Source organism: Gigantopelta aegis, chromosome 6 (assembly GCF_016097555.1).
Source record: "Gigantopelta aegis isolate Gae_Host chromosome 6, Gae_host_genome, whole genome shotgun sequence".
NCBI lineage: Eukaryota > Metazoa > Mollusca > Gastropoda > Neomphalida > Peltospiridae > Gigantopelta > Gigantopelta aegis.
The window spans coordinates 90,437,063-90,503,369 of NC_054704.1; the positions used below are offsets into that span (position 1 = coordinate 90,437,063).

Genomic DNA, 66,307 nt, shown 5'->3' on the forward strand with positions numbered 1-66,307 from the left:
GTAAATTATGACATTTGTGGTTGATGAGTTGCGTCATTTGTCGTTTGACATATGGGGCGTTCAGCGTTGTGACATTTGTGCGTCATTAATAGTGTGGCTATCGAACTTAGTGCAGATTTTTGCAAATGTATTTGCTCGTTATCTCCTTTAATAACATTCTTGTAAATTTATTAAAATTTATAGAAAATGTGAAGAAAATATGGGATTGAGACCACCTACGGAAATACCCCACAGAATGCAATGATTTTACAACAAACTGAAATCATTTCTTAGTGTTAAAGGGACAGACCCTAGTTTGTTAAACACTAAGGTATATTTTTCACTATTACAGCCGTTTATGGTCACTGAAATCAAACGTTACTTATATTTTATTGTTTTGATTATCCATTTCCGTACATCCGAGGTGTTTCTGGTCATCCTGATGTTTCTAATACCACAAAATGCATTTTACATATTTTTAAAAACTCATGTGCCTGAGAATAACAGTTATGGAGTCGAGGTTTTGTCTATTTTTAACGATATTTCACCGTTTCAGTGTCACAGACTCTTGTTCGGTCAAAAATGACATTTGCGGTATCAAATAGACAAATCGCAAGATTTTTTCAATGTCAAAAAACAAACATATTTAAGGTTTAAAGAAGTCATTTCTTAGGATTAAAAAAAGGAATATTTTCAAGTCTAAAAATATCCTTATCCATGAAATAGTATTATGGGGTTATGTAAAGAAATATTTCAGAGCTTAGAACAACCCTTTAATGTAAGAATAATGAAATACGAACGGATGTCATACAATTCATGTTTGTCATAGTTATTAACCTTCTCAAAACACCCACGAAATCATTGTATTAAACTAAACCCATTACATTGAAATTCAAAGAGTTAATGTGAAAGAAAAATAATATTAAGCGAAACGTCTGGAAATTAATAAACATAAATAACAAACATATAAAACAGAAAAGACATTTGCGACAAATTTAATCATTTCTTCACATGCAACTTGATTAGACACCCAAAGGGTTAACTGTTTTTCTAGACAAGTGAAAATTAATACAAGAAAATTGGAAATATATAAAGAAAGCACCGAGATGAAGCGTCCACAGTTATGAAGTTTGTTTTGTTTAACGACACCACTAGAGCACATTGATTTATTAATCATCGGCTATTGGCTGTCCAACAGTTTGTATTTTTGACATAGTCTTAGAAAGGAAACCCGTTACATTTGTTTCATTAGTAGCAAGGGATCTTTTATATGCACCATCCCACAGACAGGATAGCACATACACACGGCCTTTGATATACCAATCGTGGTGCACTGGCTGGAACGAGAAATAGCCCAATAGGCCCACCAACAGGAATCGATTGCAAACCGACAGCGCATCAAGCAAGCGCTTTACCACTGGGCTACGTCCCGTCCCCACGATTATGATGGACGTTTTCATATAGTATATATTTATAGTTCTAACTCTAAGTATCGTAGCCGCAGTAAAGTGTAGCTTTTAGTTTGTCGTCAAGGGCCAGGTTTAGAGTGTGACCCCACGAACACTGTGTAAATTGTTAAATATATTGTTGAAATTTGTTGTGTTTAACGAAACCACTAGAGCACATTGATGTATTAATAATCGGCTATTGGATATCAAACATTTGGTAATTTTGACATATAGTCTTAGAGAGATATACAGAAAGCACATATCACGACATTTGATATACCAGTCATGGTGCACTAGCTGGAACGAGAAATAACCCAATGAGTCCACTGACGTGGATCGATCCTAGACCGATCATGCATCAGGCGAACGCTTTCGCACTGAGCTACGCCCCGTCCCTCACGTATATATTGAGTACTAATAGTCTAGTCAGTACATATTCCACCTTTAACTTTATTTTGTTTAACAACACAACTAGAGTATATTGACTTATTTATCATCGACTATTGAAAATAGCCCAGCGGGCCCACCGACGGGGATCGATCCCAAACCGACCGCGCATCACGAAAATAGCGCTTTACACTGGGCTACGTCTCGCCCCCATACCCCTGAATTCAGGGGCGGTCTGTAGCTCATTGTGATTGCTCGCTGGATCGGTCGTTTCCGGTGGATTCGGATTATCTACCATCCAAACACCAATAAGCCAATCGATATATTTGTATCCAAAATACGATGGCCTCATTACCATATTTGTATAGGCCAATGGGCTCACATCCTACAACAAGAAATCACTACAGGATATTGGATTTGAGTTAAATACTAAACCAAATGACGGATGGTTGGATTTGAATGTGTAGCAAGTAACGTATCAATATGCTATGACAATTATGTGTTTAGGTTCATGAATTAAAGTTTGTTTTGTTTAACGACACCACTAGCGCACATTGATTTATTAATAATCGGCTATTGGATGTCAAACATTTGGTAATTTGACATATAATCTTAGAGAGGAATCCCGCTACATTGTCCCATTAGTAGCAAGGGATCTTTCTAACAGACAGAATAGCACATACCACAGCCTTTTATATACCAACGGGCCCACCGATGGGGATGGATCTTAAACCGACCGCACATCAAACGAGCGCTGTACCACTGGCGAAAAAAAAATATTTTAGAAATCTAATGCCAGGTTCAGACTACCAACTGTCACAACGAAGTTGGCCAACTTGATTCTCTTGGTATACAACTACTTGAACTGAGTAATTGTTATGCTAGGCCGAGGGTCACACTACCAACTGCCAGCAGAAAGTTGGCCAACTTTCTGCTGTCACGACTTCTACGACTGTGTCCAGTTTCTAGTCTGAGCACTCTTACAACTCGATTCTCATCGTATAACCCATTAGTTGTTAATCTGAGCGCACCCATCGTAAGTCTGGAGTTGGTAAAATTACAACGCAACCGTCCAGTTGGCCAACGTCGTCGTAACCGTTGGCAGTCTTAGACTAGCATTAATCATAGCGCACGCATCGAAATTTGGGAGTGGCGGAAATTACAACACCACTATTTAGTTGGCTAATACTAAACTCAAACTGTCAACTGCTGGCAGTTGGTAGTCTTAGCCTAGCATAACTCCGTCGTGACAGTTGGTAGTCTGAATCTAGAATAACACAGATAAAATGTATTACTAGTATTTTAAATCAAAATTACATATATTGATTTTGCCCGTTTGTTTTTCAGGTATTTTGTGATCGCACACCCACTGACCTCAAAGTCGTTCTGCACGTCAAGAAACACGAAAATAGCGCTCATCATCGCGTGGATTACGTCCATGTTGCTGTCATCGCCGTCCTTTGTCGTTATGGTAAACGAATACGAATACGAATACGAATATGTTTATTTGGATTACCGGTCAAAAAAAGTTAAAGTTTTTGTTGTGTTTAACGACCCCACTAGAGTACATTGTTTTATTAATAATCGGCTATTGGATGTCAAACATTTGGTAATTTTGACATATACTATTAGACAGAAAACCTACTACATTTTTCCATCAGTAGCAAAAAATACCTTTAATATTCACCATCCCACAGAAAGGATATCACATACCACGGGCTTTGATATACCAGTCGTGGTGCACTGAATGGAACGAGGAAAAGCCCAATGGGCTTGATCCTGATCTGACAAGCGCTTTACCACTGGGCTACGTCCCGATCATTTCACAGCATATACATAAATACTTTACAATGCATATACATAAATACTTTACAATGCATACACATAAATACTTTACAATGCATATACATAAATACTTTACAATGCATATACATAAATACGTTACAATGCATATACATACATCTTTACAATGCATATACATACATACTTTACAATGCATATACATACATACTTTACAATGCATATACATAAATACATTACAATGCATATACATACATACTTTACAATGCATATACATAAATACGTTACAATGCATATACATACATACTTTACAATGCATACACATAAATACTTTACAATGCATATACATACATACTTTACAATGCACACACATAAATACTTTACAATGCATATACATAAATACGTTACAATGCATATACATACATACTTTACAATGCATACACATAAATACTTTACAATGCATATACATAAATACTTTACAATGCATACACATAAATACTTTACAATGCATATACATACATAGTTTACAATGCATAGACATACATACTTTACAATGCATATACATACATACTTTACAATGCATATACATAAATACGTTACAATGCATATACATACATACTTTACAATGTATACACATAAATACTTTACAATGCATACACATAAATACTTTGCAATGCATACACATAAATACTTTACAATGCATACACATAAATACTTTACATTGCATATACATAAATACTTTACAATGCATACACATAAATACTTTACAATGCATATACATACATACTTTACAATGCATACACATACATACTTTACAATGCATACACATAAATACTTTACAATGCATACACATACATACTTTTCAATGCATACACATAAATACTTTACAATGCATACACATAAATACTTTACAATGCATATACATAAATACACATCTAATTGATTAAAATTGGGAAATAAATGACACATGTCAAATAAGTATATATACCATTTGTTCTTACAATCTGATCATTAATTATAAATGCAATTGAGTTAGTACAATCGTGCATATATTTAAAGGGTTTAGGATTAATACAAATAATTTAAAATCATATTGGATGACAATCTTTTGTTTATGGTTACTTTTAATGATTAAGTCTTTTCAATATATATTTCTTAATCCATAACATTTTCTTACAATGTAGTAAAAAGTGTTTTCAATCATGTTTGGACACAAGGGGAAGTAGTTCTCTTCTCTTGGAATTTTGGGATTTTTATATCTTTCAGTTTCCGTAGTTAAAAAGGTAATCAGTTTTGTATGTGATATATAAATATGTTCTATGCATCACTGATCTGAAATAAAAATCTATTATTATTAGTAGTAGTAGTATTATTAAATTATGTGAGCTTGTTCTTAGTTTTGGAATTGCAGAATGTTTTCCCCATTTTCGCGGTTTTTGGCGCAGACGCGGGTTCTGAATATGGTACGCGGACACGTGAAAATCGATTTCATGGTTGTCAATACCAGTCTTTCCATATGAATGGCGCCGTTTGTGGCGGCCGCTTTGTTAAAATCAGTGCATGGAAAGCCGGCCCTTTACAACTATTGACAACAGGGATGCCCTGCATGTCTAGAACTAATTTATTGGTAAAGCGAACACATTTAATGCCTTTCCATTCTGTTGGCCGAGTCGTTGTACATTTTCTAGTATTGGCGAACGTTAGATCCCAAATTAATGGACGTGTCTAATGAAATACCTAAATCAGCTTTAATAGGAGTATCAACCGTCAGAGGTTTGTAACAGGAACACAAAATGTGAGATGAAGGAAGGAAATCGTTTATTTAACGACGCACTCAACACATTTTATTTATGGTTATATAGCGTCGGACATATGGTTAAGGACCACACAGATATTGAGGGAGGAAACCCGCTGTCGCCATTTCATGGGCTACTCTTTTTCGATTAGCAGCAAGGGATGTTTTATATGCACCGTCCCATATACAGGATAGCACATACCACGGCCTTTGATGTACCAGTCGTGGTGCACTGGCTGGAGTGAAATTAAGAGTCCGGTTAATGTACACTGTGACAGATATCGGGGAAAAGCCCAGTAAGATGGCAAATTTAAAGTTTGGTTTGTTTAACGACACCACTACAGCACACTGATTTGGATGTCAAACATTTGGTAGTTTTGACATATACTAGTAGTCTTAGTGAAGAAACGCACTACATTTGTTTCATGAATAGCAAGGAATCTTTTAAATGCACCATCCGACAGACAGGATAACACTTAAAACGGCCTTTGATATATCAGTCGTGGTACACTGGCTGGAACAAGAAATAGCCCAATGGGCCCACCGACGATGATTGATCCAAGACCAACCGCGCATCAGGCGAACGCTTTAACACTGGGCTACGTCCTGCCCCCAGGCAAACCAATGTTTTTGTTGTTTATGCAATAGTATAGGTTTTATATCCATTATCAAAGTATGGAATATTTCTTTACCAGTAGGGGCGGGACGTAGTCCAGTGGTAAAACGCTCGCTTGATGCGCCGTCGGTTTGAAATCAATCCCCGTCGGTGGGACCATTGGGCTATTTCTCGTTCCAGCTAGTGCACCACGAATGGTATATCAAAGATCGTGGTATTTGCTATCCTGTCTGTGGGACGGTGCATATAAAAGATCCCTTGCTACTAATGGAAAAAATGTAGCGGGTTTCCTCTCTAAAACTTACTATCAAAATTACCAAATGTTTGAAACCGATGATTAATAAATCTATGTGCTCTACTGGTGTCGTTAAAATGTGAAGAAACTCTCTGCCGCTTAATAAGCAGCAAAGGATCCTTTTCACTTTCTATGGACGTTCTCACAGACAAGACAACGAATACTACGGCCTTTTAAATAGTAAGTCATAAGGCACTGATTGAAACCGGGGAATGTGGGAGGGGTGGGGGTGGGGTTGGGGTGGGTCACTGAGTCAGCAATCAGTCGTTTCATCCACCACACCACATGCTACCCCTTTTTATTAGCTTGCTACTAGATGTCTGAAATGCAATTTTGCTGCATTCTACAGGTAAAATTCATCTCTGGCTTGAGGTTTACCCCCAATAATATTTTTTATTAAGAATTATTGAAGGAACCCCAGCCCCCCTCCCCCCAACCCCGCTCCGCCGTGCCTGATACTGTTTATACAGCGTGTATTGTTTTATTTTCAATTACAGAGTACAGAGACGAACATATTTTTCAACAACTCGTCATCTGTAACCATAGTCCTGTGTGGGGACGTCGGGATCACAGACAGCGGACGATTTGCATACGCAATGTGGCAACTGGTTCTTCTGTTCGGATTTCCCGCCGTCGTGCTGGCCTTCTGCTACATCCGGGTTATACTGATTCTGTGGATTAGCACGCGCCAGCTGCAGACGATGACGTCCCCTCAGAGGTAAGTTTAAAAGTCATCGTAATTAGACAGGTGTGCACATTAACACACACACATAATCATAAACCTATAAAATAAAAAAAAGTAACATTAATAAATATGCAGAAGATGTAATATTCAGCCATCCATACTAGCCGCATTGCTTTTTATCTCTCTGTCTATTTTTCTGTCTATTTCATACACACACATACTCTCTCTCTCTCTCTCTCTCTCTCTCTCTCTCTCTCTCTCTCTCTCTCTCTCTCTCTCTCTCTCTCTCTCTCTCTCTCTCCAACACACGCACACACGCTCTCTCTCCCTGTCTCTCTCTCTCTGTCTGTCTGTTTCTGTCTGTCTGTCTGTCTGTCTGTCTGTCTCTCTCTCTCTCTCTCTCTCTCTCTCTCTCTCTCTCTCTCTCTCTCTCTCTCTCTCTCTCTCACACACACACACACGTACGCACGCATGCACGTACGTACACACACACACCCTCTCTGTCACTTTCTCTTTCTTTCTCTTGTTCTATTGTAATAACACCCAAACAAAACAAAAATCAGCAAACTGTCCGCAAAACCTGCCAAACATAGATCCCAACAACAACATAAATACATAAATAAAACAAAACGAAACAAAACAAAACAAAAACAACAAAAAGCACTGAGCTTACATGGCCTTACAAAGTCAGAAAAGGTAAACTGTAACTGAATTAAATCGAATTTCATATTCTATATTAATATGCTATAGAACTAGCGAACTACACATATTGAACTACTTTACTAATTATAACTAACTCACAAGCCAAGTTTACGAAATGAACCTCCTAACCAACAAAGATTAAATCTAATAAATTAAGTCTTCTATAGAAAACCTTTAAAAACAACAACCCCCCCAAAAAACAACAACAAAACAACAACAACAAAAACAACAAAAAAAAAAAACCAGAACAAAAAAACAACTTGATTTCTTACAAACCAACCATACTTTTAAGAATGTATGACATAAATTCAGTATGGTATGTTTTGGATCAGCTGTTGGTAATACTCTAGCACATACAACATGCAAACTAGACGTCAAAGAGGCACACATCCCCATAAATCTTTAGAACCGTCGATATTAAATACATTGTTCTTTTGCAAGGCCTTCTGTAAATATTGCACTGGTTCGTACTATTTCAATCTATTTTGAACGGTGTTTTTGAAAGCGACGTGCAAACATATTATCGTAGCAACGAATACTTAAAGATTCACAAACGCTATCTTGACGCAGCAACGGGTACTTAGAGACTGAAGCGGATATCTCTCTGCATGTAGCAATGGGCACTTAAGACTCAAATAGATATCTTCAAAGAGACGCCCGTGAACGATTTATGCACAAAATCGCGAGTGCCATTTTCTTAAGAACTATCGAAATGTCACCACGTCGTTTTACTAAGAACAACAAAAAAGGAGAAACATAATCGATAATGCATTAAAGAAATGATAAATAAACACTTAAAAAATAAATGGAATAGATACATATCGGCTTCGGACAACAACTTCGAAAGAGTTACATTTAAAACCAGAGCCTACACAAACAGTACGGCGAGCTAAAAACAAAAATCCAGAATAACACCCTAGCGTTTTTAAATAATTCTTGAGCCAAGCAAAACAAAAGTATGGTGTGAGATGCTCATTACTTCCTGTTTCTTCCATTTGCAATTCTATCGATAATATCTGTATTGAAGATAGCATAGACACGAAAACCTTCTCGTCTTTGTCGATTAATCAATGCATTGCGGTTTGCCATGTCGAGCACACGATTTGACAGCTAACGTGAGAAGTTCGCTGATAGAATAACGAAGTACTCCATGCTCTCTCTCGTGTCGGACGCGGAACCCTGACTGTTTTCAGAACATCGTCATGCTTCTGTTTGAGTGAGCGCGCTTGGCTTATTGCATCTCATCTTCCCGGTTATCAATAATCTGCAGCGATCCCTGGACGAGAGCGACCTGAGTCAAGGACCGGGGGTCAATTACTACACTTAATGAGATATCCCCGATAGATTAAATCGCACGAATATATTTGATATTAAAATAATTTCTCTGTCTTGTCAGTGCAATGCTCATCTCAAGCGCTAATATCAGCGAATTGTTAATCCACGAGTCTAAAGGACCAGAAGGCTCGTGCTTATTACATTTTTTTTCTTCACAGTCTGAATATTCACACACATTTAGAGTAGGTAGAGATCGCTCTTTTTTTTTTTACAAAGAAAGAATAGAATAGCATAATCACTACTACTATACTATTGCTACTGCTAGTGATGCTGATGTTGTTGCTGCTGCTGCTGCTGCTGCTACTACTACTACTACTACTACTACTACTACTACTACTACTACTACTACTACTACTACTACTACTACTACTACTACTACTACTGCAGCTCCTACTTTTAGCTGCTGCTGTAGCTGCTACTTCTACTAGTGCTCTTGCTGTTGCTACTACTACTATTATTACTACCACTATTACTTCTGCTGCTGCTGCTGTTGCTGCTGCTGCTGCTGCTACTACTACTACTACTACTACTAGTAGTAGTAGTAGTACTGCTGCTGCTACAGCTACTACTACTCCTGCAGCTGCTACTACTTCTACTTCTACTACTACTACAACTACTGAATGAATTAATGACTGATTGAATGAATAAAGTACATGTCATAAAGAAAGAAATACCACCACCCACTTCAGAAATCGACCAAAATATATTTGGATTCGTCTTATGCGAATCAGTACATTACCCCCATAAACCTCTATAATGAATTAAATGAAATACATTTTAAAACAAGTTATCGATATATTGATTCCTGGCTATGTCATGGAAACACTTTATTAAATTGGTTTTCACAAGACATAATTGCACTTCAGCTTTAAGGCTTATTAATGTACCATCGAACTGGCGGTTGTGAGGTGCCAGCAGATTGTCCAGCTCTACGGCTGGCAACTGCTGACTCTACGTCGACGTCGTTCTCACGAATTAATCCTCGTGTGTCACTTAACTTGGCGGAAAATAATGTTTTTCAATTTAGTAATCAATTTTAATTACATGTGTCAAAAATGTAATTTCAGTGACCTTGCAGCCAAGTAGCTTTATTCACAATTACTTTTCCCATTTTCGGAAATGCTTTAAATATGCTTTAATATCATTTAATATGGCTACAAAATTAGCTTCTCTATCCATTTAGTCTTAAAATATTTACCAAAGCCCATCGCCTTAAGTCATGGACTTTTTTAATAATTGCTATGGGAAACTTTGCCAAAAGTTAACAGGACCAACACTAGGGCTTTTAGTTATAAGCCTCTGAATGCCAACTGTTAGTAGGCATTTCCAGATTTTGAGATAACCGATTAATGGAAATTGTCATTTCAGCTTTATGTTTACCAATTTACGACCAATGCGACCGGCGTAATATAATTTAGGATGCAAAAACTAAAAATGTTTACCAATTTACGACCAATGCGACCGGCGTAATATAATTTAGGATGCAAAAACTATCTTCTAAATCACACTAAACGTTTTATCGCCTGTAATTTACATAGCAGTTAATTTTGAATGTTGTACGGTTAAAAAATATCTCTAATGGAATTCCGAAAGAAATTCCAACAGTTAAGTCATTCTAAATCTGCCACATTTTATTTATAGTTATAAAGAGAAGGTTTTATTATATAACATTTAGTGAAATATCTTAAACTATCAGTGAAATAAAAGTGTTATCAGTCACTCAGTGACGATAACACATTTTAGAGTGAAAATTTCACTATTTCACTCTAAAAATGTGTTATCGTCACTGTAGAATATGTTATCTTCACTCTAAGAAAGCCGGAACTATTTTGCTGCTGGCTTTTTAAAAATAAAGGTAAATTGCCAAAAGTTATATAATAAATAGAAAAGTTCACGCAAGCGCGACTCGTGAGATATGATTGCAAACTTCACTTGATGAGATATAAATCATATTTGACAAAAAACAACCCATGAAATGTCCTGTATATAATTGCAGTATATCTTGTCAAATGAATGTCAAAATTGTTATTATGAATGACACCAATGCATATGGTGGCATAACGTTTTGGAGACACTTATACGGGGAAATCTTTGTAATTATTGTTAAACCATATGTGTGTGTCTAATGTAGAAACTTAATATCGTTGACCGCAATACACCCAATTTATGTACTGCTCCATCGTTGAACACTTATGGTTTACAATTTCAAACGATTTATGGATAATATAGACAGACAGTCTGGGAAACTTACTTAAAAGTACAATCCCCCCAAAAAAAAACCCACCCAACAAACGGTCCTACCGAGGCAGTCCAGGCTTCTGAGTATCCCTAGAACAGCGTGCTTGAAACTGAATGAATATAGACACGTCAAGTTAACTTAAGTTTAAAAAGAAGAAGAAAGGAACCAAGCAAGCAGACGAACAAACCAACACCTGCAAGCATAAACTCTCTCGGCATTAACAGCTAAAACGAATATGACTCTCAGATACTTGAGTATATACGAAATATGAACACGACCACAGAATCACAATGTGAAGCAGAAGAAGAAGAAGAAGAAGAAGAAGAAGACGAAGAAGAAGAAGAAGAAGAAGAAGAAGAAGAAGTAGTAGTAGTAGTAGTAGTAGTAGTAGTAGTAGTAGTAGTAGTAGTAGTAGTAGTAGTAGTAGTAGTAGTAGTAGTAGTAGTACTACTACTACTACTACTACTAGTAGCTGTAGTAGTAGCATTAGCAGCAGCAGCAACAAAAGCACCAATAGCAACAACAGCAGCAGTAGTAGTAGTTGTAGTAGTAGTAGTAGTAGTAGTAGTAGTAGTAATAGTAGCTGCAGCAGTAGGAGCAGCAGCTGTAGTAGTAGTAATAGTAGCTGCAGCAGTAGGAGCAGCAGCTGTAGTAGTAGTAATAGTAGCTGCAGCAGTAAGAGCAGCAGCAGTAGTAGTAGTAATAGTAGCTGCAGCAGTAGGAGCAGCAGCAGTAGTAGTAGTAGAAGAAGAGGAAACTGTAAAACAACAAAACCCACGAAAGGCATTTTATTTTGTACAATATGCTGGTCATTTTAAACGATATTCATTTGGATCAATCCACACCAGAGCAGATGACCAACCTGATGAACAAGACACTCATCCTCGGTGTAGATTGTTGCTCATTATTTGCTTAGGTCTATATAGTTTTTCATTTCATTTCATTTCAACTTATTTTCGTGCGTATATCCAATTAAGGTTCAAGCATACTGTTCTGGGCACATACCTCAACTATTTGGGCTGTCTGTCCAGGACAGTGGGTTAGTTTTTAGTTGGTTAGTGGTTAGTCAGAGAGAAGAGGGTGTAGTAACCTCAAGAACTCGCTCTTGGTTGGAGCCGGTACCGGACTGCGAACCCTGTACCTACCAGCCTGTAGTTCGATGGCTTAACCACTGCGCCACCGAAGCCGGTTGTAGTTCTTCAAGTAAATAGCGAATTTTAGTGAAAACAACAACACAAATAACAGCATGTAACAGCAACCATACTAAATACACCTACATGGACGTGACCATGAAGAATATGACGTAGTTTGAAGAGCTTGCTACACACATACAAGAACCCTGTAACAAATACTGATCCTTCCTTCCACAGACCTACGGGCTCCCATTTTTGTAAGGGGAGAGGGGAGGCATGCTGACTGTTGCCCGAATTAAACGAAAATTGTGTGTAGAATGATGCAAATACGCTGTGAAAAGGTTTCAGGCAAGCTCATTTTGTCCGAATATCTACATCATTTTTTGCCCGAATTTGAGAATTTGCTCCAGCACTGGGGGTGGGTGAGGGAAAGGGGGAAGTACAGTGATTAGCTTGAATAGCGGACAAGTCTAGATTTTGACTGCATATTAGCTATTTCGACATCACTGAAGAAAAGTAACAGTGCATCAAATACTAGTACACATTAGCACATTTGTTGCACATGATTAAGCACTCCGGTCCAATATTTCGAGAAATTGTCATAGAAGTTGGGTAAAATGCACAATAACTCAACACGGAAAGGCTAGAAAACAGTGGAACATTTAACGGCAGACTTTCAACGCAACTGGCATAAACGATGGAGTGCCATTGACGCACTAATGATATTCGTAAATGGTTGAACCGTTCATTAGACCATCTAGGATATTTAACCATGCGTGCAAATGAACTTATGATTACTCACGATAACGTGTCTTTAATAAAAAAATGTTTATCTTATCGCAAATAAAAAATGTTTTATTTGAGAAGTAATTAAACCAATTGAATTCCAACATCTGTTTTTCATTTCTTTGGTTGTATAATTTCCCACTAAATTAATACGAATCAGATAAAACAAAAATTTAAAAGGTTTTGCACAGGAATTGCATCAAAATGCACTGAGAAAAGAAAAAGCTTACGAAAACAAAATACTGGATCAAATCAAATAAATATGTTATTTGACTCAACTCCTGCGTGTTGTTTCATTATGAATTAAATATGTAGCTAATATATTCAAGAGTGATCCATAATGTGAGGTGGGAAGTTTCTTTAACGATTATGCTATTTGGTGTATAAATACCGCTTATCTGCGAAAATCAAGTAGCCTTTATTACTTCCATGGCAAATTCTTTCCGACAAACCCAATAAGGGCTTCATATGTTTTAGTTAATCAGTTTCCATCGGTAAAGTTAATTGTAAAATCTTTCAAAAGTTTCTATTAATCTGAACGACCAAACCGTAATACGTACGCAGGCTGTATTTCTGCACAATGCAGCGTCGAATGGACATTTGACAAAGTAGTGGTTGGTTCCTACTAAGGTCTGACTTCTTGTCAATAATTTGACTGTGTTCACACGTGGCGTTTATAGAGAGGTAGAACGTCTGCATTTATTTGTAGTAGATACCCATCTATAAATGTTGGTGGTTAATCGTTATTCGAATCTGAACAGCTAAAATTGTCATGACATTCAACCTTTTATCTCCAAATATGTCTTGGCGATGTCATGACTGGACCCATATGTAAACGACCATAGTCATATGCATAACTTTGACACCCAATAGCCGATGTGCATTTGTGTGCTGGGTGTCGTTAAACATTCCTTCCTTTCGTCCTTTCTCTCTTCCTTTATTCCTTCATTCATTTATTCCTATATATGACTGTGTCTCCTCAGACCAACACACTCTCCTTACGTCGTATGCAGGAGTTCTGCTATTTCCAAGACTGTTTAGATAATGTTATTTAGTTGAATCAGTATTAATTCATTATAGATAAGTCGTGCTCTGCAGTAAAGATCTGTCGTACTGGATTCACACCTGGCTAACGTCCGAACCACCCCCACCTTGTGTCATGAATAAATAGAGATTTATTTTCGCTAATTGTGTACAAGGCCAGGAAAGACTTTCCGAGGAGCAGTGATATACGTTGTCCAACGCCATATAACCGTAAATAAAATGTGTTGAGTGCGTCGTTAAATAAAACATTTCCTTCCTTGATATACGTTGTAATCGATTCATTGTTAGAGGCGGCTTGTAGCTTGGCGCTTACCAGAGAACCAGCCTCGGTGGTGTAGTGCTTAAGCCATCCGACTCAAGATCGCATCTCGGTACCGACTCCCACCCAGAACGAGTTTTACGACTCAGTGAGTATGCAAAAGGCCACTACACTGACTGGGTGTGTGCCCAGGATAGCGTGCTTGAACCGCATTTGGATATAAGCACGAAAATAAGTATACATGTAAATGAATGAAATGCACACCAGACGAATGTTCAAGATGGCAAGCGCTCGAGGTCGCTAGCTAGACAATATTTCTTTGTGTTACGTAAATTTGCTACAGAATACGATGGTACCAGTAAACTTTTGTTCGGGAGCGCTCACTATCCTGAACACAACACAGGTAAATAAATGGATCGCAAAATGCCGTGGTATATACCGTCCTGTCTATGGAAAAATGCATATACACATGTATTTATGCCTTACTGTGTTTTGGTATGTCCGTTGTGTTGGTTCGGGTTTCCTCTCTTATTTTATACCAGTTATCATAATCAAATTAAACACCAAATAGTCAGAGTAAGTAAGTAACAACGGACAATTTAATATATTTCATGTATGTACTAGTCAAACCCGACATACATGCAATATATAGATATTCATACATGCATGCATACATACATAGAGACTGACAGACATACACTCATACATACTTACATACACACACACACACACATACACACACACACACACACACACACACACACACACACGTACATGCTTCAATAGCTCAGAAGGTATCGTAGCAAGCCTGCAATTTGCGGGCGATTTGGTGCCACAGGTTCGAGTCCCAGCTACGGCGTGGGACAATTTATGAGGCCAGAAAGGATTTAATTATCCCCTGCGCCAGTGCGTTAATATCTATGTATGTAACATTCAACCTCGACATACATACAATATATATTCATACATTAATACATACATACATACATACATACATACATATATACATACATACATACTTACATACATGCATGCATGCATACATACATACAGACATACAGACATACACATACATACATACATACATACATACATATATACATACATAATGATGTACGGGCAACGTCTCCGTAGATGTTCGTGTACTGATTGCTATCAGTTGTAATTAGAATGAATGAATAAATGACTAGGTTAAGATGTTTTTCTCTGATAAATGCGTTCTTCAAGCTGGAGTCTAGATTATTAAGTCTGGAGTCGTATTATTCTTCGTCTTCAAAATTCACCATCCGCAAAGCAATAACAATGTACCGACAGCATAGCCATAGCAGCTGCAACTTTAGTGCCAGCCTAAACCTGCAGCGTCAATAGTTAAGATATATTGCTTCAGACTTTGCCGTGAAAGAAAGAAGAAGAATGATTGAGATTAATTTCTCCCCTAACTGAGATTATGTGGAGCTATTTAAGATATGACCATACTGATACCATATAAATTCACGTGCTAAGAGAAGCAAAAAATTATTCTTCTTGAAGTAGACTCAGGGGAGCGAAGAGAAGCGCGAGTGATAGCATAGCTCACCTTAAATGGCGAGGTATATGTTAATTAGCATGCGCTATGATTATTTTATATGGCGGATAACTTGAAACACGATATTAGTAACTAGGTGTTTTTTTTTTTTTTTTGTTAACACTGCATTCTTTCCGAAACCAAGAAAGATTATTTATACGAAATATTAATTTTTTTTTTTTTTATTGAATTAGAATCGGGATTCCAGGCTATGTTGTATTTGACCATTTACGGACGTTAATGTCGGTTTTACTGTTTCACTAACCACTAACCAACTAACGACTAAACCACTGTCTTGGACAGACAACCCAGATAGCTGTGGAGTGTGCCCAGGACAGCGTGCTTGAACCTTAATTGGATATAGGCACGAAAATAAGTTCAAATAAAAATAAATACTGTCGCAAATATCCTCTTCACGTCGCCGGTAAAATTAATTTTGCGACTGTAAAACCACAATTAACGTCCGCAAATGGCCAAATACAACATAATTATCCCTTAATTTCATATCAAAGAATTTGAGTAAAATTGCAAGAAATGTTCACAAAACTAATATTCCATGACGACTAAATTCATTCAGTCCTCGAAAGATTTATACGGCCGCTAAAATCCGCAGAAGTGGGTGGTTGGTCAACATTAAACGTCAACAAATGAATGGACGAATGTTTAGCGACACCCCAGCACGACAAATATATCGATACATCGGCTATTGATGGTCAAATTAAGGTCACGTGTTTAATAAAGTGATCATCAATATTAATATAAAAAAAAAAATCAAGAGTTAAATTAAAACACAGTGTAAATAACTGTGCAAACAATACAAATATCACAGATAGCTAAAATTAAAATTTAGAATAAAATTCAATATCACTAAGAAATTCCAGAAAGGTTCAGGATGGAACCATCACATTTCTTCTACCAAACGTATCTTTCCTAATTTGCTTAAGATGATTGCACTCCACAGCAAAATGTGGCGTACCACCAGAGTACACTGACAGTCAGGTGGAGGATCCTTTTTCAGAATGAATGAATGAATGAATGTGTCTAGTATGAATGGCCGATGCTACACGACCCAAGACCACTTCATTATGTCTGCACTGCCTGTACGACGACTGCCACTCTCCCAGGACTGGCTTGACAGAATGATGCTTGTTCGTAAACGCACCGTTCCAATCATCTTGCCAAGTGAAAGAAATGTATTGATTAATGCTATGTTTAAAACCAGAGTAAGCTACATTAAACGTGATACACATGCTAACTGTGTGATCTTTAAATCTTTAATTTCATTTGAATTGTATACGGCTTAAATTACAAACGCATGGAATCGTGAGTCAAAGCTTGTTTTGTTTATCCATTAGAGCATAGTAATTTATGAATCATCGGCTATTGGATGTCAAATATTTGATAATTTTGACATGTAGTCTTAGAGTGGAGATCCGCTACATTTTTCCATTAGTAGCAGGGGATATTTTTTTTTATGCGCCATCCCACACATAGAATAGGACACACCAAGGCCTTTGATATACCAGGCATGGTGCACTGGCCGGAACGGGAAATAGCCTCCAAAAGAGCCCACCGACGGTGATCGAACTGGGCTACCTCCAGCTCTCGGAATCGTCTGATGACGACGTAAGAGTTTAGTCGGTTCAATTCGGTGGGTTCGAATTATGTAATTACATTGTTAATAATTTTGAATTATTATGCGGAGCTATTCATGAAAACATAATCTAATACAATCGTGTGATGTTATAGGAATTGACAATCACTGGATGACACACACTGAATGTCCTCGCATTACATAAATAATTAAATTTAACTGTTTTTCATATAACACGTTTTGAAAATTAATTAGACAGTCAATGCGTTCAAACATTTGTCGTGCAGACTGAAATAAAACAGGTTTTTTTCTCACATGCAAAATTTTCTTTATATAAAATGTATCATATTCATACAAACAGAACAGAAGAACAATTGATTGCTAGTTACTTTTATTTTACATCTATAAAATGTAAAATAGATAAGTTATTAAGTAAGTAAGTAAGTAAGTAAGTAAGTAAGTAAACAAATAAATATGTTAATTAATAAGGTCAATTCCTACGTTGTGTCTTTGGGTGTTAACTTAGAAAACAAGTCATCAGTGTTTATTTTAGGGATAGGGATATTTATAGGATATTAAACGAGCTTCCATTTCGTTTCATGTTTCTGTCCCGAGTGAAAAGTATTTCACGAAGGACATAAACATGAAACGAAATGGCAGCGAGTTTAATATCCTATTTATTACCAATAATCGATCTTAATTTATATCACTTAAGTGGTTTAGTTGAAGTTCCTGTAAAGTTATAGTGCGCCAATCGATGACGTCATCGAGTGACTTCGAAGTGTTACGTCCCATTTGGTGTTCTAGTGGGAAGTATCACTTTGATATATACCAAGATATTTTTAACCATATGGGTAATAAAAAGGTTAGTGACGTAGATTACCGAGTTTGTCCATTATCAGTCCCTATAGCACACTGCTTTTCGTACTATATTCTACACGAAATGATACCTTGGCTTGCGAAGATGTCGTTAAGGATAAGGATAGGGAACTCCGCGAGGTTTGCTCGGCGGAATTTCCCAATCATCCAAAATCATTACTTGAAGTCATATCGTGAACGCACGCCTTCAGTAGACTTGATGTGATTGACACTTCGTGCGTAGAGCAAGCAGACGTTCTTGAAACTTATAATCTTATGAAACATTCATCAAAATATGTTACTAAACACATCCACATCTCTCCTGCTTTGAATACTTACTAGTTAATCCGGACAAATTGACGCGCCTGTTAGAATGACGAAACCTAGTTTAGCTCGCTTAGACGTATTATAACCAGCAATAAAGCCGATTGCACAAAGTCGCTATTGATTTCATTTGTTGTGGCGACAGTTAGGAAGCCTGTTGTCAAATCGTTTTACATTTTCTCAATATTTCTATAAATGAAAATGAATAGAATTAGTGCAAAAAATCCCCAGCAAGTTCCATAGACCACGTAGGTGTAAAGTGGTCAATCATTTAACTGTAGTAACTGCATATAAATAAAATGATTAGAATTCATCAGTTCATTTCCATGTAATATATTAATCTAATACTTATCTTTTCTTAAACGTTTATTTAATTCTTAGATATTGTGTTAAACGTTTATTATTCACAATATATTTACCATGGCATAGAACAAGCGTTGTAATTATGTTTTGTTTACAAAAAATGTTTAAATATATTTTCTTACACACTCGTTAGTGAGAACATCTTTCGTTATTTTTGATAACACATACTTGTTAACACATATACGTGCGATAACATTTTAAAGAATACAACTGGCTGCTCCTAGGTGAATGATGACCAGGTCACCAATGCCATACCATCCAATGAAAAAGAACGGTCGAATCGATCACTCCGTGCCGTACAAGTCCACATGAAATTGACTTGTCTGTGACGCACAAGTTAACTATAAACGCCAGGGACGTAAATAGGTTTTCGTTGAAAAAGGCATTTGGATTTAGTTTACCCCCCATAATATGTAAGAAATAGAATACAACATTCGTGTCCGTTAGATACATTTATCTTACAACTCGTTGTTCAAAAGGTGTCCAACTCGCTTTCACTGGTTAGATACATTTTAAAACAACTCGTTGTGAGATAAATGGTATGTAACGGCCACGCATGGAGTATTCACTATTTAAACAACTCGTTGTAATATAAATGGTATGTAACAGCCACGCATGGAGTATTCACTATTTAAACAACTCGTTGTAAGATAAATGGTATGTAACGGCCTCGCATGGAGTATTCTCTATTTAAACATCGGTGGGTTTATGTTTAGGGACATGTAAGAAATAGAATACTACATTCGTGTTGAAACAACTCGTATTTAACGGCCACACATGGAGTAATCTTTATTTGGCTCACATTTTGTTGTTTAACACGTACCCAACCCACATGCTCGTGGGATGCGTTTTAAGCCAATGTTTGTAAGATAAACCAATCAATCAAAAATCAACCAGGCAAACATCCAGTCAGCCTGTTGACACATTCTCATATCCACGAAATGTTCAAGAACGCCTGTTTTCGAAACGCACTCATAACGCCCAGCATAAACAAATACTATATCAGGTACTAGAACACAGAAATATTAAAGGCATTGTCACAGATTAAGAAGTAGATATATTTATGAATACGGCTTTCAGTGTGTCCATAAGGACAGAGATCATATGTTCCTACTCGCTGTTCTGCATTTAAATGCCCAAACATGACATTTCGGCTCGTTTTGGATGATTACGGATTGTCGCTGGCAAAGTGATATATATAAAAATTAAATTTCGCAAAAAAGATGAAACGGGCGATATCTTAAAATCGTGCTGGATCTTGTATCTCTTCCTTTTTTCTCATTACTTGTGAAGACTATCATTCAGGTTTTCCTTTGAAATACACTATGTGGATTGTTTTATTCATGTTTATGACTGTGTAAAGTACATAATCGCATGAAGTGAATCAATTCTTTATAGATATTTTTTTCAGTATTTTCAACACTTTGGTGAAGCATTCATATATAAAGTTCCTTTTGTGACGGAGAAAAAGAACATGTAAAAAAGAGAAAACAAAGTAATAGTGATTAAAAAAAGCTCCACATTCACAACACACCACCAATATATATATAAACACCTTCCGAAAAAAGGGAGAAACCCAACGAAAACGACCCAACAAACGAACTAGAAGTCAACATGTAAAATGTGATAATAAGACAACGTGATATCTCAATATTGGTGGAGATAGCTGAATGTTTGAATGCCTGAATATGTTAATGAATGTATTAATGAATATGTTAATGAATGTATTAATGAATGAGGGGGCGGGACGTAGCCCAGTGGTAAAGCGCTCGCTTGATGCGTGGTCGGTGTAGGATCGATCTCCGTCGGTAGGCCCATTAGGCTCTTTCTCGTTCCAGCCAGTCACCACGACTAGTATATCAAAGGCCGTAGCATGTGCTATTCTGTTTGTGGGACAGTGCATATAAAAGATCCCTTGCTGCTAATGGAAAAATGTCGCGGGTTTCCTCTCTAAGATTATATGTCAAAATTACCAAATGTTTAACACCCAATAGCCGATGCTTAATAAATTAATGTGCTCTATGGGTGTTGTTAAACAAAATAAACAATGTTTTTGTATGAACGAATGAATGAATGTATTGATAACTGGACAATAGATGAATGAAATAATGACACAATGAATGAATGAATGTATTGACAACTGGACAACAGATGAATGAAATAATGACACAATGAATTAATGAATGTATTGATAACTGGACAACAGATGAATGAAATAACGACACAATGAATGAATGAATGTATTGATAACTGGACAACAGATGAATGAATGTATTGATAACTGGACAACAGATGAATGAAATAACGACACAATGAATGAAAGAATGTATTGATAACTGGACAACAGATGAATGAAATAATGACACAATGAATGAATGAATGAATGTATTGATAACTGGACAGTAGATGAATGAAATAATGACACAATGAATTAATGAATGTATTGATAACTGGACAACAGATGAATGAAATAATGTGTCACGGGGATTCTATAATACCCGTAACTGAATGAAACACGATTGTACAAATATCTCTCCTAACTGTATATCTATTAGATCTCTCTGTAACAGGCAGTTATACCCGCTGTGGCTCGTCTCTAGGTATGATCAGAGATACGATCTTATATAAAGTATATGTAATATAGCACGTTTAGTTCACTAGAAAACACAACAAAAACACAATACACTTTGGAATCTGTATTAACCTACGCTGACAAATGTAATGCCGCAGTAGTTAATTAACAACAACAAATAATAACAACCCAGAACTGATCACTTAATTAGTTAATCTCTAGGTGTCTAGTTTACACATTATGCTAATCACTTCACCGTGACACAACACCCGCACGTGTGATAATTGAGAAACGCCAACACACACACGTGTGATAATGGAGAAACGCTTCCAGTAGAACTTAATTAATAAAGGAATTACAACTCTATTCCTAACTGGTTAATTTTTAATTAACCCTTACTACTCGTTCAGTAACGTGTGATAATTGAGAAACGCTAACACACACACGTGTGATAATTGAGAAACGCTTCCAGGAGAACTTAATTAATAAAGGAATTACAACTCTATTCCTCACTGGTTAATTTTTAATTAACCCTAACTACTCATTCAATAACCTTGTAATACAGACTTAATACTGGTACCTATCACAATAAAGACAATAACCTACAGTTTACCTAGGTCTTCTAGGATCACTGGCTAAGCTTTTTATAATTATTTAGGACAGTGAGCCTACAGATTACTGCGTCAGATGACCGGCAGCACCGTCTAAATAATATTGGTATAATACAGTATTAAAATATTTAAAGTCACATCAATCACATCAAGGTTATACAACAGAGCAGAAATTATATATTTACCAAAGTCCCGTCTGAACAAATATAGATCGTTCAGTGGACGGACAGCGATCCCCTGGAGCCTTCCAATATGTTTCTCCTCGATATATCTAAATCCTAGCTATTTATTCAAAACTCTCAGAGACAGCGAATATCGCCTGGGGGTACATCGCGGCACCGAATCCCTACAAGTGCTATTTCCACCGCGACCAAGCGGTATTGTTTTTCTCAGATCGTCAGACTTAATGTCGCCAGTTCGCTAGAGATTCCATGGTCGCGCGGAGGTATTACGTAACTACTGGCCACATGGCCTCCGCACCTGGCTGGGTGTGTAATAGAAACTGCACACGGCCTTCTAAAATAATTAATATCGCCACAGGCGAAAAGAAATTAAGAGCATGTACCGTCACACACCCCCACCTCAAAAAGGATATTTCCTCTACTCTAGGAATAGGGAAATATACTACAATAAAACAAAAAGGAGCGTTAACCGACGCATACGGGCATTTATAACACATGTAATAATAAGGTAACTACCAGTAATCACACTGAGTCTCTGAGTCCCTGGTATACAAATAAAATATATAAAAACAAAACAGAAATCAAGAATGTCAACACATTATCATAACGTTGAACTTCGGGACAGGGCATCAGCGATTACATTGGATGTGCCCTTGATATGTTCAATGGTAATTGGGAATTCCTGCAGAAGAAGTCTCCATCTCAAAACTCTCTGGTTGGTGGCTTTCATTCTGTGAATGAAGGTAAGCGGATTATGATCAGTAAAGACCACCACTTGATGCACTGCCGATTTCACGTAGATCTGAAAATGCTTCAGAGCTTGTACCATGGCCAAAGCTTCCTTCTCTATAGTGGAATAGTTCACCTGGTGTTTGTCAAACGTTTTGGAGAAGAAACTTACAGGATGGTCCAGTCCATTTTCGTCTTCCTGGAACAGCACAGCTCCAGCTCCCACGTCAATGGCATCCACAGCTAGCTTGAACGGCATTCGGTAGTCTGGTGCTGCCATCACGGGAGACGAGTAGCGCCTCTGCTTGAGACGGTTGAATGACTTCTCGCATTCACCTGACCACTGTAACTTCGTTTCTTTCTTTTTCAGTGTCGCACATTTTTCCAGGTTTTCTCCGATAGGCATGCTGTCGAATCGGTGTAGCGTTGGGTTCCAAGCGCACATCTTGGCTTACTTTTATTGGTAACCGTTGGAAGGTCCTGACAAATGGAAACATTGTCTTGTATCAGCGTAGTCAACTTTTCTCGCTGGGGGTTCAAGTCTGCTAGAATCTGGCTGTTGGTTAATTTTCTCTCTGCAGTCTTGACGTCATCACAGGAAATTGAGTGACTCTCAATTTGGACAGGTAGCCTGGAACTATCGGCAGTCTGTCAAAATAACCTTTTAGCAAATTAATGTGACAATACCTACTTTTCCTAACCCTATCAGGAGTGTTTATCACATACCCTGTCTCATTAACCCGTTTGTGCACAACATAGGGCCCGAAATACCTGTTCTGTAATGAACCCCGTTTAATGGGAAGGTACAGCAGCACCTTATCCCCTGGTTTAAAATTCCGACTCCTAGTCTTCCTATCACACACTGATTTTATTTTGCTCTGAGCATGGCTCAGTTGCTTCCTAGCTAGTTCGGTCGCCGGCAACCTCCTATCTCTAACTCTCTTATTCATTAATACTTTCTTGTCCATATCATAACTTGACATCTGATCCTCCGTCTCACCCTCTGTTAACAATGTAGTGCGAGCTGCCAACAATTTTGGATCAGCCCCCTGCTCTAGAATTAACTCTTGTCTATTACAAGGTAATTCGCCTCTATCAAACACAACTGGTTCAATTCCCCTCTGCGGGAGATCAACAGGTTCCACCACATTTAATTCCTCAGTTGACTTATCTACCATTTTACTGATAACCTCATCCACTCCAATTTCATGGCTCACACACGTATCAGACAGATCACAAATATCCTCTGGGTATCGTGTTACCCTACTGGCCATAGCCCTAGTCTTTACACACGCATGATATCTAATCTCATCAACCTCACTCTCTTCTATTGGTACGGGGCTGTCTTAAATTAACAATTGGTCACATTTCGGCTGACAACACTGACTAGTCAAATCAGTACCCAACAAAAGTCCTATGTTTTCAAGAGGTAAGTCCTCCACAACACCCATAATGACTGGTCCCGTCACAAACTTCGAACACAAGAAAACGTTATGTAACCTGACAACCATTTTATTTCCAGTAACCGAGATTAAAGCCAAACTACGCCCTGTATCTGAATTCTTAATACCAGCTAAACACTCCGACGTGATCAGCGACTGACTACACCCGGTATCTCGATAGATTGATATTGCCTTAGGACTCAATTCTTGTTTCACATCACAAACCATACCAGTGGACACATACGGGTTTACTTTCTCTGCCATGGGACTAACCATTAACTCTCTCGCTAACGGAGCTGACCTCACTAAACCGACCACTTGCGCATTATCGCGTTTCCTTTTAAAACAGTCCCCTACAAGATGGTTATCCTTTTTACAGTAACTGCAATGTGGACGAAAAGTTCGTGCATTGGCTGATAATGCAGGCCTATCCTTACTTTGCCCACCAGGTGCATGCCTTGTCTAACTAGCTGACCAACTAGATGACTCTCCCCGATAGTTACCTTCCCGGGAAAAACCTGGCTGAAATTTCTTCTTATCACCCTGTTGTATAGAGCTACCCTGTACTGCCTGAGCTTTGTGTATTAACACGTAATCATCTACCACTATGCCTGCCTCCTCTATCTTTTTGACATCACGATCCTCTAAATGAGTACGTAAACTAACTGGTAATCCATTTTTAATGTCCTGTAAGATCAATAACTCCCGTAACTCGGTATATGACTCTACCTGATGAGACACCACCCATTTATCAAACATCCCTGCCTTCTTAGCCACAAACTCACTATAAGACTGACCCTGCGTTTTTCTCAACTCGCTATACCGTAAACGATAATCCTCAGGTCGTAATTCATACGCCCTCAACACTGCCGTCTTAACTAGGTCGTACTGACTTGCTCGCTCATCACTCATTGAATTATAAGCTACACTAGCCTTCCCCTTAAACTTAGACACGGCTAACAATGTCCACTTAGACTGCGGCCAATTTAGCTGCTTAGCGGCCCGTTCAAAAAGTTGAAAGAACATATCTACCTCTTGGTCATCAAATACAGGCACTGATCTATAAGCCTCCGACATGTTAAAACCATTTCCTGCCTCACGTCTAACTTCTTCAGTATTCAACTTTGACTCATGTTCCACTTTTAATTTTGCTAACTGGAATTCTCTATCCCTATCTCTTTCTTCTCTCTCTGTGTGTCTATCTCTCTCTCTATCTTGTCTATCTCTATCTTCTTTTTCTCTATCCCTCTCTTCTCTCTCTCTCTCTCTCTCTCTCTCTCTCTCTCTCTCTCTCTCTCTCTCTCTCTCTCTCTCTCTCTCTCTCTCTCTCTCTCTCTATCTAATGCACGTTCTTCTCTTTCGTACTCAAGCTTTTTAAAAGCTAACTGTTGTTCCATACTCAAGTCATTTATCTCTATCTCTGGAACAATCTCACTGTCTTCCATAACAGGACTATCACCAAAAACTTCCTGAATAATAATTGTCCTTATATCACCTAAGGTTTTAGCTGATGTTAAATCAATTTATCGCTCACCCGCGATTTCAACTAACTCGGCCTTACGTGCTCGCTTAATCTCCACTACACTGATCGTAGGCCTATCTAGCAAATTCTTATCCATGTTTAGATATGACGCACTTATTATTAATTAATTTTCTAGTGAACAACGTTGCTACTTCTAGTAAATTTGTAAAAATAATTTATAAAGCCCCCATTTACAAACAATACTTTTTTTAAATATGCATGTCCCGTTTCAGATCCGAGACGAGCGCCCCAATTTTCTACTCCTGTCACGGGGATTCTATAATACCCGTAACTGAATGAAACACGATTGTACAAATATCTCTCCTAACTGTATATCTATTAGATCTCTCTGTAACAGGCAGTTATACCCGCTGTGGCTCGTCTCTAGGTATGATCAGAGATACGATCTTATATAAAGTATATGTAATATAGCATGTTTAGTTCACTAGAAAACACAACAAAAACACAATACACTTTGGAATCTGTATTAACCTACGCTGACAAATGTACTGCCGCAGTAGTTAATTAACAACAACAAATAATAACAACCCAGAACTGATCACTTAATTAGTTAATCTCTAGGTGTCTAGTTTACACACTATGCTAATCACTTCACCGTGACACAACACCCGCACGTGTGATAATTGAGAAACGCTAACACACACACGTGTGATAATTGAGAAACGCTTCCAGGAGAACTTAATTAATAAAGGAATTACAACTCTATTCCTCACTGGTTAATTTTTAATTAACCCTAACTACTCGTTCAGTAACCTTGTAATACAGACTTAATACTGGTACCTATCACAATAAAGACAATAACCTACAGTTTACCTAGGTCCTCTAGGATGACTGGCTAAGCTTTTTATAATTATTTAGGACAGTGAGCCTACAGATTACTGCGTCAGATGACCGGCAGCACCGTCTAAATAATATTGGTATAATACAGTATTAAAATATTTAAAGTCACATCAATCACATCAAGGTTATACAACAGAGCAGAAATGATATATTTACCAAAGTCCCGTCTGAACAAATATAGATCGTTCAGTGGACGGACAGCGATCCCCTGGAGCCTTCCAATATGTTTCTCCTCGATATATCTAAATCCTAGCTATTTATTCAAAACTCTCAGACAGCGAATATCGCCTGGGGGTACATCGCGGCACCGAATCCCTACAAGTGCTAGTTCCACCGCGACCAAGCGGTATTTTTTTTTCTCAGATCGTCAGACTTAATGTCGCCAGTTCGCTAGAGATTCCATGGTAGCGCGGAGGTATTACGTAACTACTGGCCACATGGCCTCCCCACATGGCTGGGTGTGTATTAGAAACTGCACACGGCCTTCTAAAACAATTAATATCGCCACAGGCGAAAAGAAATTAAGAGCATGTACCGTCACATAATGACACAAAGACAATGTGTTGAGTCGATTCATTTGGATTTATATATTTTTCTAATAATTACGTTTGGTAAAACGACACCAATAATTATTATGAAAAATGATCTGCAATATCACTTTATTTAACGATTTATTTGTTTCGTTTCGGTTCCGGAATCTTTTTTCAATAGCAACAAAAGGTTCTTTGATAAGACCTAATTATCCCATTAAATTATATCGATCACTCAACGTCAGCCAGTTTTTTGATAATGAAAACACGATACCTGTGGCTTTGCCTTTATTATTTTATTAATACCATTTCCTCCTTCAAACACAATTATCTAGGGACGTTTTCAATGAATAATATCAATTGTGGTTTCGTTGTCCTTCTTCAGTGACCACAAACAAGTTCAATTCTGCTCCAACCAAAGGTTCTGTTTACTAGTGAATTGTATGAATAGCAAACACTTGTATGAATAAGCAAACACTGTCCGTAAACATATATTAAGTGCTTATTGATTGTTAATGCATGAACAGCTGACCTGTCCGTAACATATATTAAGTGGTGGTTATGATTGATTGTTAATGCATGAACAGCTGACCTGTCCGTAACATATATTAAGTGGTGGTTATGATTGATTGTTAATGCATGAAAAGCTGACCTGTCCGTAACATATATTAAGTGGTGGTTATGATTGATTGTTAATGCATGAAAAGCTGACCTGTCCGTAACATATATGAAGTGGTGGTTATGATTACGGAAGAGTAAAGTGAAATTCAGGTACGAAAACCATGGAACCTTAAAAATATTAGAAAGGGAAGGAAAGCGATATTTTAATGGTAAGTCACAGTCATCCATTATTTGACAGCCAGCTTAACATCAAAAACGTTTTCCAGTTAATTTCAAATAAACTAAAGTGATCGACGTCTTCTATTAGTTGACATTTGCGGTGGCCATATAGGATTTATGCAAATAAGGAATTTGCAAACCATACTGTAAAGATATTTCAATCTATTCGTTGATCACACCAAAACTATACTGAAGCATGTAGAAAGAAAGAAATGTTTTATTTAACGACGCACTCAACACATTTTATTTACGGTTATATGGCGTCAGACATATGGTTAAGGACCACACAGTTATTGAGATAGGAAACCCGCTGTCGCCACTTCATGGGCTACTCTTTTCGATTAGCCCACAGACAGGGTAGTACATACCACAACCTTTGATATACCACTGGCCGGGACGAGAAATAGCCCAATGAGCCCACCGACGGGGATCGATCCCAGACCGACCGCGCATCGAGCGAGCGCTTTACCACTGGGCTACGTCCCACCCCTTCAAGCATGTAGAAAGAAAGAAATGTTTTATTTAACGACGCACTCAACACATTTTATTTACGGTTATGTGGCGTCAGACATATGGTTAAGGACCACACAGAGTTTGAGAGGAAACCCGCTGTCGCCACTACATGGGCTACTCTTTTCGATTAGCAGCAAGGAACTTTGTTTTTATGTGCACCATCGACTTGCGGAAACAGGATAGTACATACCACTGGGATCCGAACCCAGTTACCACCAGTCGTGGAGATACTATCAGAGTGTGGTATTTTGGCTGGGACGGGAAATAGCCCCAATGGGGCCGTCAGACGGGGATCGACTTCCTAACCCGAGCCGTGTATCAAGCGAGCGCTTTACCACTGGGCACTGGCTACGTCCACAGCATCCTAACCCGACCCCCCTACCACTGGGCTACGTCCACAGCACCCCCCTCCCCCCCCCCCCCCCCACACACACGGAGACAGTGGAGTACTGTCTAGAACAAGATGTAACTCAATGAGTACACCGACCTATCGCACGTGAAGCGAACGCCTTTTCATTAAATTACACGCCGTTCCTATTACAAGTGGATATGTGGAATGTATATGAAGTTTGTTCTGTTCCGTAGAAAACATTCGCGGTAAACGTTTATAGTTCTCACTTATGGCTGTTAATGTATACTAGTATATAGACAGCATTCGCGGTAAACGTTTACAGTTCTCACTTATGACTGTTAATGTATACCAGTATATAGACAGCATTCGCGGTAAACGTTTACAGTTCTCACTTATGGCTGTTAATGTATACTAGTATATAGACAGCATTCGATGTAAACGTTTACAGTTCACACTTATGACTGTTAATGTATACCAGTATATAGACAGCATTCGTGGTAAACGTTTACAGTTCTCACTTATGGCTGTTAATGTATACTAGTACACAGACAGCATTCGCGGTAAACGTTTACAGTTCACACTTATGACTGTTAATGTATATTATGTAAACAACATTCGTAGTAAACATCTACAGTTCACACGTAAGTCTGTTAATGTATATGTAGACAACATTCACGGTCAATGTTTACAGTTCACACTTATGACTGTTAATGTATATTATGTAAACAACATTCGTAGTAAACATCTACAGTTCACACGTAAGTCTGTTAATGTATATGTGACAACATTCACGGTCAATGTTTACAGTTCACACTTATGACTGTCAATGTATATTATGTAAACAACATTCGAAGTAAACATCTACAGTTCACACTTATGGCTGTTAATGTGCATGTAGACAGCCAATCTAATTACAATTAGCTCCACTATTACATGTGGATCTAACAGCAGCCCGTTGGAGTTCATATCCAGTTGACCTTTCATTCGACTAATCAAAACCTTACTTGCAAAATCATGCGAGTGCGAGTGCGAATAATTTTTACATGCTCATATACCATTAGAGTTTCGAGCATGTCCGTCCCGGGGCCTGTTTCTGGATAGCCAGGGGCTTGTCCCGGGACAGAAAAAAAGTAAGCGGACAATTTTGAAATTTACATCCAAAAATTAAATAGTGGTCCTTTAAGAGTTTGATGCGCATCTCTAATTAATATAATCATGCCAGTGATTTGAAAAGAATTTGAAAACATTCGGGATTATGCCGAGGGTATACGAAATGATTCGGGTGAATTACGAAGTATGCCGGAAACTAATTGAAATATACATTTTTTTTGTATATAAAATTCCATTCCCAGTCTGGAACTCGACGCAGTAAGACGTGCTTGTTTCGCTTGTGCACACTGCACGTGCTTTTGTGTGCTCGATTTGGGGATCCTTCATTTCGTTGTTTTTGTCAGCGAAATGAAGTGTTCTACTGGGATGTATGCGGCCATTGGAACGCTTCTCGTTTCGACAGCCTGCACCACCAGGTTGGATTTTTTTTTAGCGAGATTCCTTGCCTCCACGTCATTTCTCCGGCTGACTATGTCGACTTGTTTTTTCGTGATTCGTATGACGGCCATTCTGCAGAACGCCACGGTTGTTCGCGTTTAGTCTCTACATGCCTGAGCCTGTCCTAGCAGCACTGGAAGATTAACCGCCCCAATCTAAGAAGAAATAGGAAGCGGGGTCGGCCCCTACTACTCTTTTCTAGACTTCACTTTGCTTTATAGTGATACCATCTCGTATCCTCCGGAGTCGGGCCCGTCCGCACCACTATACCATCCCATGACGACTGGACTATACCCGTCTGATACTCTCTCTCGTTCAGATGGATCCAGCTTCTCAAGATCTGTATTTCAGCACAACACTACACCTTCAACGTCTAATGACTGTTAATCTAGGGGTTTTCTTGACGGGATGCAACCCATCTCGTCCCTATAAGCTGTGCACCCAAACGGCCTTAACGAGGCCACTCACGTGGACATATAGATCGGACTTTAAACTTTTAGACCTTTGCTCAAATTTTATGTCGAAATTACTTTCTTTTTTAATATTATTAAGTAGTCCGATCCTCTCTTCTTTCTCTTATTTATTTTTGGACTGTCCTTTTAAAATGCTCCAAATTATATAAATATTCGGCCGAACAGTCAATTCTTTTTATTTTTGGCTTGTGACTTTTTATTTAATTAAAAAAAAAAAAAATCTATTAACTTTTTTACTAATTGCTATTTTCCAAATTCTGCCCATTTTCAACTCTACCCTCCCACCCACCCCCTCCATCCCGAGTCGGGCCACCGTTCTTATGGGCGTGTTCGAAACCCTAGTAGTATATGGGCACGTTAAACTAGATATATATAACATTCATTTCAAGACGAAAAAAAAACAAAACCTTGATGGTATAGCCATAAAGTCTGTTTATACTAGTATACCATTTTAGATTTTATTACTGCACTTTTCCCCCCTGTTTTTTCAATGTTGAAATAGACCAACAAGTTCGCCTATTGCATAAAATTAGTCTCGCCCGATATTTTTAGAATTTGTATGCTCCCGAATAACGCTATATAAGGTGAAGTGTAATTGGTCGATATTTAAATTGTTATTTATAGATGAAATGTCACCTGGACATGGGAGTCCACGCAATGCTGTTAGATCTACTGGTAGACCCAGTAGAGCTAATTTTAATCAGATTGGTAGACAGCATTCGTGGTAAACGTCTACAATTCACTCTTATGACTGTTAATGTATATGTGGACGGCATTTTATTCAACAGTCATGTTGTTGTAGTTAACCTGTCGGCCTTAGGGTTCGTAGGCACTGCATTAGCATATCGGTACCGGCTCTAATTCCAGAGTTATATTAACGGGTCACTAAGAACTAACCATTGACTCAGTGTCCTGCACTGATAGCTAAGATAGCTCAAGTTTGTGCGCAGGACGACTTACTTGAACCTTAATTAGATTTAAACACGCAAATTAAGGTAAACTATTTTTAAACCGAATTTGTGGCTTCCGGGTCCGGTGAAAATAAATGATATTGACAAACATAATAAGCCCCTCTGGGTTATTATGTAAGAAATATATTGACAAATGGATTGAGTTTTTTTGATACTGTAATAAAATTAATATTGATCAAGCGAATGATGGGCCTTTGGGAAATATTAATCGTTTCAAAGCACGCGACGGACTGTAATTTTGTGCATCAGTTGTAATTCTGTTCAAAACTAGACGACAGACAATGGTACTAAGACAACATTTGAAAATATAACTACGCTTTTATAAGATTTATTTTTAAATATATTATTTAATGCATATTAAAAGTGCATTCTCCAATTGCAAATGTCACACATATATATTTTTATATATTTGTTTGTTTCTTTGTTTGTGTGGGTTTTAAAAAATAAAGAACTACAAACTAATCGATGACACATACGATCAATGCATAGTTAACTTGAGAATATCCAAATTATAATGTGTTACGCATTTATAATTATTTTGTAATTAAATACGTTTTTGACGTATGTGTTTGTCAGTCACAGTTATATTTTTAAAATTTCATAACGATCATGTTGTATTATAAACCAATATTTTTCTAGATACCAATTCAATATGGCATCCAACAGCAGGGTGTGATTTATCCTACCTTCCTTCTGTTTTAAGGTATTATTCTGGGTGGATGCCTTTTGTCCTACATAACAATATGTTCATTAGCGGTCTCCATTGCTATCTAATGGCGGTTCAGTCATAGAGAATACTACATGAGTGAGCCGTTGAATACCAGTTATCTTATAACGAGTTGTTTAAAGGCGTATCTAACGAGGAAAAGGTGTAAGATAAATGGGATCTAACGGACTCGAATATATAGAGGCTATTTCATGGGTTTTTTCGAATGCGACATTTATGCCAACGAGTGATGTGTGAAAACCGTATTCTCACGAATAGATTCCCAGTCGGGAGCTCCACGCGGTAAGACGTGTTTGTTTCGCTTGTGCACACTGCACGCGCTTTCGTGTACTCGACTTTGGGGTCCTTCATTTCGTTGTTTTTGTCAGCGAAATGAAGTTTTCTACTGGGATGTATGCGGCCATTGGAACTGATTGAACGCTGGAACGCTTCTCGTTTCGACAGCCTGCACCACCAGGTTGGATTCTTTTTTAGCGAGATTCCTTGCCTCCACGTCATTTCTCCGTCTGACTGTCGACTTGTTTTTTTCGTGACTCGTATGACGGCCATTCTGCAGAACGCCACGGTTGTTCGCGTTTAGTCTCTACATGTCCGAGCCTGTCCAAGCAGCACTGGAAGATTGACCGCCCCAGTCTAAGAAGAAATAGAAAGCGAGGTCGTCCCCTACTACTCTATTTCTAGACTTTACCTTGCTTTATAGTGATACCATCTCGTATCCTCCGGAGTCGGGCCCGTCCGCACCACTATACCAACCCATGACGACTGGACTATACCCTTGTCTGATACTCTCTCTCGTTCAGATGGATCCGGCTTCTCAAGATCTGTATTTCAGCACAGCACTACACCTTCAACGTCTATCGATTGTCAATCTAGGGGTTTTCTTGACGGGATGCAACCCATCTCGTCCCTTTAAGCTGTGCACCCAAACGACCTTAACGAGGCCACTCGCGTGGACATATCGATCGGACTTTAAACTTTTAGATCTGCGTTCAAAATTTTATGTCGAAATTACTTCTTTTTAAAAAAATATTATTAAATAGTCCGATCCTCTCTTCTTTCTCTTATTTAATTTTGGACTGTCCTTCTAAAATGCTCCAAATTATATAAATATTCGGCCGAGCAGTCAATTCTTTTTATTTTTGGCTTGTAACCTTTTTCTTTTTTTTATTTAATCTATTAACTTTTTTACTAATTGCTATTTTGAAAATTCTGCCCATTTTCAACCCCCCCCCCCCCTTCCCCCCTCTATCCCGAGTCAGGCCACCGATCTTATCGGAGGTCGGACTCGGGATGGGCGTGTTCGAAACCCTAGTGGTATATGGGCACGTTAAACTAGTTATCATCATCATCTCACGAATTGCGAAGCAATAAATGAATATATGGTTTTCACAGATCACGAGTTGACATAAAAATTATATTCGAAAAAAAACAAAAACCCCCACCATGAAATGGTCTATTTATTATATACATCTTTTCTATTTGTACTTTTTGTTAATATCTTTCTTTTATCCTATCAAAAACACGTAACGGTAAGATATATTTCTTCCTATGGAACTTTTCCAGAAAACTTACATGCGTCACAGACTAATCACTTTCAGGTTAACTTACACGTCACATTAATAATCAGTTTCGGAATTCCTTATTTTATTGGATGGTATGGCTCAGGCCCCGTTCCACGAAGCGATTTTAGCACTAAGATCACCTTAAGTGCATAACTACTTTATGCACTTACGATGATCTTAGCGCTAAGATTGCTTCGTGACTGGGTCATCGCCGTGTAACAGGGCGGAATGTAGCCCAGTGGAAAATTTAAAGCACTCGCTTGATGCACGGTCGTTTTAAGATCGATCCCCGACGGTGGGCCCATTGGGCTATTTATCGGTCTAGCCAGTGCAACACGACTGACATATCAAAGGCCGTGGTATGTGCTGTCCTGTCTAGGATGGTGCATATAAAAAATTCCTAGCTACTAATGGAAACATGTAGCGGATTTCCTCTCTAAGAATATATGTCAAAATTGACATCCAATTGACATCCAATTGACATCCAATAGCCGATGATTAATAAATTATTGTGCTCTAGTGATGTCGTTAAATTTTAAACCTTATTTTATCATCGTGAAGCAGCCAGTCACAAGTCTCAAAAGTTATCTCGAATTATTAAAGAGAGAGAGACAAGAAAGAGAGAGTGTAAAATTAAAAGAACGAAATTAAGAAACTTTTGTACTCAAAGTCACGCCTGAATAAAGTAAAAAAACCCCAAAAGCAACAACAACAACAACAAAACAAACAAACGACAAACACATGATGAATTACCAAAATAGCCCCAACTAATTATTTATATGAACTTTAAAAACAAACAAAAAACACAACCCCAAAACACCAAACAAAACAGTTGAACTTAAAATAAAGCTTGATTAAAGAAAATATAACAAACGACTAAGACATGATGAATTACAAAAAAACCCACCTAATTATTTATATGAACTTTTTTTTAAGAACCGTTGAACTTAAAATAAAGCTTGATTAAAGAAAAAATAACAAACAACTAAACATGATGCACTACCAAGAAAACCCCAACTAATTATTTATATGAAATTTTTTTGAAAACAGTTGAACTTAAAGCTTGATTAAAGAAAAAATAACAAACGTCTAAGACATGATGAATTAGAAAGAAAACTGAAAAATGTTTTTTGAAACTCTTGATCTAAGAAAAAACACTGTGGTAAAGAATAAACGAATGAAAGATAAAGAAAACAAAAATCCAAGAGAACTAAACATGTTTAACTCTTGAACGCTCAAGGCACCTCAATTTCGCTGAAAAAAGAATTTGATTATGTGTTAGCCTACAACATTGATAACTACATTTACTGGCAGACAATTGCTTGTCCATTTGGTTTCAGTATTTAACTCGCCGATTACCACTCAAATCTGAAATAACATTACCCGGCCGGTACCGAAGTACTTATGGGAAATTTCGATGAGCTCTTTGTATGTGGTTAGAGGCAGACCGATACTATTAGTTAAGCGATTTTTTGACAGGTCGTACGGGATTGTACGCCCTTCCAAAATACAGATTTTGGAGGGACGTACAATCCCGTACGACCTGTCAAAAAACTGTGTTACGAATTTATTACCTTTTAGATCTTTGTTTTATAATTAAACTAAAATTACACTAACAGTCAAACGTTTAATAGAGTACACACACATTTTTAGGTCGAGTTTAACAACACAGCATAATATCAAATTCCTCATAATTTATTAGATTTTTTAAAAACAAATAACTATGCAAGGTATTTACTACTTTTTGTTAGCTGTTTGGGTATTAAGAGTGTCAACAAGGATTCCGGGTGGTTTCACCCAATCATTAAATTTTTAAACCCTGTGTTATAGCGCCTTGTTATCTTGCGTGTTTTAATCGTTTATGATTATGTTATAATCGTATCGGGAAAACAAAATTGAACATCCGGATACGAACACAAATATTTTTCGTGTTTTACTAATTTGTAGAACCCGTAAAAAAGCATGTCAAGTTATTACTTAAAACATGTTCGTGATAATTAGCCTAAGTTCTAACACGGTAACTGATTACGCCATGCTATATTCTAGCATTAGCTTTTAATACGCGAAAAACTACAATCTAGAACATGTTTTGGCCAATTTACCGACTTGTGGTATTCCCATTAATAATGAATGCAAGACTTTTAACAAATGTTATCAGTGAGGCGTGTTGGGGAAAATTTCGTCGATCTCATCCGCAGGTTGTATTTTCATACAACCAGTCGAGCAAATCACGTGACATTTCGTACACCCCGGCAAACTGTATTTTCCCGCAAATCCTGTGTATTTTCCGCAAATGAAACGGTGTCCTTGTAGTATGCATTAGCTATTGACCAATCAAAACGCATGAAATTTATCTAAACGGTAATGATTAGAGAATAACCAGCGAGCTACGAGAAATTATAAAAGATCTGTCCCGAGTGAGTGGATGTTGTAAACCCGAGCCTTTGGCAGATAAATCAAAACTCCTCGTAGCGAGTTGGTTATTCTCTTTATTACCCACTGTCAATTTTAACTGATTTTTAATGTAAAAATTCCTCTGTATCAGCCATTACGTCACATAATCTTACGCGCATTACATCACGTAATGTAAATGACGACACAGCTTATATCGGCGTTCTTTTAACAGCCAAATGTTTCCAGTATAAAATAATACAACTGTATTTGCATTAGAAAATAATTATTTTTATATATTACCAAAGCTGCTGCTTATGAAAATATACCATTTCAATGTTTACGAAACAAATGAGTAAATTTTTTTTTCTGTAAATCTTTGTAGATCGTATGACGTATGTGTAATCTGACTCATGAATGGAAACATTATATGAATGAAAGTGAAGTTCCGGCCATGGAAAGCAATCAATCAAACGTCGTGAATTTATAAGCCAGCCAATCAGAGATCGAAACACTATTAAACCGTATATTTGAGCCCCTATGGGTAATAAAAACATATCCATGTGAATTGGTGATTATCTCATACACGTATGTGCAAAAGTCAGCATGTGGAAGAGATTCATGTTGATAAAAACTCTCTGTATCTTTACTAGCGCTCTGTGTCTCTGTGTCTGTCTGTGTGTGTGTCTGTCTGTCTCTGTCTGTCTGTCTCTCTCTCTGTCTCTCTCTCTCTTTATTTCTTTTTCTCTGTCTCTGTCTCCGCCTGTCTCTGTCTCTGTATGTCTGTCTGTCTGTCTCTCTCTATCTGTCTGTCTCTGTCTCTCTGTCTGTCTGTCTCTCTGTCTGTCTGTCTCTCTCTCTCTCTCTCTCTCTCTCTCTCTCTCTCTCTCTCTCTCTCTCTCTCTCTCTCTCTCTCTCTCTCTATTGTGGATTGAGGATCTTCCTTCTAATATGTACCAAAAGGAACAATTATATTTGGTAAATATTTATTTTATTTATAATTAGAGAAGTTGTGCTTTAATGTCTGAACCTCGACTTACGTTTTTAACCATCAAAACCGGTTTTATAGCTTTTGTCGAAGACCTTATACACACGATATTTTTCCCTGTCTGTGGGAAACTGCATATAAAAGATCCCTTGCTTCTAATGGAAAAATGTAGTGGGTTTCCTCTGATGACTACCTGTCAGAATAACCAGCTGTTTGACATCCAATAGCTGATGATTAATTAATCAATGTGCTCTAGTGGTGTCGTTAAAACAAAAACACTTTTAACTTTACCCCCCCCCCCCTCCCATAATTTCCTTTAAGAACTTGTTTCATAAAATTCCTTAAGGAATAGCTTATGCACTTTTGTGCTTGTGTGTGTGTTTTTGTGTTGTACAGACGGAGACGTACATAAACTATGTCTGTCTGTCTGTCTGTCTTAGATATGTACAGAATGCTTTATGTCCAGCCGAAAGTTGCTGTTAAACACACGCTAATTTACGGTCCGCTTCGAAAGGCAGACGACAGTAACTACATATCTTCCATCTTATTGGCAGTTTATAAACTTCCTAATAGGTGGCTCGACTGCATGGGTAGGACACAGACATTTGAACCCCGAGTACCAGTGTTCATGATGCAATTAAGCCATTGGGTTCAGGCGCGGTTTCAAGGGCGAGGCAAATGCTGGGGTTACACACCCTTCCCCCTAACGAATGGATTTAGTGGGGGACATAGTATTGTGGTCTGATGGATTTTAAAAATAAAACTGCCGCTGTTTAAGAAATGTAGGTGTACTTTCCAATATTCTAAGTGCCTTTTTTGTGTAGTTGAACCACCCTAGATCCGCACCTGATATTTAAAGGCTTATATATGTTAAACCTTGCATCTGAATGTAAAATTGGGTTTTTATTGCAGTATTTACGGCAACTCGCAATGACTATATGTAGTCCACATGTATTGGCCCAGTACTCCGTAACCAATAACAGCATGATGTAACCTTGACTGAATGTCAACAGAAAACAATAAATTAAATCACCATAGACGGCCACGTTCAAATATCCTGTCAAATGACGAGGTTCATACTTCTAATGCTGCCTTTTTATGTCGTGTTAACCGGCCTCGGTGGTGTCGTGGTTAAGCCATCGGACATAAAGCTGGTAGGTACAGGGTTCGCAGCCCGGTACCGACCCCCACGCAGAGCGAGTTTTAACAACTCAATCGGTAGGTGTAAGACCACTACACCCTCTTCTCTCTAGCTAACTAGTAACGAACTAACACCTAACCTACTGTTCTGGACAGACAGCCGAGATAGCTGAGGTGTGTGCCCAGGACAGCGTGCTTGAAGCTTGATTAGATATAAGCACGACAGTACGTTGAAATGAATGAATGACTGTCGTCTTAATATTGAATCGGTGCCTTACTACTGATGGGAGGAGAGCCAGTGTTTAATAATCACATCTTCCGTAAGGAAATTAATAGACACCATGCAGCACGTTTACCATTGCGTTGTACACGCTATTTGCAAGTGCGGAATTCCAACTTAAATTCAGAGGAGCTGGATATAGCCCAGTGGTAAAGTGTTCGCTTGATTCGCGGTCGGTCTAGTATCGATCCCCGTCAGTAGACCCATTGGGCTATTTCTCGTTCCAGGTCAGTGCTCCACAACTGGTGTAACAGAGGCCGTGGTATGTACTATCCTGTCTATGGAACGATGCATATAAAAGATCCATTGCTGCTAATCTAAACGATTAGCCCATGAAGTGGCCGCAGCGGGTTTCCTCTCTCAATATTTGCGTGGTCCTTAACCATAGGTCTGACGCCATATAACCGTAAATAAAATGAGTTGAGTGCGTCGTTAAATAAAACATTTCTTTCTTCCTTCCAACTTAAATTCAGAACGGAACAGAATATGAGAACACTTTATTTGAACTCAGATCACATACAATCATACAAAATCATCATGTTCATGATTTTGATGATGATCAACATCATTGTTTTTTCATTTTTTTTCAACTTGATCAGTACCAGCAGCAGCATCAGCACCAACATCATCATCATCATCATCATCATCATCATCATCATCATCATCATCATCATCAGTATCACTATCATGGAGGTTGGGGTAGGGTGGGGTTGAAGGGGCGGGTATGGTGTTGTGGGCTATAGACCACTAGGGAGCGTGGTTCAATTGGCACTATATTAGAAAATCTTGAATTAACCAAGTTGTATGTGCATTTAAAGCGGCACAATTCTATCACAGAATGCACAACCCTGTCTTTTATATGTCGTTATCCGCCTCACTGGTTAGTTTAATGGTAGACATTTGGGAGTTAAACGATAATGTCTCCAGTATATTGAACTACCCCATCGCTGTGCACGTTCTCTGGGTTATGGCATGTCCTAGGTACTGACCCAGCCAGTGTTTGATCTCGACAAGAACAGCCAATTGTGACAGACAGATGAATAAATAAAGTTTATTTTGTTTAACGACACGACTAGAGCACATTGACTTTTTTTTAATCATCTGCTATAGAATGTCAAACATTTGGTAATTTTGACATAAGTCTTAGAAAGGAAACCTTTGTCCAATAGTAGCAAGGGATCTTTTATATGCACCATCCCACAGACAGGATAGAACGGCTTTTGATATACCAGTTGTGGTGCACTGGCTGGGATGAGACTTGTGACAGATAACTACGATTTCAACTGTTGCTGCTGAATCGGCTACTCTCGTACGATGTACTCGTATCGTGTGACGTCACCTTTATCAATCGTGTCACTAAAGCCAGTCTCATCTTGATAAAAAAAAAAAAAAAAAAAAAAAAAAAAAAAAAAAAGAAGAAGACATTTGACTACATCAGTACATGGCTCGCTACAGCGTCACTAATTCTAATGACTGACTATTTCATAGCAGGCCTTAAAAGCTTTGTCTGCCTTAGGGTCACTTAGATCACAAGAGCGATACGTAAGCCCTAGTAGACAAGGCTGCTGTCATACGTTACGTGAAGATTATAATCGAAATCATCGTCTGATAATAATTTATAACTGGCTTAGACGATGGCTTTTGTTGTCACAGATCATATTTATGGCGCTCTCTTGTGCAGTCTTTTAAATTAGTTTCAGCAAATGAAAATGAGATATTTTGGTTAATGCTAGATTCAGACTAGTATCTGCCAACTTTCTGCTGTCACGACTTCTACGACTGTCCAGTTGCTAGTATGAGCGCTCTTACAACTCGATTCTCATCATATAACCCACTATTTGTTAATCTGAGCGCACCCGTCATAAGTCGGGAGTTGGAAAAATTTACAACGCAACCGTCGAGTTGGCTAACTTTCCGCTGGCAGTTGGCAGTCTGAGCCTAGCATAAAAAAAAACATTTCATGATTCTAGCATCCGACGCAAGATATACTAAATGTAAGCAGCGAAGTACACCACAATACGTCCATCATTAAAACACTGACCAGAAAAATGTACTAACGTGTCGTTTTAATTCTCTCTCTCTCTCTCTCTCTCTCTCTCTCTCTCTCTCTCTCTCTCTCTCTCTCTCTCTCTCTCTCTCTCTCTCTCTATTACTCTGCGTGACTGTGACTGTTTCTGTCTCTGTCCCTCTCTCTCTCTCTCTCTCTCTCTCTCTCTCTCTCTCTCTTTATCTCTATTACTCTGTGTGACTGTGACTGTTTCTGTCTCTGTCCCACTCCCTCTCCCTCTCTCTCTCTCTCTCTCTCTCTCTCTCTCTCTCTCTCTCTCTCTCTCTCTCTCTCTCTCTCTCTCTGTGTCTCTCTCTCTTTCCTTTCTAAAAAGTACCTAAACCTAAGTCGTAAAGTTTATAATAACCATATAGCAACCAAAATGGTAATACTCAGATTAAACCAGTCAATAGGGCAATTACAAGCTTTAGGTTTAGTTATAATGGTCATAGCAATCTGACACATGTCACGATCGAAAAAACAAGGATCGGGAGATGGTATATAAAAAGGTGGCTCCAAACGACGAAGGTAAAATATTAGTTTGCAGATTCGCATCATAACTGCACCATGTTAATAATATTTCCGGAAAGACGGAAATGGTTTATTTAACGACACACTCAACACATTTTATTTACGGTTATACGGCGTGGGACATATGGTTAAGGACCAGTCGTACCAGTGTACCAGTCGTGGTGCACTGGCTGGAGCGAGAAATAGCCCAATGGGCCCACTGACGGGGATCGATCCCAAACCGACCGTGCATCAAGCGAGCGCTTTAGGACTGGGTTATGTCTCGCCCCCTAATATTACAGGCCTCAGCGCACACGAGCGCTACCAGCTGAGTAAAAAGGTCTCAAGTAACTTTTTACTCAGATACTAGCTCTCGTGTGCGGTAAATGTCGTAATTACAAGAGGAGTTTTCACAAAATGTTGTTCCACTTTGATCAGTATATATATCGAATGTCGTGATCTTACACTTATATTTTATGTTTGGAAACGCTTTGAATTTGATCAGCAATAGCATATTAATATAGTACATCGGCGTCGCAGTCATTTCAGATGATTGAAGAAAATGATGCGTACATGATCAAGTGCCATGAATTTGATCAGCAATAGCATATTAATATAGTTCATCGGCGTCGCAGTCAGTTCAGATGATTGAAGAAAATGATGCGTACATGATCAAGTGCCATGAATTTGATCAGCAATAGCATGTTAATATAGTTCATCGGCGTCGCAGTCAGTTCAGATGATTGAAGAAAATGATGCGTACATGATCAAGTGCCATGAATTTGATCAGCAATAGCATATTAATATAGTTCATCGGCGTCGCAGTCAGTTCAGATGATTGAAGAAAATGATGCGTACATGATCAAGTGCCATGAATTTGATCAGCAATAGCATGTTAATATAGTTCATCGGCGTCGCAGTCAGTTCAGATGATTGAAGAAAATGATGCGTACATGATCAAGTGCCATGAATTTGATCAGCAATAGCATATTAATATAGTTCATCGGCGTCGCAGTCAGTTCAGATGATTGAAGAAAATGATGCGTACATGATCAAGTGCCATGAATTTGATCAGCAATAGCATATTAATATAGTTCATCGGTGTCGCAGTCAGTTCAGATGATTGAAGAAAATGATGCGTACATGATCAAGTGCCATGAATTTGATCAGCAATAGCATATTAATATAGTTCATCGGCGTCGCAGTCAGTTCAGATGATTGAAGAAAATGATGCGTACATGATCAAGTGCCATGAATTTGATCAGCAATAGCATGTTAATATAGTTCATCGGCGTCGCAGTCAGTTCAGATGATTGAAGAAAATGATGCGTACATGATCAAGTGCCATGAATTTGATCAGCAATAGCATGTTAATATAGTTCATCGGCGTCGCAGTCAGTTCAGATGATTGAAGAAAATGATGCGTACATGATCAAGTGCCATGAATTTGATTTGTCGACGATTGAGGCTCCTCTCCTTCTCATGTTATTGTTCGATTTGATTAAAGTAACAGACCCAAGTTTTTCTTTTATAACACTACGGCCTATTTTTGACTAGAGCCGTTTAAAAAAACTGAAATCAGAAATTACTTAGATTGTATTGTTAAGAGTATCAATTTCCGTACATCCGAAGTATTTCTGGTCATCTTGGTGCTTCTAATATCATGAAACACATTTTAAAAATATTTTTTTTAAAACGCACGTACCTCTGAGAGTGAGTATTATGGGGACGAACTCTAGTCTATTTTTTAAAGAGTATTTCTCTGTTTTAACGCTACAGACTCTTGTTTCACTCTATTGTAACTTTATCTAAATATGTTACGGGTGTGTAGATTAGCACAAATTAGTGTCCGTTTCCACGGGTTGAAACTAGGGTCTGCACCTTTAAACTGGTTCAAGGTCAAGACAATTACATCACCAGCAGCTACTCTGGATTACGTCATTGCCTCATGGTCGGTTTTCTTCTCTTTTTTTTATTTAATTGTTTCTCTTTTATTGTCATCTAATAAATCTCTTCACCCAGGATGGGGATTTCGTTCAGTGTTAAAGCGCCAGTCTTCAGTCGAAGAGGATGTAGCATCAATCGTTCGTAAATTAGATCCAATGGGTTTTTTCTTTTCTTTTTTTGGTTTGTGTTTCTTTTTTCTTTCTTTTTAAAACTAGTTTAATGCCATGGCAGAAGAACACTTGACTTTGTGTGGTTGCTTATTGGTTTTTTCCCGCGACACATAATCCGAAGAACCACACCGGGATCCAGTCAAATATCACGTTTAATTATTAAAGACCGTAATGCCCATTTTCACGTTCAAATATCCTCTGACCGTGACACTGTAAAAACAGTTTCGTGTCAGGGTAATACAAAAATGAAAATGTTTAATTTCCAGCTATTAGTTGGTGAACAGGAATTGTTTTGTTGTATTAGTACACAAATGCAACAAATACTGAATATTATTAATATAGGCCATATAGTATACCCCCCCTCCCCCCTAAAAAAAACAAAATAAAAAAAAAACACGCAAAAAAAAACCCCGTGGGGATTTGAACTGCCAAAAACACAGCAAACAAGCTTAGATCTAACAAAATGTTGAGTTGTGTTCTTGTAAGGTCATCAGTGTGTCAATGGATGTTAACTGAAGAATAATAGAAATAATCAGTGTAAAGACATAAACCATAAAGTCTGACAATACAAGGTCAAGAGAAAGACGTTTCAACGACACGTCAAGGGCTTGTAAGCCCGATGATACTAAACGTAATATTATACCGTATGTGGCAAAGTGTCTATAATTATATTGAAGATCCATGCTGCTAATCGAACTTTGTATAACTGATAGACTTTGCTGCACCGATAGTATGTTCCTCCCCACGCTCTATACCACATACATGATATACAAACAATAGAAATCCCAATAATCCCATCCTCATCCACCCCATAATACCAACACACCGCTCCCTAAACCCACATACAAAAACAACAACAACAACAACAAAAAACCACCAATAAGAAACAAACAAAAAACAAAAACAAGAACAAAAATAACAAAAACAAAACAACAACATCAACATCAACAATAATAACAAAAACCAATAAGAAAAAAAAGAAAGAAAAATAGAAGCCAAACCCAAAATACAATACCACACCATAAAATACCACCCCCAACCCCTCCCCCGCACTACCGGACACCAACAGAAAGCAAAAACCAAGACAAACCAACATGACTAGCAAAGTTCTGAATCCTGATAAACAAACTATTCCTTTCTTTTCCCGTGTCAAGCAATGCTACACGGAGCGGAAAGTCGTAAGATATTACTGTATGAAGCGGTACCGACTCGACAATCTGAAATATTCCTAATGACGTGATCTGTGCTTCTGGAGATTACCGGATTTAATCTAATAACTGAATCTGCGAGTCGGAGATAATTTATTGTGGCTGTCGTGACATTAATGTAGTCAGACCCCGAAACAAATAAATAGCTTGAGGACAGAAGGAGTTGATTTACAGAGAAAGGGTTATCCGCTGGGAATACCAATAAGAGAGCTATTTTAAGATGTATTAAAAACAAACGTGAGTGTGTTACGTGATTATTAGAGATGTTCTCTTGTGTAAGATTTGATAGGAGTGTCGCAGATGGACTGACACCCACCCAAGAATGGTCACAGCGGCTGTGGTTAGTGATGCATCTCTGACAGGATTATTTATCTATTCATAAATAGAAACATTTAAATTGCCAATATGCAACTGTGCAACAAAAAAACAACAACAAAAAAACAACAACCAAAAAAACAAAAAGAACAAAAAAGAAAGAAAAACAGATGATTGATGTTGAATGAATGAATAAACAATTGAACGAACAAACGAATCCCTGAATGAATGATTGCCTGAATGCCCGAGTGAATGAATGAAGGGAGAAAAGCGAGAACTGGTGGAAAATACATATTACTACTATAAACAGAGATGAGAGAGAAAAATAGAAAAAGAAACTGAGAGAAGACATACTATACCTCAGGTAAAATACTTTAACGCATTCTGATTTCTCGACTACAATCAAAGTAAATTATTTTTTTTACAGTACTGACATACATTAATACATATTGTGCCTAAGTACTCCCGCGTTGAAGGGGTAAAACACTGGGTAATCTTCATCATATAAACAATTATTACTCTCCATTTTGAACTTAGAAGCGATTAGCTTGAATTCTGCCTGAAAGCAGATGACTATACCCACTGACGGAGGTAACAAACCAACTTATATAAACTGTGGATTTGTTTGTATTTTGCTTTACCAATACTGTGAAATAACAATTGTTCGTGGTGGTCTACATTTCGGGATTAGTACAGTCTACGAAGTAAAGCGCAGTATCCGGAATATTTTTTATTATTTAAGCATATAGAACAGAAAATCCAATTACGTTTGGTGCATATATGATGCCGCACTACGCTGGCTTATCCAGGTCAAAAACAAAGCCAGTATGTCGAAAGTGGGACACTTTTGTCGGGCTCCTACCGATCTCGGTTTTCATTGGCTTATCACAAGTATAAAATTCCCCAACAAGAGATCACGTGAGATTTCGCAGTTTTTGAACAAATTTAACTGTCTTTATTGAAGAGTCGTCTCATATCTCCAAACATATTTATATCCATAGAGGTATGGTACAACGCCTTTCCAGGGGTCGGTGGGTGGGGGGATTTGCCTTGAAATTTTGACAGTGGCGAGCTGTTGGCATACGCGTTACATGTAAGGGGGTGTTACTAATTATGTAACGCTATAGGGGTAGAGGAAGAGGGTACTGTGTTCGGTTTACGTAACATTTTTGAAAACTATATGTTATTTTTATTCATTACTTAGACCTAAAAAGGTGTTTTTTTGGAAATGCGCGGTCAGTCTAGGATCGATCCCCATCGGCGGGTATATGAAAGACCATGGTATGTGATATCCATAATTTTTTTTTAGCGGGTTTCCAAGGCGCGTGTGCAGGGATTTCAGCGGGGTTGGGGTTATAGACTGTGTTGAACTAAGTTTATATGAGGCCATGCTCCCCCCGAAAATACATTTCAATATTTTTTAAGCTTGGGCAAGTAAGAGTTTCGACCTCCCCCTGCACATGCACCCGATTCCTCTCTAAGATTGTATGTCAAAATTACCAAATGTTAGACATCCAACAGCAGATGGAAAGAAGGATAGGATATGTTTTATTTAACGACGCACTCAACACATTTTATTTACGGTTGTATGGGGTCGGTTGATTATTAAATCAATATGCTTTATCTTTGATGTCGTTAAACACCCCCGCCCCCCCCCCAACTTTACCCTTTCCAAACGAAATAATATTTATTTGAATTTGTCGATTTTAACACGTAAAATTAAGAAGTGAAAACGTTCATTGTCTACTTTAGTATATTTTATTTTAAAAATATATACATGATTAATGTATTATTAGTATACAAACTAAACTTTGAAAGTTCTACTAACACTTTATAAAATATCAATTCTGAAATAAGAAGGTACGACTGTCGATAATACGTTGTCAAGATCAAACCGGTTTTAACGAAATACTCTAGTACCGTATCCTCAACCGAACGTTCTTCGTACAGCGCAAGATTTCTCTTTTAATTTTTTGAGACGAACCCTACAATTTGAAATCAGCAAACGCACGTGTTAACTGAAACTGACAACAGGCTGTCGTTTGTGCTTTGCCGAGCTATGGCGGCACAGGCGACGAATCAAGCGTATACTTTTGACGATATCCGTTCATAGCGAACACACACGACTTTTTTAAAAGTGCATTTGAACTTTTATTTCACATTTGTACATGATGTCATAATATGGTAACCAGAGAATGTAACTTTAAAGAACACAACGAACATATAATGCATGGATACATATAATACGAATTTATGGTACTACGATTTTTGTCCACAAATTTAAGTACCTAACGAAATGTGTATTTTAGCAAAACCACGAATATGTCACACCACGAAAATAATGGATTTCACGGTGTTATTAAAGGATGCGGCGATACTATTTCTTTAAGAAAGACGGATGTTAAATATATTAGGTCATATGACGAAAATTAAATCTACGAAATTAAAAAACAAATGTTTTGTTTAACATCACTAGAGCACATTGGTGTATTAATCATCGGCTATTGGATGTCAAACGTGTTAATTCTGACATAGTCTTACAGAGGAAACAAGCTACATTTTTCCATTAGTAGCCAGGGATATTTTATATGCACCATCCAGGATAGCACATACCAAGGCCTTTGATATACCAGTCGTGGTGCCCTGGCTGGAACGAGAAGTAGCCTAATGGACCCAGTGACAGAGATCGATGCTATACCGATAAAAAAGGAGGATATCACGATGTTATAATATTATGTGGTGATAGTGTGACTTTAAGACAGATGTTAAATATTGCAGGTCGTACGGCAACTGGCGGAGTAACGGCAGGGACAACGGCAACGTCTCCCAGCGTTCTGACACGTCGAGGTTTCTCCGAAACAAAGTGCCAAGCACACCGGGCGAGGAAGCGCTGCTAGCCAGGAGACAGGTGGGTTAATTTTAGTCTCATCAAGATCGCAGGTCGAGACGCTGCTAGCCAGGAGACAGGTGGGTTAATTTTAGTCTCATCAAGATATCATGTCGAGACGCTGCTAGCCAGGAGACAGGTGGGTTAATTTTAGTCTCATCAAGATATCATGTCGAGACGCTGCTAGCCAGGAGACAGGTGGGTTAATTTTAGTCTCATCAAGATCGCAGGTCGAGACGCTGCTAGCCAGGAGACAGGTGGGTTAATTTTAGTCTCATCAAGATATCATGTCGAGACGCTGCTAGCCAGGAGACAGGTGGGTTAATTTTAGTCATCAAGGTCGCATGTCGAGACGCTGCTAGCCAGGAGACAGGTGGGTTAATTTTAGTCTCATCAAGATCGCAGGTCGAGACGCTGCTAGCCAGTAGACAGGTGGGTTAATTTTAGTCTCATCAAGATCGCAGGTCGAGACGCTGCTAGCCAGGAGACAGGTGGGTTAATTTTAGTCTCATCAAGATCGCATGTCGAGGAAGCGCTGCTAGCCAGGAGACAGGTGGGTTAATTTTAGTCTCATCAAGATCGCATGTCGAGGAAGCGCTGCTAGCCAGGAGACAGGTGGGTTAATTTTAGTCTCATCAAGATCGCATGTCGAGGAAGCGCTGTTAGCCAGGAGACAGGTGGGTTAATTTAATTATCAATATAGCATGTCGAGGAAGCGCTGCTAGCCAGGAGACAGGTGGGTTAATTTTAGTCTCATCAAGATCGCAGGTCGAGACGCTGCTAGCCAGTAGACAGGTGGGTTAATTTTAGTCTCATCAAGATCGCAGGTCGAGACGCTGCTTGCCAGGAGACAGGTGGGTTAATTTTAGTCTCATCAAGATCGCATGTCGAGGAAGCGCTGCTAGCCAGGAGACAGGTGGGTTAATTTTAGTCTCATCAAGATCGCATGTCGAGGAAGCGCTGCTAGCCAGGAGACAGGTGGGTTAATTTTAGTCTCATCAAGATCACATGTCGAGGAAGCGCTGCTAGCCAGGAGACAGGTGGGTTAATTTTAGTCTCATCAAGATCGCATGTCGAGGAAGCGCTGTTAGCCAGGAGACAGGTGGGTTAATTTAATCATCAATATAGCATGTCGAGGAAGCGCTGCTAGCCAGGAGACAGGTGGGTTAATTTAATCATCAATATAGCATGTCGAGGAAGCGCTGCTAGCCAGGAGATAGGTGGGTTAATTTTAGTCTCATCAAGATCGCATGACGAGGAGGCGCTGCTAGCCAGGAGACAGGTGGGTTAATTTTAGCCTTCAATATAGCTTGTCTATCGACTAGCATATAATATGCCACATTGTAAAAAAATTAAAGTTTGTTTTTGTACATTGATTTATTAAACATCGGCTACTGGATGTCATACAGTTGGTAATTGTAACATGATAGTCTCAGAGAGAAAGCCCGCTACATTTATCCTTTAGTACCAAGACATCTTTTATATGCACCATCCCATATAATAGCACATAACATATACCAGTCGTGGTGCACTGGCTGGAATGAGAAATAACCCAAATGGACCCACCGACGGGTATCGATCCTAGACCGACCGCACTAGCGCTTTACCACTGGGCTACGTCCCGCCCACCACACTGTATTTAGTATTTATCATTCCTGTATGTGGGACAACGAATAACCGGCCTCGGTGGTGTCGTAGTTAAACCATCGTACATACGGCCGGTAGGTACAGGGTTCGAAGCCCGATGCCGGCTCTCACCCAGGGCGAGTTTTTACGACCCAATGGGTAGGTGTAAGACCACTACACCCTCTTCTAGACAGTCCAGATAGCTGAAGAGTGTGCTCAGGACAGCGTGCTTGAACCTTAATTGGATATAAGCATGAAAATATGTTGAAATGAAATGACAACGAATAGAAATAATAAAATACCATTTACCATTATCTATCCATCTCGCTATCTGCCTTTCTATTTATCTGTCTGTCTGTCTATGCAACTATCTATCTATCTGTCTGTCTATTTTTCTTATTTCGAATTTCTTTAATATTAATATAAGATTAAAACTATCGATCTATAATGTCTGTCTGTCTGTCTATCTATGTATCTATCTGTTTCTTACCTTGAATTTCTTTTATATTAATATAAGATTAAAACTACACCCAACGTTCCAACAACAGAAACCAAACACAGAATGCAGAAAACAGGAAGCGTAATGGAAAGAGAAACCCCAAATACAGACCAAAGTGTTAAATATTTAAAAAATTGAATTAAAGTTATTCTTACAGTAAACCTTTATGATATATCCCGAGACACGAGCCATCAGAACCAGAAATAATGTTTGAAAGTCCCACGAGAAAAAATTTATAGTTGATTGATTCGATTTTATAATTGTGTGAAAACGAGTTAGTAGTTGCATTACTCCAATCAAGATACACTTTGTAGTTGACCGTGTTCTTCACCAATTGGGTTAAGACTAATACACTAAAGGTAATTTGAATTTGTTTAATCCCATAACATTCCGTGTTCGTAGCCAACATTCACGCCTTTTAAGTATAACAAAAACAGATCAAAATTAGATTTAACCTAGAAAACATTGATAAAATATGTTTCATCGTACAAGATGAAGCGGATTTTGTCTTGTTTAGCATATCCAAACTGTGCATTGTAAACAGTTTGATACTATTAGACAAGATTGTGACATATAGCATTTTATTATATAACATTTAGTGAAATATCTTAAAATATCAGTGAAATAAAAGTGTTATCAATCACTCAGTGACGATACCACATTTTAGAGTGAAATTGTCACTATTTCACTCTAAAATGTGTTTTCGTCACTGTAGAAAGTGTTATTTTCACTGTAAGAAAGCCGGAACTATTTTGTTCGTGAGAAAAGTTCAACCCCCCCCCCCCTCCCCATATCAAGGTCAGTATCTGGTGTGTCCACCATTGGCCCGTGAACATGCGTGAAGACGACGGGGAAAGGATTGCCACAAACATCTCAAATAAGCCACAGGAATGTTCCTTCACTCCTCCTGCAACGCCTGTGCAAGCTCAGCGACGTTACGCGGTGGTGGCTGGCAGTGATGTACACGACGTCCTAACTCATCCCACATGTGTTCAATTGGGTTCAAATCCGGTGAAAAGGCGGGCCAGTTCATAACGGTGATACCGGCTTGTTGCAGGAATGCCTGGGTAATTCTTGCAGTATGTGGACGGGCATTGTCTTGTTGAAACAGAAGGGGACCTCCTGGTCTTCGGTGATGGAGCAAAAGTGGCCTGGTCTTAGAATAACGTCAACATAACGCTGGGCTGTAAGGGCATCGTGGACAACGATGAGATCACTCCTGAAATCACAGTTGATTGCCCCCATACCATCAGACAACCGCCGCCAAACCGATCACGTTCCCTCACACATCCGCCAGCGTACCGTTCATGGAGTCTCCTGTACACACGTGCTCTTCCATCGGCAAAGGAGACAGAGAAACGGGACTCATCTGAAAAAACAATGCTCCGGTAAAAGGCTGGTGGATGATTACCATTCTGGAGAGCAAACTAGTCTCGCAGCACGATGTCGCGGTGTCATGGTGTTACCTTTGTACGGGTGTCTGCATCTGAGTCCAGCCGTTCTGAGTCGACGGATGATCGTCATCGGATGGATAGGCCTTCCATGATGTCCTATCGTGTTGCTTGCTCTCATCGTCGCAGTTCTGAACCGGTCACGGAGGTGGTGTCGTCGAATCTGCCGATCTTGGCGTGGGGTCGTAACGGGACGTTGACCAGGTCGAGGTGGATCACGGCCACTCCCGGTCAGTTAATGACGTTCATCAAGTCGTCCAATAGTTGATGGATGGACTCTGAAGGTCCTAGCAACTTGGCTTTGCGAAGTCCCCCCTTGAACCATGCCCAACGCTCGCTCCCTTTTTTCTTCTCCGAGTCGTGGCATTCTTAATGTAACGAGGAATATGACACCGTTACGTGACTTTTATGTGTCCACATACTGGTATTCACGTGCACTGCATGCAGCATGATTGAGCATGTAGTGAACGCATTTCACACCATTGTGTGTGTTTCTGCTATTGTATGTGTAACGAGAACAAAACCAGGATTAAAACCCAGAAAAAAGTACCAATCAATGGCTTCCTCTCATAAATTGTTATTTTAAGTCCAATAAATATATTTTTCATTATTCACAACAAAATATTGAAAAATATCTGTTTTGCGTTTTCATTGTGTGTCAGTATACTTTTAAAATAGATCCATTACTTCTGGATTAAACACCACTTTAACTGTAAACAATAAAATATCGTTAGTGTGTGTGTGTGTGTGGGGGGGGGGGGGGGGGGGTCAGGGGCTGTTATATAATTCTATTTTATCTTTAAAATTGAAACCTTTGGGAAACATTTCAAGATTTTAAAAGTCTAACTAAAAGTAACTGCAAAACTATAATGTATAAACAAAAAATTTGACCAATTGCTAACAGTCTTGGGACAAAACTAGGCCAGGTGACATGTATTTTAAAGAAGGCACCCCAGATAATTGTTTAATGAGTGCCATTTTTTTACAAATGTAAGTAGAAAGTTTGAATTTTGGATAGCCTGAGCTGATGTGTATGCTTATTGTCAAAATGACTTTAAAAACCTCACGATGGTCTCGCAAATGATGTTTTATACTGGCACTAGCTGGAACACTTACTAATTGCCTCAAACCAATTACACGCACATACGGTCTGGCTTCAAAACATCCCACTTTATACCCCAACACATAAAGTTTACAACAGGCTCGAGGATAATATTTTAAAACTGTCTTCACAATCTAGTGGAAACTGCTGAAGATAAAATCGAGACCCTACACATGAATCCTATTTAAGCTGATATCGGCGGTTTGTACAAAAGGTGGATTGCGCACACAAGCTCTAAAGACTTGACTGAATTAAATAAAAACCATAATTTCCACTCGGTTGGTTCGTCGAGTGATACGTGCTACGTTACGACGCTATTATCGTTATATCTGTGGGGAAATCTAGCCATCTTTGAGTAGACAATGTCCTTCCTCTCTGAACGATGCTCAAAAGACAGCCAGAAATGACGGCCCGTGTATCCTATCTGAGTAATGAGCTCAACAGTTGCTGGGAGTTTTATTGTTATTAGAATTATTAATATTCCTGCGCTGTGAGCAGCCGCATTGTCTTTGCATTTGTGCACTTCGTTAACCTTACCGCCGTACAAAGTCAGTGGTAGATCTAAGGGGGCCCCAAGGCCCCGCTCCCCTAAATTTTGTGACAGTTATATTTCCCTGGTGTACAAGTACATTGCGGTAATCCGTATCTAATTATTACAATTGCTTTCTTTCTTTCGTTTTGTTTCCCTCTCTTTCTCTTATTATTATATTTGGTTTGCATATAAACTATTTATAGAAATCATATTTTTAAAAGAACAACTGCTAATTATTCAATAAAGCACTAGTATGAAACTGGTAAAATCTGAAAACAGAAAAAACATGATATATCGTTTTTGACATTTGTAAAATATGTAAACAGGGGCGGATCTAGGCTTTGGAGCAGGGTGGGATTGATCATCTATGCATATGTGCATATATATATATATATATATATATATATATATATATATATATATATATATATATATATATATATCACTGAATAGTCTGTCTGTCTGTCTGTCTATCTCTCTCTGTCTGTCTGTCTGTCTCTCTCTCTCTCTCTCTCTCTCTCTCTCTCTCTCTCTCTCTCTCTCTCTCTCTCTCTCTCTCTCTCTCGCTGTGCATTGCCTTTACTTTGACAACCATTAGCCGATGTATTTCGTGTGCAGGTGTGTCGTTAAACATTCATTCATTCGAACATCTGAAAAAGTCGACTTTATTTCCTGTTTTGGGATTTAACCTTTTTTTAACAAATAACAAACAGATGAGTTTCTATTTTGCACAGATAATAACGGAAAACGAAATGATCGAACAAAAAACAGATCCTAAATAAATAGATATAAAGAACAAGAATGAAAGAAAAGAAACGAAAAGGGGGGAAAAGGTGCACTTATAAAACATGTGCTGTTGGAAGATAAACATATTGCTAGGCTTCGGTAAATAAATACTTTTTCTACATTAGATAACTATGCCTTGTCATTTTGGTCACTGAACACGAATCCGGTGGAATGTGTTGTCTGCGATCACTTTTTATATCCGGACCTTTAATTTGTTCAAGATGGAGGCCAAAGTTGAAATCACTTCATGTATTATGTAGCTGTTAGATCCTTCACACCATGTAACATATGCATATATGGGATTTCTGGGTCAGAGAAAATGAAAATGGCACTAGCATAGACTTCATATAGTGGTCTTTCATTCTTTGTGCACTAAAAATATCGAAACTATTTCTACAGATTATCATGGAATTGCACTATTTTGTTACAAGCTTGAGTGACCAATTTGTAAAAAGGTCATATGTTCATTATACTGTATTTAAAACCAAAACATGGGTCTACCTCTTTATTTTTGAAAAGAGGTGGCATAATTATCTGAATCTTCCTGTTCTGTCTGTACACTACGTGTGGACAGAAGACAAAACTTATTCAAAAGTCATTATGTCAGTGTTGGAGGTGTGGCTGCTAGTGCCATACTCAGGGTGGAAGATGCTCATTCACATAGTAGGCCTACACCAGACTCATTTAACCCCTCTTCTCTTTTTTTTTTCAACTCTACCAATATTTTCTTCTTTTGTTTTCTTCTTTTTCTTCTGCATTTTCTTCCTACTCAAGCTCTCGGGTACGGTATTAAAGGTAGGTTTTGAAATCTCATTTTGAAACCTCATGTTAAATCATACCTACCTGTACTCCCATTTTCATATTCTAACGTTTTTTTAGGAAACAGTTTTTGGTTCCGATATTGTATGCATTATTAGCGCGTCATTGACAATTTAAAATATTTCTCTGAATTTGACTTTGAACTATTATACGTCTTCATTTGCTGAAACATTTCATTGTCAAACGATATTTGTGTAACCACTGCTCTTTTAGTCTTGGGGGTAAACATTTTTATTATCCAATCAAATTAAGATTTCCTTTGCCACAATTTCACTTTCATTGCCCTTTTTAGTTTATTGAAGACTTTTTTTCTGGTGCATTGCATACAGAAAGCACTCTGGTGATTAGGTAGCCACCAGTTATAAGTTTTGACTGATGTCTGCAAACATGTTGGTAGTCCTCAGGGTCAGCGAATAAGTGTTGTTGTTGTTTTCTCTCTGCATTGTTTGCATAGACAAAACATGGTCCCTGGGATTATGTGATCCTTTTTAACAGGGGCGGAACAAAGCCCTGTGGTAAAGCGTTCGCTTAATGCGCGGTCGGTCTACGATCGATCCCCGTCGATGGACCTATTGGGCTATTTCTCGTGACAGCCAGTGCTCCACAACTGGTATAACAAAAGCCGTGGTATGTACTATCCTGTCTGTGGGATGATGCATATAAAAGATCCCTTGCTGCTAATCGAAAAGAGTAGCCCTTTAAATGGCGAGAGCGGATTTCCTATCTCAATACACGTGTGGTCATTAACCATATGTCTGACGTCGTAAAATAAAACGTCCTCCCTTTTTAACAAGATGTTTTGCTATCAAATGTTTTTTTTTTTGGTGAGCACATGAACCAGTTACAAAGTGTGCGCTTCAACTGCTTGAAACAACTGCAGCGAAATATCGTATTTTTAGTGCATAAAAATGCTCAAAGTGCCATTGTATGAAGTCAATGCTATTTAAAAGTGCAATGTTCGTCTTCTACACCCCCATACCTATATATTGATATATTTCTCGGGGTATATGCTCTAAAAACTGAATTATTCCCGACAAATGACGAAATGTGGCCGCCATTTTGAATAAATTAGTCTTCCGTATATAAAATATGACTGTAGACCAAACATTCCGCCAGGTTTGTATGTTCAGTGACCAAAATGAATGGCCATAGAAAATGCTAGGCACAAAATTCGACCTAGATTTGCCCAAGTCTAATATTGCAAGTTCATATTTTAAATATTAAATTGCGATGCTCTTATAACAGTTCCAGCTGAACCTAATTTGTTTGTCTGAAAGAGAAAGATAGAGAAACGCCGGCACACACAAAACACACACACACACACACAGCGAGAACGAGAGCGAGAGAGAGAGAGAGAGAGAGAGAGAGAGAGAGAGAGAGAGAGAGAGAGAGAGAGAGAGAGAGAGAGAGAGAGAGAGAGGAGAGAGAGAGAGAGAGAGAGAGAGAGAGAGAGAGAGAGAGAGGGAGAGGGGTGTGATTCACGTACACTGTGTAATGTATAACCGTAATGTTTAACAGGTCATCAAGATGCTGATCGTCATTATAGCCGTGTTTCTCGTCTGCTGGGGACCTAAACTCATCATTCACGTCATGAAGAAGTTCCAGGTGAAGGCACTGTACACACAGACTTCGTTCAACCTCATCGTGAGTATATTTTCAAGGGCGGAGACAGGGTTTTCTCGGGAGGGGTGTAATACTTAAAATAAAGAATATCTAGAATATCGCAGAGTACACAAACGTGTATTACAAATACATTAAAATTTAAAGTGTGTTTTGTTTAACAACACAAGTAGAGCAAATTGATTTACTCATCAATAAACATTGAGTAATTCTGAGAGAGAAAGAGAGAGAGAGAGAGAGAGAGAGAGAGAGAGAGAGAGAGAGAGAGAGAGAGACGCATAATTTGTTCATTAGTAGGAATGGATCTTTTATATGTACCACCTCACAGACATGATAGCACATACCAATGGCAGTGTTAATTGTCTCGGGTACCTGTATCGGACCTGGAACAGGCGTGCCTGACACCTCGGAGGCACGTTTATACAGTTCAGAGTCCGAGTCTTATATCGGCTCCAAATGTAGGTAATGAATCGGGATTCGAACCACGAAATCTAAGTATGATAGACCAACACTCTACTAACTGACATGATAGAGGCAGCTACTGGGAGCACTTTGAACCAAAACTACTACATTATATCTCGTACATTTGCTAACTTTATTTATTCAGGGCACGTTTATATGAAAATATTATGGGAAGTTCGTGTTAACTTCAATTAATGAGTTCTTATATCTTTAATTATTTTTGTTTTTAGATTGCTCTTGGCTGTTTGCCATACATCCAATCGTGTCTGAACCCGCTCATATACGTGCTGATGTCCAAGGCGATCCGGAAGCGGATATACAACGCCCTCTCTCGGTACTGCTGTCTATGCAACGTCCTCTCCCGTTCGTCAGGGAGGCACGTTAACGAGTTCGTATTGACCAATCACAGCGCAACGGGACAAACTAATATTAAAACGACACTGGACACTTACAGAAGTTACGGTGCTAATGAGGTTACTGACGTATAAACATAAACATAATATATGCTATTATTATTATTATTATTATTATTATTAATATTATTAATTATTATTATTATTAATAAGGGAAAAACAAGTTTGTATTTCCCTTATGTATTGAGTACATCGAGTACTTAACCTTTGCCCTTTTGATCAGATTATCTGAGAATCTATTTTAAAATTTATTTCTCCAAACATGTAACTTACTATATAGTGGACCTATTGGCTAAATGGTGATCTTTACATTTGTTTTCTTTCTTCAGTAAAATAAAAATAAAATTATGCACGTCCTACTCAAGAGTATACTGTTTAGCAATCTGATTAAAATTAGCTTTACTGGTCTACCAGTAGATCTAACAGCATTGCGTGGACTCCCATGTCCAGGTGACATTTCATCTATAAATAACAATTTAAATATCGATCAGGTGACATTTCATCTATAAATAACAATTTAAATATCGATCAATTACAGTTCGCCTTTTATAGCGTTATTCGGGAGCATACAAATTCTAAATTCTAAAAATATCGGTCGAGACTATTTATGCAATAGGCGAACTTGTTGGTCTATTTCAACATTAAAAAACAGGGGGAAAATGCAGTAATAAACTATGGATTGTATACTATTATAAACAGATTTTATAACTATACCATCACGTTTTTGGGTTTTTTCGTCTTGAAACGAATTTTATATAAAATTTTATGTTGTAATTAGTTTCCGGTATACTTCGTAATTCACCCGAATCATTTCGTATACCCTCGGCATAATCCCGAATGTTTTCAAATTCTTTTCAAATCACTGGCATGATTTTGCAAGTAAGGTTTTGATTGGTCGAATGAAAGGTCAACTGGACATGAACTCCAACGGGGTACTGTTAGGTCCACAGGTAATAGTAATTAACCAATTATAATTAGATTGACTGTTTAGTTCTGAGATAGTTGGGCTATTTTGTTTATTAAAACACCCATATGTACATACTCGTATATATGGACCATAAATTACTGCATGTATAAAGGCAAGTTACGATAACAAATAATGAATTGTATTTGTAAGATGCACATTTTTGTTTTAATTTTCGTTCCTTTTCACAGATACACTTAGCAAGAGAATTAAAAAAATAGGTTTTGATATGAACTGTTAATATATTCAAAACATAGTCACAAAAAACATAAACACCAATAAGCACGTTTGAATATTTTTTACTACTAACTTGTTTATAGCGCTAAACATCTCTTGAAATATTTCTTTCTAAAATGTACTTTGAACCCCTGCCCCCGAAACGCCCCCGAAAAAAAAGCCACACCCACCCAATCCCTGAATTCTTGGGGAATTAAGATTTATTGCTCCTTCATTATTGTATTTTAATATAGACTTTACCTTCATAGCTATTATCTTGAATATTTTTGTTTTTACTTAGTAGAAATATGCATGATTACAGATGGTTGTGTTAAGATATTGTTAGTAATACCTTATTTGTCTGTTAATTACTTCTGCATTGTACTTTTTTGTGTTGCCATAAATTATGTTAGACATATTTATTGTTTTCTCTAGTTTATTCCCTGTTATTTGTAAAATAAAATATAACATATTGTAAATAACAAAACAATAAGAACACAATAATAATAATATCAACAACAACAAAGACAGTTTAAAGTTTGTTTTGTTTGACGACACCACTAGAGCACATTGATTTATTAATCATCGGCTATTGGATGTCAAACACAATTTTGACGTGTAGTCTTTGAGAGGAAACCCGTTACATTTGTTTCTATTAGTAGCAAGGGATCTTTTATATGCACCGTCCCACAGACACGATAGCACATACCACGATCTTTGAGATACCAGTCGTGGTATACTGGCTGGAACGAGAAATAGCTGATGGAGATCGACAACAACAAAGAAAACAAAGCACAAAGAAAAAACAAAAAAAACAACAAGAGAAGACCAGAACAAAACAAAACCCTACGTCTTCAAAGTAACCGTGTACACGTTTCTGCAATTCAAAATGAAGTTTCCTGCTCACATTTACCCCATGTACCGTCATCTTAACCCTTATACAACAGCCATACCATGCTGCCTTGTTCTAGTTATCCTTTGGACTCCGCTTTGGACTCATCCAGTGAGTCATGCATATGGTTTAGAAATTTCTATTAGACTATTTTCTAGATTATACAGTTTGTCTCAGGTTGTGATACGACTGGACACTGTCATTGGCGCCCTCATTAGCGACAATACTCCCACGATCTCGCCTAATGTGACTTGTTTGCAGATTACAATAGAATATATTCACCAGGTGCATATCAGTAGTTGTATTTTTTTGGTCAACAAAATTGAAATATCCAAAATACACGATTTACGGATTGTTTTACAAATAAACTATCATTTTAAAATGGATAATACATGGAATAACGCACTCGATTTCATTAGACATCCTCTTGAATAGACTCGTAAACGTCCCATGGTATCTGACCGCAATTCGTTCGGAAATGGTGTTTAAAGAAAACTTGTGCAGTATGGTATATGTACCAACCCGAAGTGGGCGCATGACTCAGTGGATGAGTCCACATAACTCAAAGTGTACGTCCGCATGACTTACTGGATGTGTCCACATGACTCAAAGTGTACGTCCGCATGACTCACTGGGTGAGTCCGAATAACTCAAAGGGTACGTCCGCATGAATCACTGGATGAAGCCGCATTATTCAGTTGGTGAGTCAACATGACTCACTAGGTGATTCTAGAACTTGGCACTGACATTTATTATCTTCTACCCCCTAATATGAAAAGTTAGCTGCTATTCTTCTTCCGTTTGTGTGCATGAACTATAATTTGATAGAAACACGAACATATAGGGCTGGCATATTAACAATTATTGTCCAAAGATACAGGCCACTTTTAACTGCAGAAAGCAGACCCGGTCTGAATAATAAAACCACTAAAACTTTTAAGGTCATAGTTTGACGAGGTCGTGGCGGTAACAATCATTTCCATGAGATTGCCTGACTCAACACCGATGTCTAGTGCTGAAGTTTGGGCAGTCATTAAAGCCTTAGAAGAAATCAAAGATTCGATTGCATCCAAATTTATTATTTTTACCGACTCACGTTCGTGTCACCAAGCTTTACAAAATATGAAGCTGGACCATCCCTTAATTGGGATGTTGACACGAAAGTGTGTCTTTTAATCCATTGCCAATAAAGACATTGTATTTTGTTGGGTGTCCAGCCATGTTAGCATCAGGAGTAATGAAAAGGCAGATGCTGCTGCCATGTCTGCTTTGGATTTGCTTCAAGCCAGGGTTGTGTACCTAGTAACATAGTATCAACCAATTTATCTTTTTGACATGGCAACATGATTTGGACGGTGCGGTTGCGAACAAGCTTCATGCTACCAAGCCAGTCTTGGGAGAGTGGCAGTCCTCCTATAGGCAGTGCAGGAAGGATGAAATAGTATTGTGTCGTGCTAGCATCGGTCATACTTACTTGACCCATTCATTTCTCTTGAAGAAAGATCCACCACACCAGCATAAGCACTGTCAATGTACTCTAACGGTACGCCACATTGTAGTGGAGTGTCGTCATCTCACAGAAACTCGAAAATATACATTTGGAAACAGACCTGTGATGGAATCCTTTCGATTACATTCAGAACGTTTATTGCAATTTTTTCCAGATACTGACTTTTATTCTCAATTTTAATATTACCTGTCTGTAATATTTGTATTTTTGCACAGTTCTTTACACTGTGTTTTTATTTCACTGTTGAATTTTTATATACTTTAGTTTTTCCCATTTACCATAGTTTGACACCCAATAGTCGATGTATTTTTCGTGCTGGGGTGTCGATAAACATTCATTCATTCATTCATTCATTCATTCATTTCTGATATTCTGTTTACAAAATCCAGTTTCAAAGGAAGGAATGTTTTATTTAACGACTCGCTCAGCACATTTTAATTATGTTTATATGGCGTCGAACGATCAGATAATGAGAGAGGAAACCCTCTACCGCAACGCATAGGGATATTCTTTTCAATTTGCAGACAGGGATCTGTTGGAATGTGCACCATCCCACAGACAGAATAGTACATTCCACGGCTTTTGTCACACCAGTAACTAATTTCATAGATGCCTATTTATACGGGCTTCACTGTATGAACGGCAGCAGAGATGTCCTCTTGGTTTATTTAACCTACGGGTACTGGATTATGTTCTGTCCTCCACAACTATTCTGTCTGTAAAAACGAATGACAAAAATACCCTTTATGCTAATTAAAAATGGATCACTATGTGAACGCAGTGGGTTTCTTTTTTCACATTGTAAATGCTCTGTCTTACGTTTTTACACCTGGAAGCCGCTAATTAAATGGATGTTATTAGCATTCTTTTCTTTATTTTCTTTATTAGTTTTAAAGTCGCTAATATTTCAGTTATTTCTGTCATCCAAGTATCTTCTTCAGTTTATCAGGCAGATGTCGCCCATGTGTCATCAATAATACCTTCAAGGTTTGTATTCGTTTCGTTTAAGTTTTTAGTTTATTTTAAAAAATCATTATTGAATATCCTGCACGAACTAGAACGCATGTTTTAATCATGGAGTATGCTGTTCAGATTTATGTATGTGGTATTTGAATTAAAATATGAATTAACTATGCACTGGCACATATGCGCACCGGCAAAACAAACACTGTGATTAGGTCGCTCTGAATCTAGACTTGTTTCCATGGAACATGTTTGAAGTATCATCGGGTGACTTAACATGGTATCACACTTCGGCAGGAATTGGGTAGAGTAGGGTCCGTGAATTGTCAATGGATCTTTCATCCGGGTGATGTCATGACAGATTCACGTATGATTAGACTTTGACTTTGACTTATTTTAACATGTCCATGTACCAGTAAGGTTTCAGTCATGTCTCTCTTGGGTCCTGTCCCTGGATAGCTAGGGGCATGATTTGGAACAGAAATTTTAAGGGACAATTTAGAATATTTATCACCAAAGGGAGAGGGGAAATATTAAAATTTATATGCGCACCCAAAATAATAATAAAATAATAATTCCTAAAAAGTACTCATTGCTAAATTTTGGCGCAATTTAGAACGGGCTTCCTAAAATTAATTATTAGCCCTTAGGAGGTTGAGACGGGAGGAAAATTAGGCCCAAGCTCACGGGGAGTTTATTTAGTAGGTGGGGTTAGGAGGAGCACCAGTCATATCGGGAACGTCAGTCTGCAACACTCGGGCATTAACTTGAATTTTTCAAGGTAAACGTTTCTTTTGTTTAACGATACCACAAGAGCAGATTGATTTATTAATCATCGGCCATTGGATGGCAGACATTTGGTCATTTTGACATACAGTTTGAGAAATAAAACACGCTACATTTTGCCATTAGTAGCAAGGGATTTGTTTTATATGCACCATCCTACAGACATGATAGCACATACCACGACATTTGGTATATTTTCACAAGTTCTACATCTGACCACTATCATGATCTGATTAGAGAATACTTCCATATCCCTAAAAATGTCTAATGCAATGTCATGTCGCAAAACATTTTCTCTTATTTTATGTTAGGCTTAAATACCTCCTACTTATTTTGAACAATATACTCAAGAAATCCCCAAGCTGCATGGCTAGTTAAATGACCAAAGCTAGGTAATGGATGCAGCTATCGTCAGAGAGAAGTTTAACTGTTGATTTCAAGGAGACGCATATATATATATATATATATATATATATATGTATATAACACTAATTCTTAATAACGAAGGTCATGATTTGTTCCAACGAGTCATTCGTAGTTCTTTTCTTAACACCCCCCCCCCCCCACACACACACACACTCACACACACACACTTCTATCTATATCTCTATCTCTATCTCTATCTCTACATCTCTACATCTCTATATCTCCATCTCTGTCTCTGTCTCTATCTCTATCTCTATCTCTATCTCTATCTCTATCTCTATCTCTATCTCTATCTCTATCTCTATCTCTATCTCTATCTCTATCTCTATGTATCTATGTATGTATCTATGTATATACATATATACTTTGTCAAACAAGTTTAGCAATTTGTTTAATGTGCTTAAATAACAGAAAACCCATGACTTTCAAAGTAGCATCAGATACTGGATTTAATTAAGGCATCATTTCTCAGTGTAAGTGACAGGCGGCTTTCAATACAAAATTACTGTCAAGTGATTGAATGTTGCTTGCGGGTCCATGCACGAAAATGTGAACATTGTCAGTAACGTATATGAGCACATTGGGCATTGACAATAGTACAACGTTGCCTGATGCACTGAACGTGACCGATGTGATGGTGGTAGTGTCATAGTGTGGGCAGAAATTCATGAGACTAAAAAAACCCTCATTTTCACCATTCATTGGAACCTGAATGTTCAGCATTATATTATGGAAATCATCACACCAGTTGTCATTCCGTTCATGCAGCAGCATCCAGACGTTTTGTTTCAATGGGATAAAACATGCCAACATTCAGCCAGACTAATGACCGGACTTCCGCATAGGAACAATATTGATGTACTAAACTGGCTCGCAAGATTGCCTGACTTGCAAGTATGGAATATGTTGGTCGTAGGGTGCGAGAGAACCACGGTCATATTCACAACTTCCACAACCTTAAACATTCTTTAACTCGTGAATGGATCTCTATCACTATTCCAGAGATCACCCATGTTATCAGAAGCATGAGCCGACGTTGTACCGCTGTCAACATGCAATGCCCAAGGTGCTTAGACACGTTAATGACAATGTTCACATTTTCGTACATGGACCCCTAAGCACCATTAATGACTTGACAGTTACACTTTTCATTTTGTATTAAAAATCTCCCGTTACTTGTACTGACAAATGATGCCTCAATTAAATCCAGTATCTGATTCATTTTATACGTCACGAGTTTTCTTTTTATTTAAGCATATTTACCAAATTGCTAAACATTTTTGGCCAAGTTTATATTGTAAAGGATCAAGCACAATGCCCTAGACATATATCTCAGCTAAGGGCTAAGGTGTGTGATGATGTATGGGGAAACGGGAGTCATAGCATTAATGAAAAAAAAACCCTACCTAAAACAACAAAACAAAACAAAATAAAACAAAAACAACCAAAACCAACAACAAAAAATACAACCGCCCCCTTAAAAAACCCGCACAAAAACAACAACAAAAAGCCTAAAAAAACCCATAAAACCCCCCAAATGAATAAACACACAGACATTAAGATAAAGAACTTGTGACTGGCAACTTGAACATATTTTCGTGTTTACACGGATGGATGTAATAGAATGTTGTTTTGTGTAAGAAGGGCTATAGGCCGGTAAGCAGGAGGATGGGATGGACGATGCTCTGGTCGTTTCACATTTTACATATCATTTTTATTCTGGTTTAACGTTTTCTCTTTCTGCCTCCTCCTCCTCTTCTTCTTATTTTTCTTCTTATTATTTTCATGCTATTTGGTTAAAGCATTATAAAACCTTTTTCCACTAGATGATTGTAACATTTCTGTTTTACAGATGTAACCAGCATACCCTTGATGAAGGAACACACCTCTACAGACCAACCAACCACTAGATGTCGCTGTGCGCACACGCATATTTTTATATGCCTTTTGACAGTTTTCAAATCTTGCCCAGCCTTCATGGTCCACTTCCTGCCAAACATATTATGTGCGTATTAATACAAATACGCGTATTACTACAGCAACAGACTCTGTAAACGGGTTCATATAAATATGTGCCTATGCATATTAAATATTTTAAAGAATCTCCGTTTGGTGTCTGTGTCTTCTGTATAGTCAGGTGGTGTCAGTGTCTTCTGTATAGCCCAGTGGTAAAGCATTCGCTTGGTATGCGGTCGGTTTGGGATCGATCCCCGTCGGTGGGCCCTTTGGGCTATTGCTCGTTCCATCCAGTGCACCACGACTTGTATATCAAAGGCCGTGGTATGTGTTATCCTGTCTGTGAGATGGTGCATATAAAAGATCCCTTGCTACCAATGGATAAGCGAGCGCTTTACCATTGGGGTACGTCCTGCCCAATTTAACGAAAGAAATGCGTTATTATGTGCAGTGTGCTCTGCAACGTTAAACTTGTATGAACCTCTACGAACTGCAATAATGCTAAGGGGTCTGAATAAAAGACAAAACTTAAAAAAAAAAAATCAAGTTATGCTACCAAGATTTGTCGCTACGACAATAGCTATATCCAGTGTCGGTCGCACGCAGTGTTTCAGACCATGTGATTATTAAATGTATTTAGCTCGTGCCCCGCGAAACACAATAGTTCCTTTATTGCATCTTGGACGTTATTCTAGTATTTAAATTTAATTATTCTGTTCTGGATAATTAGTTTATGGAAATACATGTCTGATGGCAGATA

The 66,307-nt window shown here is 38.2% G+C and overlaps 1 protein-coding gene across 1 annotated transcript; it reads left to right on the top strand.

Annotated features, from left to right (window-relative positions):
* The first annotated feature begins 6,837 nt into the window (after positions 1-6,837).
* LOC121376162 (cholecystokinin receptor-like) lies at positions 6,838-58,030 on the top strand. The gene is made up of 4 exons (XM_041503971.1): positions 6,838-7,038; positions 48,416-48,545; positions 56,858-56,983; positions 57,652-58,030. Exons 1-4 carry the CDS (start codon positions 6,917-6,919, stop codon positions 57,907-57,909), a joined length of 636 nt encoding a protein of 211 aa, XP_041359905.1. The 5' UTR covers positions 6,838-6,916; the 3' UTR covers positions 57,910-58,030.
* The last annotated feature ends 8,277 nt before the right edge of the window (positions 58,031-66,307 follow it).

Coding starts and splice junctions, on each gene's coding strand:
- LOC121376162 (XM_041503971.1), top strand. CDS start 6,917: ATGTGGCAACTGGTTCTTCTGTTCGGATTTCCCGCCGTCGTGCTGGCC. Junction 7,039..48,415: donor ACGATGACGTCCCCTCAGAG/GTAAGTTTAAAA, acceptor TAAATATTGCAG/GTCGTACGGCAACTGGCGGA. Junction 56,984..57,651: donor AGACTTCGTTCAACCTCATC/GTGAGTATATTT, acceptor TTTTGTTTTTAG/ATTGCTCTTGGCTGTTTGCC.